General features: G+C 46.6%; 3 protein-coding genes across 5 annotated transcripts; 2 read left to right on the forward strand and 1 right to left on the reverse strand.

The window, feature by feature from the left end:
* Positions 1-7,952: 7,952 nt before the first annotated feature.
* Positions 7,953-13,124, forward strand: DBNDD2 (dysbindin domain containing 2). 3 transcript variants are annotated; one of them, XM_052650511.1, is made up of 4 exons: positions 7,953-8,560; positions 10,858-11,004; positions 11,194-11,331; positions 12,370-13,124. In XM_052650511.1, exons 1-4 carry the CDS (start codon positions 8,242-8,244, stop codon positions 12,576-12,578), a joined length of 813 nt encoding a protein of 270 aa, XP_052506471.1. In that variant the 5' UTR covers positions 7,953-8,241; the 3' UTR covers positions 12,579-13,124. The 3 variants fall into 3 exon arrangements, with proteins under 3 accessions (XP_052506471.1, XP_052506473.1, XP_052506472.1); XM_052650513.1 differs by lacking the exon at positions 7,953-8,560 and adding an exon at positions 9,047-9,142; XM_052650512.1 differs by lacking the exon at positions 7,953-8,560 and adding an exon at positions 9,858-10,203.
* A 6,156-nt stretch (positions 13,125-19,280) lies between these two features.
* Positions 19,281-30,637, forward strand: PIGT (phosphatidylinositol glycan anchor biosynthesis class T). Its single transcript, XM_052650548.1, has 12 exons — positions 19,281-19,490; positions 20,012-20,189; positions 22,355-22,482; positions 22,785-22,885; positions 23,040-23,126; positions 23,639-23,726; positions 23,835-23,932; positions 24,026-24,191; positions 24,858-25,058; positions 28,929-29,094; positions 29,209-29,292; positions 29,946-30,637. The coding sequence occupies exons 1-12, from the start codon at positions 19,304-19,306 to the stop codon at positions 30,196-30,198; spliced, it is 1,737 nt and encodes a 578-aa protein (XP_052506508.1). The 5' UTR covers positions 19,281-19,303; the 3' UTR covers positions 30,199-30,637.
* A 3,883-nt stretch (positions 30,638-34,520) lies between these two features.
* LOC128058841 (colostrum trypsin inhibitor) lies at positions 34,521-37,182 on the reverse strand. The gene is made up of 3 exons (XM_052651318.1): positions 37,107-37,182; positions 35,221-35,436; positions 34,521-34,540 (listed from the first exon to the last, which is right to left on the reverse strand). Exons 1-3 carry the CDS (start codon positions 37,180-37,182, stop codon positions 34,521-34,523), a joined length of 312 nt encoding a protein of 103 aa, XP_052507278.1.
* Positions 37,183-70,360: the final 33,178 nt, after the last annotated feature.

Consider the following 70,360-nt stretch of genomic DNA (forward strand, 5'->3'; position numbering starts at 1 on the left):
AAAGTGGAAGGCAGAAAACGTGCCTAATGAGCTGGGATCTGGCTAAGGATATTTCCAAATCATGTGTTAAAGGTGCAACTTGGTGTCTTCTTGCTGCTTAAACACAAGAGGTGGTAGGGAAACGGCAGCAGTTCTCAAGTGAGCACATGATGGTGCCTCCTGGGGAGACCTTTGTCAATGTCTGGAGACATTTCTGGTTATCAGACCTGGAGAGGTTGCCACTGGCATCTAGTTAGTAGGGGCTGGGGATGCTGCTGAATGTTCTATAATGGACAAACCCGTCTCAACACCACCACCTCCCTCCTGGGACTTCCCTGGTGGTACATTGGACAGGAATGCTCCACCAATGCAGGGGACATGAGTTCCATCCCTGGTCTGGGGAGATTCCGCATGTCGTGAAGTGACTAAGCCCATGGACCACAACTGAGCCCGAGCTCTAGAGCCAGGGAGCCGCGACTACTGAGCCAGTGTGCTGCAGCTGCTGAAGCCCACACGTCTAGAGTCCATGCTCCGAAACAAGAGAAGCCACAGCAAGGAGAAGCTCATGCACTGTAACTAGAGAGTATCCCCTACTCACTGCAATTAGAGAAAGCCTGCATGAGGCAATGAAGACCCTACGTAACCATTAAACAAATAAAAAGAATTATCCTGCCTGAGATGTCAATAGTGCTGAGGTTGAGAAATCCTGAGCTAAAAGGGAGCACTATTAAATATGAAGGAGCCAGGACTTTGTGGTTGAAAATTCTCAGCCTGTCTACCTCGCAAATGATAGTAAAGTTAAAGAGTGGTTTCCCAGCAAAGCTCAAATCCACAGCAGCACCAGAAAAACATGGTCCAAAGGAAAGTGAGAATGTAACTATTAATCTTTTGTGTGCATCTCGGGAAGATTTCAGACAATGCAGCAGAGTAGTCTTCAGTCAGATAAAAGACCTCAAAAGAAATGATGGGTGTGCCTCACAGATCCTCTGAATCAAGCAAGAGGAATCCTAGCAAGCTCAAGGGTGTTGACTGTCAGCCAATTCAGCAGAAGCCTAAGAGAGAAAGGCTTTTATCTCAGAGCAATCGTAGGCATTCAGTTCAGTTCAGTCACTCAGTCATGTCCGACTCTTTGCGACCCCATGAATTGGAGCATGCCAGGCCTCCCTGTCCATCACCAACTCCCGGAGTTCACTCAGACTAGCATCCATCGAGTCGGTGATACCATCCAGCCATCTCATCCTCTGTCGTCCCTTCTCCTCCTGCCCCCAATCCCTCCCAGCATCAGAGTCTTTTCCAATGAGTCAACTCTTCACATGAGGTGGCCAAACTACTGGAGTTTCGGCTTCAGCATCATTCCTTCCAAAGAACACCCAGGACCGATCTCCTTCAGAATGAACTGGTTGGATCTCCTTGCAGTCCAAGGGACTCTCAAGAGTCTTCTCCAACACCACAGTTCAAAAGCATCAATTCTTCGGTGCTTAGCTTTCTTCACAGTCCAACTCTCACATCCATACATGAGCACTGGAAAAACCATAGCCTTGACTAGTCAGACCTTTGTTGGCAAAGTAATGTCTCTGCTTTTCAATATGCTGTCTAGGTTGGTCATAACTTTCCTTCCAAGGAGTAAGCGTCTTTTAATTTCATGGCTGCAGTCACCAACTGCAGTGATTTTGGAGCCCCAAGAAATAAAGTCTGACTCTGTTTCTACTGTTTCCCCATTTAGTTGCCATGAAGTGATGGGACCAGATGCCATGATCTTCGTTTTCTGAATGTTGAGCTTTAAGCCAACTTTTTCACTCTCCTCTTTCACTTTCATCAAGAGGCTCTTTAGTTCCTCTTCACTTTCTGCCATAAGGGTGGTGTCATCTGCATATCTGAGGTTATTGATATTTCTCCCGGCAATAGCTTTTGTCTAATAGTGTGGACCTGAATAAGACTCAGAGTGACCCACAAGATCTTAAAAGGATTCTATATCCAGAAGTATTCCCACTTGGACTCATAGGGTTAAAGAGAACATAAAATAAGGGTTTCTGGCTCTGAACAAGATGGAGTAGATGCATTCCTCTCTACCCCACCCCTCCCATTGAGTTGTGTGCATGCTGTCGTGAAACCCCATGGACTGTAGCCCGCCAGGCTCCTGTGTCCTTGGATTCTCCAGGCAAGCATCCAGGAGTGGCTTGCCATTTCCTACTCCAGGGGATCTTCCTGACCCAGGGATGGAACCCAGGTCTCCTGCATTGGCAGATGGATTCTTTACCACTGAGCCACTAGGGAAGCCCCACCTCTCTTACTAAATGCAGTTTAAAATGCCGGGCAGGCTATATGTGAGACAGCAAAAGAGACACAGATGTAAAAAACAGTCTTTTGGACTCTGTGGGAGAAGGCAAGGGTGGGATGATTTGCTAGAATAGCATTGAAACGTGTATATTATCTGAAACAGATTGCCAATCCAGCTTCAATGCATGAGACAGGGTGCTCAGGGCTGGTGCACTGGGATGACCCTGAGGGATAGGATGGGGAGGGAGGTGGGAGGGGGGTTCAGGATGTGGGACACATGTACACCCATGGCCGATTCATATCAACGTATGGCAAAAGCCACTACAATATTGTAAAGTAATTAGCTTCCAATTAAAATAATTAAAAAGAATGCTGGGCAGGGCCTTCCCTGATGGTCCAGTGGGTAAGACTTCGCCCTCCCAGTGCAGGAGGCCCAGGTTCGAGGCTTCTATTCACAGCTTTTTCAAAGCATTCTGAGCTTTTGGTACACTTCCCAAGTCTAGGTCAGTCCACTGCCACTTCCATACTTCAGAGTGCTGTTACCGCTGCACCCGACCCAATACTCAAATCCCTACACGTGCTAATTTAGCAGTTTAAAACAAGAAGTATTTATCATCTCAAAGGTTCTGGCATCAGGAATCCAGGACTGCTCCAGCTGGGTGATTCTGCCTCAGTCACTGCTGAAGCTGCAGCCAAGCTACTGGCCAAGGTTCCAGTCATCTTAAGGCTCTACTGGGGCCAGTAAGTCAGTTTCCATGGTCACTCATGGGATTGCTGGCTGGCCTCTGTTCTTCACTGGCTGTTGGCTGGAACTTCAGTTTCTTGCCATGTGGGCCTCTCTATAGGGCTGTTGAAAACATAATAGTTGGCTTCCCCCAGAGTGAGTGATCCAAACAGAGAATACACACCCATGATGGAAGCTGTGGTCTTTTAAATTTTTTTATGGACATGATGTACCATCTGCCATGTTTTATTGGTCACGTAGAATAACTCTGATAGAGTGCAGAAGAAAGCTTTACAAAAGTATGAATAAACAGAAGGCAAGGAACAGTGGGAGCTTTTTTGGTGGCTGGTTGCAACATTTCAATTTTATTCAATCAAGATACTTTTCTAATTTCCTTTTATCTTTGACTCGTGGGTTATTTGGAAGTCTTGTGTTTTATTTCAAGTATTGGGGTGTTTCCCAGATCTCTTTCTGTTGTTATTTATATTTTCATTCTTTAATAGTCACAAAATATGTTTTTTATGATTTAAATTCTTTTGAATTTGTTGAGGTTTGTTTTATGGCCCCGAAGATGATGTATCTTGGTGAATGTTTTTGCGCAGTTGAAAAGAATGTTTACTCTGCTGGTAAAGTGCTATAAAAATGTCAATCAGAACAGCTAGTTAATAGTGTTCCGGATTTCTGTATTCTTATTTTTTCTTTCTGTCCACTTGTTTCATTGATTACTGAGAGAGAAGCTTTGAATCCTCTAACTGTATTATGGATTTGTCTTTTTTATTTTAGGTCTATTTTTAGCTCATGTTTTTGAAGCTCTGTTGCTAGAGGTACACATACATATTTATGATTGCTAAGTCTTCTTGCTGAAATGAACAACCTTTTATCATTAGGTAATGTTCCTCTTCGTCCCTGGTAACAATCCTTCTTTTGAAGTCTACTTTTAAATATTGTTATTTATTTATTTATTATTTTTGGCTGTGCTGGGTTTTAGTTGCTGCAAGCGGGCTTTCTCCAGTTGCAGTGTGCAGGCTTCTCACTGCAGTGGTTTCTCTTGCTTCGGAGCACAGGCTGTAGGCGCGTGAGCTTCCGTAGTTGCAACACGTGGCTCAGTAGTTGTGGCACATGGACTAAGGTGCTCTGCAGCATGTGGAATCTTCCAGATCAGGGATCGACACTTAGTGTCCCCTGCATTAGCAGGTGGATTCCTACCCACTGCACCACCAGCGAAGTCCTATCCACTGATATTTAATATTTTTTGGATTCTGTGCATTTCTTGGCTCTGTGGTCCTTTCATTATTTTTGGAAAATTATTGACCATTATTTCTACTAATAGTGTGTGTGTGTGTGTTTATCTCTATCTCGGATTCAAATTATGCAGATGTTAGCTTTGGATCTTCTAGGCTTTTAAAAATATTTCTCTGCCTGCACCAGTCTTACTTGTGGCACTCAGGATCTTGGATCTTCATTGTGGCATGCGGGATCTTTAGTTGCAGCATGTAGGATCTAGTTCCTAGACCAGGGACTAAATCCAGGCCCCCTACATTGGGAGTGCAGTCTTAGCCACTGGACCACCTGGGAGGTCCCTGTTTTGGGTTTCCTTGTTTTGTTTCACTTTTTTCTGTTTCCATTTGGGTAGTCTCTCTTGACCTATCGTAAAGTTTACTGATTCTTTCCTCAGCTGTGTTGAGTTTACTGATAAGGCCACCAAGGCATTCTTCGTCTCTGTTACATGTTTTAAAAATTTCTAGACTTTTCAGTATGACTCTTTTTTATAGTCCTCTTCTCTCTGCTAACAGTCCCTTTGTTTTTTGTAGGCTGTCCTTATTTTTCAACACAGTCTTTCACATACTGTTATAGTTGTTTTAAATGTTCTGGCAGATAACTCCAGAGAGTAATCTAAGTCTGGAGACTGGTTCTGTTGAATGCTTTGTCTCTTGACAAATAGGGTTTGTTTTTTTTTTTTGGTTGTTGTTACGTTGCTTTTTATGTGTGTGTTGTAACTTTTTAAATTTCTGGCTATAATGTGTAGAACAGTAGAGACTGAACTCAGTATTATTTTTGCTTGGAAATTTTATATCTCTTCTTCTTAGGCTGTTAGTGTAGAGAATTGAGTCAATCTTGTCAGGAGTTGAACAAAATTTGGTTTTGGTTTGTTTTGTTTTGTTTCTGTGATTACTTTTAGTGTCTGTAACTCCCACGGATTCTATCCTCTCATATCCTCTCATAGCCACACCGGGCCTTTAGCAATAAAACTTGTGGTTGAACTCTTCTTACCTGTTTGCATGGAGACATTGCCTTTCTCCAACTTCATAGGTGTGCCAGTGCCTATATCCTACTTCTTGGAGGCGACTGCCCTTCTTTGGAATTCAGGTTAATCAGTTGCTTGGCAACCTCAGCTCACTGATGGGGTCAACAAAACTAACAATTGTACAAATTACCTAACAATTAAAAAAATTGTTTTTAGTGTGGTAGGATGCTCTTCCCAGCTTTCAGCATCCTAGATGGAAGCCAGAAGTCTAAGCCATCTACTCTCTCACTGCTCCTTTCAACTCCTGCTGTCCACCCTTAGGTCTGCTGCCTGGGCCTTCCTCTCAACTGACACTTTTTCAGCTTCTGTTCAGTTCAGTTGCTCAGTCGTGTCTGACTCTCTGTGACCCCATGAACCGCAGCATGCCAGGCCTCCCTGTCTATCAACTCCCGGAGTTTACTCAAACTCATGTCCGTTGAGCCGGTGATGCCGTCCAACCATCTCATCCTCTGTCATCCCCTTCTCCTCCCACCTGCAATCTTTCCCAGCATCAAGGGTCTTCTCAAATGAGTCAGTTCTTCACATCAGGTAGCCAAAGTATTGGAGTATCAGCTTCAGCATCAGTCCTTCCAATGAACACCTAGGCCTGATCTCCTTTAGGATGGACTGGTTGGATCTCCTTGCAGTCCAAGGGACTCTCAAGAGTCTTCTCCAACACCACAGTTCAAAAGCATCAATTCTTCAGTGCTCAGCTTTCTTTATAGTCCAACTCTCACATCCATACATGACTACTGGAAAAACCATAGCTTTGACTAGTCAGACCTGACGGACCTTTGTTGGCAAAGACCCTTCCAGCTTAGCTCCTGAATTATTTCTAACCTGGATGTCCCCACCCCCCTTTTATGTGGCAAGTACCTGACAAAGAGAAATGACAGAGAGGTTCCTGATCTGTTACCATGCTGGGGACAGCTCAAAATAATTCGTGCATTCCTGTTCCCAAGGATAGGCCTGTAAAGGGGGAGCTGAGCTCTTAGCCACTGTACTTTGGACTTGGCCTCATTCCTCTGTGCTCGAAACTGGGACCAAGTATCTACTCCATCCATTAATGAGGAATAAGAATGAAACTGACCAAAATATTTCTTGGAAGACGAAAACTGCAACAGGATAAAAGGGGAACAGACTGGGAGTCGTGGTTTTGCTTCCCTGGTGGCTCAGAGGTTAAAGCGTCTGTCTCTAATGCGGGAGACCTGGGTTTGATCCCTGGGTCAGGAAGATCCTCTGGAGAAGGAAATGGCAACCCACTCCAGTATTCTTGCCTGGGGAATCCCATGGATGGAGGAGCCTGGTGGTCTACAGTCCACGGGGTCGCAAAGAGTCGGACATGACTGAGCGACTTAACTTTCAACTAACTTTCATGGAGCCCTGTGCTGTGCTGTGCTGTGCTGAGTCATGTCCAACTCGTTGTGACCCCTTGGACTGTAGCCCACCAGGCTCCTCTGTCCATGGGATTTCCCAGGCGAGGATACTGGAGCAGGTGACCATTTCTTGTTCCACGGGATCTTCCCCCAGGGATTTAGAACTCATGTCTCTTGGGTCTCCTTCACTGCAAACGGATTCTTTACTGCTGAGCCACCCTGGCTTTAAATTCCTGCTCCGTCACTTAGTTGGACAAGTCCCTTCACCTTTCTATGTCTCAGTTTCTGTACTTGTAAAATGGATGTGAAAACAGCATTTACCTCACAGGAATATTTCGAGGATTAAAAGAGTTAATACATGCAAAGCACTTAGAACAGTGACAGGCACATAATAAGCTCTATAGAAGATTACAGCGTACTTCCTATAATTTTAGAAATTTGTGGAAGAAAGCAGTTGCCTCTGTTTCTGAGGAGCAATTACAATCTAAACAGCTAATGTTTACTGAGCATCTTGAGTGCCTGAGCCCTGCACTTAGCATTTTTTATGAATTATCTCACAGGAGGTAGGGATTAATTATTCCTACCTAATAGGCAAAGAAAGCAAGGATCAGAGAAATTGTTTACACAGCTGGCTAGACACGAGCAGGCCTGTGCTCCTAACTACTGCACTTGTTGCTGGCCACAAACTAGTTTCCTTGCTTGTAAAATAATGGGAAAGTTGCCTGCTGTACTTATTTCCCAGGATGGTTTGGATATCTCAGTACAATAGGAGAGGCGGAACTTTAGGTATTTGTACAGAGTGCTGGTCCCCTGACAGAGAAGCCTGAATGGGTCACACAACTCTTCACAACCCCCGCCACCCCCACCGCCCGCTCCTGCCTCCTATATGCCCTTCCCCCTCTTCTCTGCCTGTTGAACTCATTTAAGACTCAGCTCAGATACCAGCACTTGCATTTCGTTCTAACAAAGGAGGGATTTAAGCTTAGATATCAGCACCGGGATTTCATTCTAACAAAGGGTCGCACAGCAGATCTGTGTGTTTCTTAAACATTTTTTTATTTTAAATTGAAGGATAATTGCTTTACAATATTGTGTTGGTTTCCGTCAAACACTTTAACATGAATCAGCCATAGGTATACATATGTCCCCTCCCGCTTGACTCCCCCCTCCCACCTCCCTCCCCATTCCACCCCTCTCAGACCTACGTGTTGAAATGACCATGTGGGTCATTGGTTAGCGCTCCGGACTCTACAGTGATGACTGACTGCTGTCGGGGACGGAGCATAGCAGGGCCAGAGTACCAGAAAACCAGAGAGAATGGAGCCGAGCGAGGGTCGGTGGTGGAAACGGAGACGAACGGTGGATTGCAAAGATTATTTGGGAGAGAGAATCGACAGTTAGTGGAGATGTATTTTAATGTGGGCAGCGAAGGACAGGGAGAAGGCAGGGATGACTCCTAGCTTCTGGTTTGCTCGCGGATATTTGTTGAATGAAGGATCGAGGAACCCCACAGCAGAAGCATCTCTGACCGACGCCCCCCGGCCCCGAAGCGGGAGGTTTCTGGATCTACATGCGGGCGCCGGGTGGAAGGGAGGAGGAGAATGAGAATGAACACAGAGCTTCGGTCCAGGAGGAGCTTCTGGCCCTGGTCTGAGCCAGGAGGCACCGCGAGAGGGGCAGGCCTTTCCCCTCTGGGCCCACGGTTTCCGCCTCACTCCTCCACCCGCGCCGGCCGGGACGCGCAGCGCCCCTCTCAGCACTCTGGAGGACTCGGCTCCCCGCCGGCGTCTGGGGGCGCGGCGCAGCGGCCCACCCCTCCACCCCCGACCCGCCCTGTCCCGGCGCCCACCCCGCCCAGTGCTCTGGAAAGCTGGGCGGCGGCTCTGATCGTCCCGGAGCCAGGAACCGTGGGCTGCAGGGGTGAGTCCCAGGGGCAGGGAGCCCCCGCCGCTGTGCACCTGCCTTGAAGCGCGGCCGCGGTTCCCCACGCGAGCGCCTTCTCGAGGGGTGCGCGCCTCAAAGTGCGGAGCGCGGCCGAGGGTGCCGGCGCGCGGAGGTTGCGTCGGGGACTCCTGGGGGAGTCGGAGAGCAGGGGGTGTAGGGGCCCGTGTCCCCGCGGGCCGGCGGGGCGCAGCAAGTGTCCGGGATCGCGCGAAGCCGGGCGGAGCATCCAGGGGGCCCGGCGGGGGGTGGGGCGGCGGGACGCGTGCCGGGAACTTTTTGCCCGCCCTGGAACTACGAGCGCCCGCGCCAGCGGGGGTTCCCGGCGGCCGCCCGGCGCCCGGCGCGGAGCGCGTGTGCCCGCCGCCGCCCTTCCCCCACTTCCGCCCGCCGCAGCTTCCTCGTTCCCGGCTCCCGGGGCCCGTCCGTCCCGGGGGAGACCCGGCGGCGCAGCCCCACCCCGGCCGGCGCGGCCCGCTCCCACGCCCCCGCCGCCGCCGCCGCCGCCGCCGCCGCGCCGGAGCGGACAGCCTGAGTCAGCGGGGGCGCCGGGCGCCGCAGGTAGGGGCTCCCCGGGGCGGGCTCAGGTGCCGCGAGAGGCCGGGGGGCCGGGTGGGGGGCGAGGCGAGCGCGAGTGCAGCCCCCGGGGCTGCTCCGTCTTCCCCGCTTGCTCCAGGGTCGCGGCGTGTCCCCTTTTAGGGAATTCTTTCGCTCGCACTGACTCCACTGCGGGTGGGGCGGGACCGAGAGGGAGCTCTCTGCACCACGGGCCGGGCCCCTGGCCGCCTCCGACCCCCCACCCCCCGCCCCCGCCAAACCTTTTCAGCTCCCTCCACCCCTCTTCCCTGCACCTTCAGTTACGTAAACAACCCCCTTCCCTTCTCCTGCGCTTAGCTCCGCTGCGCCCCGGGCGGGCAGCCCCCGCCAGTCTCCGGAGATTGAGGGGGCGAGGGGGAAACAGAGGGGGCGTCCCGGAGCCCGTGGTCCCCTTCAGCTCCCCAACCGTCTTGCTCGCCCTTCCCCGCCCCCCACACCCCCGCCGGAGCAGACAGCCCCAGGGGCCCTGGGTATTTTTAGCGTTGTGACCTGGGCGGCAGCACTAAGCCTTTCCCAGGAATCAGCGTCAGCGTCGCCCTCCTCCGCTGCCAGCTCTGGCCACATGGTCTCCGCACACTTGCTTGGCCCTGCCTGGCCCCTCTGGGGGTTTGGATCGCTCGTGGCCCACCCTCAGCCCCCGGTGGACTGGCCAGGGTCTCGGATATACAGAGTCCAGATGAGGCGGGGAAGGCAATCTGCGGAGGATGACGATCTGGTCCTCCAGCTAGATACTGCCTTGCCTCCGGTGATGGGCTCAGGAAGGGATGTGGAGCAAATCGGACTGAAGGGGGTTCTGGAAAGCTCTCAGCACGGGGGGCCAGAGGGCCTGGGCTGAATCGCACCCCTCCAGTTGCTACTCGCTGACTAGTGGGGAGATCGGCCAGTGAGATGTGTCAGAGGAGAGGAGCTCAAATAAAGAGCTGTGGGAGGCAGAGAAGAGATGATGTCCTCTAAATAGCTTGGGGACCGCAGCCTTCCGTTTTTACAGAACACCCTCAGGAGCTGTGCCTTGTGTTTAGAGGCAGGTAGGAGGACGATGCCATTTTCAGATGCGGAGACTGAGGCTAGAAAGATGTCTTCCTTAGGGACAGAGCCAAGTCTAGAAGTCAAGTCTGTGACTTAAGAGCAGGGTTTGGAGGGGATGCCGGTGATAGTGTGTGTGTGTATAGAGAGAGAGTAGGAGGGGGGTGCTTTAGCTTTTGTCTGGGTTTTAAGGGATGGTGGGGGGACCGGAGGTGCAGCACTGGAGGAAGGGAGCTTCATCTCTGAGATCTCTATTCTGTCCTCTTCCCCTGCCTTTGGAGGAGAGGCTGGGTCCATTAAGTGGAAAAAACGCCTCCCCCATTTGAGCTGAGCCAGCCCCTCCAACCCCTCTCCGAAGGGCATGATCCTGAGACGTGGCCATTGGCTGTGTTCGCTGAATACAGAGGAGCCTCTCTTGCTGTGCCTGGAACTAACATCCCCTTTGTGGAGCTAGGGTCAGCCCTGCCTCTGCGTGAGACTTGAACTTTGTGGTAGTGGACTTTGTTTCAGGGAAGGGAAAGAGGGAGTCAAGTCCAGGAGTGTCCAGGCTGCAGCCAAAGGCCCCACTGCTGGGATCCGGGCTGCAGGGGGGCTCCCCAAGCCCAGGCCCCCAACCGAGTCCCCTCTCTGATTCACAGCTCTCCTTGCTATTCCAGGAGCTGACATGGACCCAAATCCTCGGGCAGCCTTGGAGCGCCAGCAGCTCCGGCTTCGGGAGCGGCAGAAATTCTTCGAGGACATTTTACAGCCTGAGACGGAGTTTGTCTTCCCCCTGTCCCACCTGCATCTTGAGTCACACCGACGTGAGTTCTGAGTCCTCGAAGAGGGACTGGGGTAGGGCAGGGAGGAAGTCCCATAGTCCTGGACCTTGGTCCCTCCCTGCTGGTTTTCTTGGCCCTTTAAACATCTATCTCCTGACCTGACAGATGTCTCCGACCATCTGATCAGTGCTGGCCTGGCTCCTCCCGACTTGCCCCCTTCTTGATATGCAGCCCCCATAGGTAGTATCTCATCCATGGAGGTGAATGTGGATACACTTGAGCAAGTGGAGCTTATCGACCTGGGGGATCAAGATGGAGCGGACGTGTTCTTGCCTTGCGAAGACCCTCCACCAACCCCCCAGACGTCTGGTATGCCCCTCTGCTTTGGGCCTGTGGGCACTGGTCGGTCAGAGCTGGATGTCAAAGCTGGACTGGGGAAGTCTGCACGGAGGGGCTGGGCGTGGGCTTTTCCACCCACGAAGCACTTGCTTGTCCTGATTTTAGGGAAGTTGACCTTGGGGGAAGCTGGGTTACAGAGTCCTAATCCAAATTTCTCAGAAGGCCCAACCGCCTTAGTCTTCATCAATTTTTCATTTGTGAAATCAGTGTAATTAGTTAACATAATAATGTAAAAATATGATTTTTAGATTAGACAACTGAAGCAGTTTTAGTCATCTTAATATTTATTTAGCACTTTATTAGGTTTCTAATACTATGCTAAATAATATTACATGTATTATCTCAATCTTTACTATGTCCTATTAGGGCAGGAGGGGTTATTCCCATCTTATAAAGAAAGACATTAGAGAGACTTCCCTGGTGATCCAGTGGTTAAGATTCTGTGTGTTCCACTGCAGGGGAAATGGGTTTGAACCCTGGTTGGGGAACTAAGATCTCGCATGTCATGCTATATATATATATATATATAGTAGTCACAGAGCCAGAAAGCGGAAAAGCTGGATTCAAACCGTAGCTGTCTTGACTCCAAAGCCCACATGCTTAACCTATAAGATATTAATGGATACTATCTTACTTAAAAGTGCTGCTATTATTGATGGCCTATTATGTGCCAGACATTTTATAAACATTCTCAGATTTCATCTTGAGAACCCCTCTGGAATGTCAGCGCCCCCTTTTTACAGAGGAGGAGCAGAGTCCTTTAGAGGGGAAGTGACTTGCCCAAAGCTTCTCAGTAGCAAGGAAGTGAAGTGACGTAGCTAGAACTTGAACTTGCAAATTGATTGATTGGACTTTAGAGCTTAGTGAAGTGAGGGAAACTGGGAGCCAGGAGACTGGCGGGGTGACTGGCCAAGTTCCTGGGCATCAGTGTGTCCCAGCCACATCCTCGTCTCCGAGAGTCCTCTGAACCCCTGTTTGTGGCCATGACCGGCTCTTCTCTCTGGGCAGGGGTGGACGACCGTCCTGAGGAGCCGAGCCTGCCAGTGCCCACGCCAGATAGGACGACGTCTCGTACTTCCTCCTCGTCCTCCGACTCCTCCACCAACCCGCACAGCGCTGATGCCAGTGACGGCGGAACAGACACGCCCCTGGCACAGTCTGACGAAGAGGAGGATGGAGGCCACGACGGCGTGGCAGTCCCCGGAGCCTGCAGCTAGCAGTGGGCCCCCACCCACAGACTGTGTGAGCTGCCTCGTCTCCACTGGAGACCCCAGGCCCGGCCAGAGCCCTTCGGAGAAGACCAGACTCTTTAGTGCAGTAGGCACCAGGGGGAGGAAAGGAGGGTGGGCTGGTGTGCCTTCCTGGGAATTAACCCGCTCCTGCTTTACTGCTAACCTTCCCCTGCTGCATCCTTCCGCTGTCTGTTAGAATATTTGGAATTAGCTGGGCATTTGGAATATAGTTTTGAACAAGATGGGCGCCCTGCCTTCAGGAGGGAGAAAAAATGAAGAAAATACCGTGGTTTTGGCTTACTGCTGAAGTAGGGCCCACGAGTGAGGAGATGGAAGACGAGCTAGGACGAGACGCCACTGCTTTTCTTAGCGCTCTTCCCTCCTCCAGACTTCCCGAGTCTCCTAAACCAGTGTCTCTAGGCAGCCGTGAACTCCTTAACCCTCCCAGGGAGATGGTCCTGCAGCCATCCTGCTTCCTTCCGTCCTTTTTGGAACAGGGCACGGCGTGAATAATAAACAGATAACAACATACCAACCATTCCCATTCATCTTTCACATCGGACAGATACCAAACCCAATATATTTCTTTAGCTCTCTGGTGGTGGTGTAGTCGCTAAGTCTTGTCTGACTCTTTGAGATCCCATGGACTGTAGCCCACCAGGCTCCCCTGTCCATGGGACTTTCCAGGCCAGAATACAGGAGTGGGTTGCCATTCCCTTCTCCAGTGGACCTTCCCGACCCAGGGATTGAACCAGGTACCCTGCATTGGCAGGCAGATTCTTTACCGACTGAGCTGCCAGGGAAGCCCATATTCCCATCATTCACTTGCTCTGTTTATTCTAGAAGGAGTTGTTTGGAATTAGCTGGACATTAGGAATACAGTTTTGAACACGACAGGCTTCCTGCCTTTGGGCAGGAGAAAATCAAGAAAATACCACAGTTCTGAGCGTAATGAGTAGCATGATGAGGAGCTCTTCTGTTACCAGAAAAGAGGGACATCTTAATCTAGCTCATGTGGTCACTGGAGAGCTGGTTTTCAGGCTGGGATCCAAAGGATGAGAAGGAGTTAGCTGGTGGGGGTGTGTGTGGTGCGGGGGGCACTGTACTCCAGGCAGAAAGAGGAGCTTGGAAGAACTTTAAATGGAGAGAAATAGTCTTGAGGAACTGAAAACCATTCAGCATAGCTGAATTGTTGAATTTGAGCAGGAGATTAGGGAGGATTAAGATCGACAAAGATCAGATGAGGAAATACTTGAAAGCCTGTATCAAGCTTCAGTTTAATTGCTAGTAAAATATCAGTGACTTAAGATATAAATTTTGTTTCCTCACATAAAAGAAGTCCAAAGTTCTACAGTTATTGGACACCAAGGTCCTTTTTGGCTGTTTTTACTCAGCCATCGAAGGCACATGGCTGGAATTCTCATTAATACCTCATGTCTAGAATGGCTGTTGAGTCTTTGGTCCTTGAAACTGGTGGAGAGCAGGAGAAGAGATTAGGGATGGGCAAAAGAGGCATGGGTCGCTGTCTGTTCCCACTTTGAGAACCTTTTTTGGAAGTTCTAACCAGTAGCGTCCATTTTCATCTCATTGGCAGAACTTGGTAACATGAGTAATATTTCATTTACAGGCATTTTATAGGGACACAGCATTATCTAGAAGAAAGGAAACGGACATCTTATTATCTTTCCTGGCCTTTGGGAAGATAGTAACCTTTTAAGTTTTAATTACCAATGTGTCTGATTTCTGTACTTCCTGTCAAACCTCTCAGAAGCCCCCTTTAGTAGGGCCCCCTGCTGTCTTGATAAAATCAGGGTTGTGTTACTAAGAAACAAGAGGACCAAAGTCATTGGGTAGATAACTAGTAGTTTACACATTACAAATTTGAATTTTACTGGGAGTAATGAAGGATTACAAGTGATTGACATTTCTTGTTAAAAAGATAATTCTGGCTGCAGTGTAGAAAACATACTGGAAGAGGGCGTGCTCCAGACAGACAGACATAACACAATAATCCATGCAAGAGATAACAGTGGCCCAAAAGACAGTGGTGGTGATTAGTTTAACTGGGTTGAGGCTGAGTATAAACAAATGACATTCATTCAGTAAGTATTAAATGTCAGCGTTTAACATGTGTAAGACACAGAGTTTGGTCTTGGGGGTGTGGTAGTAGCACACACACACACACATACAAGACCCAGTCTTGCTCTTAGGGAGTTCAGGCTCTCCTGGGGCCCAAATGTAAAACTGCAACTAGGACTTGAGGAAGGAGTTAATATCCTATTAAGAAAGGTCACGAGGTGTTTGCCTGGAGGAAGTGGTTCTGAGCTGAGATCTGAAGGCGGAGTAGGAGTAGCTTAGGGGAAGAATGGCTGGAAGGACTCCTTGTAGAGATGTACTGATTGGAGGGGACCAGAGTGGATGTCTGGAAACCAGGAGATGGTTGCAACCATCCAGATAAAAATGGGATGGGGTGGAGGTGGGGGATGTAGAAAAGTGGAAGGAATGAAGAGATGTTGGGGAGGCAAAATTCAAAATATTTATAGATAGGTGGGTGTGAGAGAAGACTGGCTGAAGGGTGTCACTGTTGCTTCTTCCTTGTGCAGCAGGATGATTCGGAGGGTTCTTCATCCACATGGAGAATTTAGGAGAGGGCCAGATTTGGGAAGTCGGTCATAAATTGGGTTTTGGACGTGTTGAGTTTGAGGTGCTTTGGAGACCAGGAGGACATTTTGAGTAAGCATTTGGACCCATGAGTGTGGGATTTAGAAGAAACGGTTAGATTGGAAGATCAATACATGAATTATCAGTGTATAGGTGATGAGCATGCCATGGGTGCCAGTGAGCTTGCCCAGGGAAAGTTGGAATGAAAGGAGGGTTATAGGACCTAGCCTTAAGGAACATTACGTCATTTTTCATATTAGGAAAAATAAATCATCCCACCTCCCTTCGTACATCAGACCATCCATGGGATCAGTGACCTTCAGCCTAAATCTCAAAGCTCTCTGTGCAGTTCAGGCTGAGTGACAGGGCTGCAGGCTTCCCAATAGCTCCATTTTGCTTCCATCCCTGCAGGGGGCTGTTGTAAGTGACAGTTCTTAAGTGCTTTTCCTAGCACTGCTGAAAAACTGGTGGGAGTTCTGTGCGTCTTTTGTCTAAAAGTCTGTGTCCAAGTTGAGATCATCCACTAAGCTGGGCCAGGGCCCAGCCTCATGTTAAATTTTGTGGCTTTTCTGTTTCACCAATGACTTCACTGTGCACAGAAGACACGGTCTTCTCAACCTCCTGACTTCAGCGGCTGAGCCTTTTCCTGGGCTGTATCACATGATATCTGCAGCTCAGCTCTGCAGGGTTTCTCAGTTCTTGGGATCCCCCCACTCCCCATCCAGAGTGAATGGTGGGAAGCTAGCCTGGCCTGTTTGCTGTCAACATGTCAACAACTCTGGGCATACAGTACTAATGGGGGAAGAGAGCTTGGCTGGGGAGAGAGATCTACAGCACTCTGGAGAGGTGGAATTGTTTGTGAGCCTACGGGGAGCCTTCAGTTCGGCTGCTATGAGCCCCAGCCCTGCCTGGGAAAATCTAGGGTCAGTTGAGACCCCAGGACCACTTCCTGTTTGGACAATGATCTCTTCTTCTGCCAAACCACAGGGCATTGGCTGGCCCTCAGAGCCAGCATCTCCGGCCGACTGTTTTTTTGAGGCCACAGAGGGCCTTTGGAGATGGGGGTGATGACTTGGTGCCAACTCGGAGGCAAGCAGCCCAGCTTTCAGCCTCTAAACCACAGTGTGGCATCTTCTGTCTGTGGCACAGGCTTGTCATAGACCCTGAAGCAGAGGGAAGAAGACAGCCTCCTCCTATAGAATCCTGTGCTGTGGAGGGGCCACATCTCAGTGGAAGATTCCCTGGGCGGTGCACACTGCAGCTGTCCCCAGGAGTGCACAAGACTTGATAACTGTGAACAGCACAGCAATATGGCGACAACGTGGAATGATGTTATAATGTCAAGTTTGTTTGTTCATCTGGACATTACTGAGCCCCCACTCTGTGCTAGCTTCCTTGCTTAGGCAACAGAAATACTAATGTGGCCAAGAGTTCTTCCAGGAAGGGACAATGTCACAGATAAGAGAAATATAAAATGGGCTGTAGCACCAGAGAGGGAGAAGGTAAAGTCTTCTCTGGGGGTGGCTGGATCTTGAGTGATGGGGACAGGCAATTTCAAAAGAAAACAAAGCATAGAAGTACAAAGTAAACATCATCATAATTGGAACTACCTTAACATTTTCTTTGAAGTTGGTAGTGTGGACTCGAGTTCTGACTCCTTGTGATCGTAGGCAGTTATCTCGGTTTATGTACCTCAGTTTACTCATCTTCAAGATGGAGATAATAGTACCTTCTTCATAGAGTGGGCTTCCCTGGTGGCTCAGCGGTAGAGAATCTGCCTACAATGCAGGAACTGCAGGAGGTGCAGGTTCAATCCCTGGGTCAGGAAGATCCCCTGGAGGAGGGCATGGCAACCCACTCCAGTGTTTTTGCCTGGAGAATCCCATGGACAGAGGAGCCTGGCCATAGGCTGTTCATAGGGTTGCAAAGAGTCAGACATGACTGAAGCGACTTAGCATGCACGCACAGGTATGTACCTCATAGAGTATTTTTGAGTAAAGGTTTGCAGAAGTTACTAAGCACTTACTCCATTCCAGATTCTACATGCACCTAAGTTCTGGTCCTTACAATAACCCTGAAAGTAGGTTCATCCATTCACAGAGCAGGAAAAGTGGCACTCAGATGGCTCATGCTCATATGGACTAAAGGCTGGGGTGGGGATTTGAACCCACATCTGTCTCACATCTAAGCTCAAAGCCTTCTGTTCCATGTCTAGTGGGGCAGGAGCACTGGATGTAGGTAGAATGAGGGTATACTGAGATAAAGACATCTTTTTAACTCTTCCTCTCTGGTTGCTCAAGGGTATATCTAGACCTGGCAGACACCAAATTTGGCTCTTCAGAGCCAAAATGGTTGTGAGTTTTACCAAGAGACTACAAAGCCCATCATGAATGTGCACCTGATTAGGCAGGTGGAAAAACCAAAGCAAGAATTGTTTGGAGCTCCTCCAACTCAAGCCAGCACAGAAGGGGAGAGGTAGAAAAAGATTTTAACAGATCCTTTGCAAAAGAAAATATACAAATGACCAACAAATACATGAAAAGATGTTCAACATCACTAGGTACTAAGGAAATGCAAATTAAAACCACAGTGAGATACCACTACATACACACCTATGGGATAAAAACTAAAAAGACCCCCAAGTTAAATGTTCACTGGGATGTGGAGCAGTAGGAATTCTCATACGTTGCTGATACAAGTATGAAATAATACCTTCTGGAGAAAGATCTAGCAGTTTCTTATAAAATTAAACATATGTTCTCTTTCACCATTTGTAAATATTTATCCAAAAGAAATGTTAAGCATATTCCTACGAAATAACTTGTATAGCAGCCTAGCTCATAAGAACTAAAAACTCGAAAGAGCTCAGGTGTACATGGACAGAACAGATAAACTATGGTATATTCAGACAATGTATGAATGCTATACAGCAATGAAAGAAACAAACTGCTGATACATGCAAGAACATGAATGAGTCAACAAAATATTATTCCCATGAAAGAAGTCTTTTACAAAAAACTGTACATAGTATATGATGATTTCATTTATATGGAGCTCTAGAACAGATTAATCCATTTTGTGGAGAAAAATCTCAACAGTGGTTGCACCTGGAAGGCAGGGGGCACAGGGGTCGACTAGCAAGGGGCATTAGCCAACTTTCAGGGGTTTTAGGAACATATCTTGATAGGAGTTACACCAGTGTATCCATTTGTTGGATTCACTGGATGTGCACTTCGGAGTTGAATATTCGTGTTTGTAAATTTTACCCCAAAAGAAAAATGTTAACAGGTATTGAACTCTCACTCCAGTACTCTTGCCTGGAAAATCCCATGGACGGAGGAGCCTGGAAGACTGCAGTTCACAGGGTTGCTGAGGGTCGGACACGACTGAGTGACTTCAGTTCACTTCACTTTAATGATGTGCATGCTAAACTATTTAAAGAGAAGTGTCCTTATGTCTGAAATCTCCGAAATGCATTAAAACATACGATGAATTATGGGAGTTAGACTGATAATGTGATAAGACAATTATAGTAAAATGATAACGGTGGAATCTAGGTGATGGGGAAACAGGTGTTCATTGTGACAGGTATTCATCCTTTCATCTTTGTTGTATGTTTGAAATTTTTCATAATAAACGGGAAGGTTATTTGAGGGTTTTGCGGGGAAGTTTTGCACCATACGAGCGGGCTAGGCTTAGGACCGAGCAGAGACAAGAAGCTATTGGAGGCAGGGGCCCGGCTGTGGGACCTCGCAGAAGAAATAACCGTTTCCAGTCTGCTTCTTCCACTATCACCGAGGCACAATGGCAGTGGTGGCTAAGCACTTTATCGTAGGGAAAGGGGTCCACAATCCAGATCCCAATCGGTTGTGCCCTGACAGCTCCCCTTTACACACACACCGTCCTGAAGGGTCTATCCAGGCTGTCCTTCTGATAGCCGCACCCCAACTTCCGGGACAGCACCGGAAGTCACTTCTCTTCCGCTCTTCCTATTGGAGGCCGGCCTGTCTCAGGGGTGGGGCCACTCGGAGGTGGAAGCCGCTGCGGGCATGGCGGCGGCCGTAAGGATTTTCTTGCTGTTGCTGCTGCTTCTGGGACCGGGCGGCTGGGGCCAGGCGGAGCCCCCACGCGACAGCCTGCGGGAGGAGCTAGTCATCACCCCGCTGCCTTCAGGGGACGTAGCCGCCACATTCCAGTTCCGCACGCGCTGGGATTCGGAGCTGCAGCGGGAAGGAGGTGAGGAGAGGAGACTGACGGGAGAACCCTGTGGCACCTGCTGGGAGTGGGGTGGAGGCCAGCCTTGGGGGCAGGCACTGACCCCACGGTGAGGTTCTGGTCCCGGGGCGTGGGTCCTTGGCGGAAGGTGGGGCAGTTTTTGAGGAATCACATTGTACCAGTGAAGAAACGGGCCCCGGGAGGGCTGACTTCTAGTGCGGTGGTCTCTCCGCAGCTTCATGCTACCACTCTAAACCTTTAGTTAGCACCTTCCGTGGACAGCACTGATAAGGATGCTGTTGACGATTACTGTTTATCCTGGGTGCTGGCATGGTGCTGAGTTGAGTGAACAGTTACAGGAAGGAAAGTGGAGATATATAGAGATAAAGGCACCGGTTCAAGATCACATTGCTTAGTCAGTGACTGACTGGTCAGGAATTTAGATTCCTCTGACCCCAGAGCTGGGGTGTATTTATTGTTTCTTTGGGGTGGCTGAGAGCCCTCCCTCCAGGATCATCACTCACCTGCTGTCTCTTCTCCAGTGTCTCACTATAGGCTCTTCCCCAAAGCCTTAGGGCAGTTGATCTCCAAGTATTCTCTCCGGGAACTGCACCTGTCCTTAACCCAAGGCTTCTGGAGGACTCGATACTGGGGGACGCCCTTCTTGCAGGCCCCATCGGGGGCAGAGCTGTGGGCTTGGTTCCAAGAGACCGTCACTGAGTGAGTGCCCACCTTGAGGCCTGTGGCAGGCCATGGCAGGAACGTGGCATGGCAAGTGCTGTCATCCTGCCACTGCCCTTTGGGGGAAGCAGTTCCATGGGGGTAAAGCTGCACTGGAAGTAAGAAGTATTATGGCCTAGTGGCATTCTTGACTTTGCTTAATGTGTTTCCTTCCCCTGATACATCCAGACCTGTGGTCTCATGTATCTGCGGAGATAGATAACAGTTATCTGAAGCCTACTTGGATGTAAGGCACTAGAAAGCTGTGGCAAATGGGACAACCTTTTAAAGACATTCATTCACATAATAATAAAATGCCACAAGGGCCAAATAAAATATATGTGGGCTAGAATTGGCCTGCAAGACATCATATCTCTGTATTCGAGAAATTACTAGTTTTTAGGGGAGGGACGGGTTAGGTCCTGTTAGTGTGCTCAGTCACTCAGTTGTATCAGACTCTTTGTAACCCCATGGACTGTAGCCTGCCAGGCTCCTCTGCCTGGAATTTTCCAGGCAAGAATACTGGAATGGGTTGTTGTTTCCTGCTCCAGAAGATCTTCCTGACTCAGGGATGGAACCTGCATCTGTTGCATCTCCTGCATTGGCAGGTGGATTCTTTACCATTGCCCCACCTGGGAAGCCCAAATTCTCTTAATCTTACTATGGGAAATCAGCACGTATGTATAATTAAAAAAAATTTAGGGGGACTTCCCTGGTGGTCCAGTGGGTAAGACTTCGTCTTCCAATGCAAGGGGTATGGGTTCCATCCCTAGCTGGGGAGCTAAGAACCCACATGTCTCATGGTCAAAAAAACCAAAACATAAAACAGAAGCAATGCTGTAACAAATTCAATAAAGACTTTAAAAGTGGTCCATATTAAAAAAAAAAAAAAAAAACCTTAAAAAAAATTTAGGGCCTTACCTGGGAGTGGTGGGGGCTGTGGCAGGCTGGAGAGCTTGGGAGGACAGCTGCCACTCAGCCCGGATGGATTGTTGTCATGTGGGAACAGAGACCTACTGTTGTCAAATACTCTCATTTTCCCCAGAAATCTGGATTTTAATGTGAAAATTGGTAAGCTTAAGTATCAGCAAGTGATTTAAAAATTTAAGAAATGCCTATGTTGTGCACAGCAAATGGAACATGGCTATGGTTTGGGTAGCGTTTTCAGGCTTTGAGTTTGCAGTCTTTATTTGAGGCATAAGGATTGGAGCAGTTGGAAAGCTCTGAACCCAGGACTGTTGGAAAACCCCAGGCTAGCTCTACAGTGGTATCAAATGAAGAGCAAGCCCCTGCACTGGCCAGGGCTTCCTCTCTTGCCTGAACTCTGGCTTCCTTGCCTTTTATCCCAGCTGCTCTGCTGTCACTGTCTCCCCTCATAATTGCCTGTAGTGTGGAGGTGATGTTCAGAAATCTACTTTTATTCTATTATTTTATAAAGAGCAAATCTGTTTGGCTGTTTTTCTAAAGGAAAAAAACACCTAATTTAGTTTGATGTTTGTCTGCAGTCCTAGGATGCTTATTTTCCCTTGTTCCATGAGCCTTTGTAGATGTAAGACTTCCCATCCTGAGGGTAGAACCAGGACTCAGCAGGGTATTCACAGGGAAGTAGGTTATTTTGCCCAGCGGAGCACAACTCAGGGTGGATCAGTGAGCTGATCTCGGCCCCTGGGGTGTGGGGAACTTTGTATAGCATGGGGTGTACGTGGGTGATCCAGCCTTGCTCCCTGTCTTCAGGTTGCTCTCAGCCTAGTCGAGGAGAAAAGATGCTTAGGACAAGGTACTGTTGACACCCAACCATTTCCCAGAAGGCCCCTGGTGAGAGGCAGGGACGGTCAGAATGGCAGCAGGGCGACAGGAAGCTGTGGTTGGGGAGGGCAGGAATGCTGCCTGGAGGAGGGAACACCCTGGAAGGGGAGCATAAGGAGTGAGGTGGCACTGCGAGGTGCGAAGAGGAGCCACCTAAGCAGAGGCTGGCGGGGGTGCAGGGATGTTCAGAGGAGGGGGAGGAAGAAGGGGCTGATAGGGGAGACCCGGGCCGCAGGCCCAGCGGGGCAGTTGCTGCTCTAGCAGCTGGCTGGCCTCATGGCTTGGCAGCCAGCTGCAGGCTCTGAGTGAGGGGACAGACGCAGCCCTGGGACAGTGAGCGGGTTTGTGTCTCCATCCAGCGTGGATGAGTCCTGGAAGGAGCTCAGTAACGTCCTCTCGGGGATCTTCTGCGCCTCTCTCAACTTCATCGACTCTACCAACACAGTCACGCCCACTGCCTCCTTCAAACCCCTGGGGCTGGCCAATGGTGAGACTGCTCCACGGCCCTGTCCTTCTTCCTGTGCCCTCTCACCCCGGCCTTTGCCTCCTTTCCCTTCTGCTTCCTCCACCGTCTGCAGGGCCAGGTCATCAATCCCCAGGGTGGGCAGGCCCTCCCCCCACCCCCGCCCCCAGGAAGACGTCTCTGCGTTGCTTTCTCCCTAAGGGACGAGGCTGTTCCACACTCCTCCCCCAGCCTAGACTGTGAGAGCGGTGGTGCTGGAGAGTATGTGCAGGTCCCGAGGAGCAGGGCCCCAAGGCCCTCCCCAGCCAGGCTCCTGTCTCCCTCAGGCACGGACCACTCCTTCCTGCGCTATGCGGTGCTGCCGCGAGAGGTCGTCTGCACCGAGAACCTCACCCCATGGAAGAAGCTCTTGCCCTGCAGCTCCAAGGTGAGGCCCTAGGGGCCTGAATGCGGGTGGGAGCCCCAGAGAGTGGATGGCGTGGGCTGATGCCCCCTCCCTGCCCGACAGATAACCTCGGCCCCACGCCCAGTCGCATCACCGTGCAGGGCACTGACCCTTCCTCTCACACTGCCTCCTCCAGGCAGGCCTCTCGGTGCTGCTGAAGGCTGATCGCCTGTTCCACACGAGCTACCACTCCCAGGCAGTGCATATCCGCCCTGTTTGCAGAGTAAGTCTTGGGGGATGGGAGACGGGGGCCATCCCGGGGCTGGGAGAGAAGGTGCAGGTAAAGCATGTCACCCAGTGTCTGTCGAGGGCTGAGCCAGTGGTCGGTGGGAGACGTGATGATGACGATCCAGGGCTTTGGTCACGCACCAAGGAAACCGAGCAGAAATCTTTGTCGTGGAGCCTGGTGGTTATGAGCCATAGCCGTGTGGGTACATCTGCTAGCTCAGCCACTTTCTACCTGACTTGACCTTGAGTGGGTCACTTTATCTCCCTGCTTTTCTCATCCGTTAAATGAGAATAATAGTAGTATCAGTTCATCCAGTTGTTGGCAGCGGTTCATCCCACTAATGGGCAGGATGTTGCTGGCACAGGGTCAAGTGCTCAGTACGGAGTGGTAGCAAATTGATGGCGGGGAGATACGGAATAGAGGAGGATTGCATCCAGGTTGCGGTCCCTGGGGCTGTGAGGTTGGCAGGGAGGTAGGTCGTCACTGCTGCTGTCTGGCCCTTGTAGAATGCACGCTGTACCAGCGTCTCCTGGGAGCTGAGGCAGACCCTTTCTGTTGTATTTGATGCCTTCGTCACTGGACAGGGGAAGAAGGGTAAGCTCCCTTGCTCTGGCATCTCCACCCACCCATCGCCAGCCCCGCCCCATCTGTGTGGAGCAGGCCTAGTCCTGCCCCAGCTCATCCCCGCCCTCTGCTCCCCAGACTGGTCCCTCTTCCGGATGTTCTCCCGAACTCTCACTGAGCCCTGCCCCTTGGCTTCGGAGAGCCGAGTCTATGTGGACATCACCAGCTATGGCCAGGTACTGAGGTCTCCAGCCACACACGTCAGCCCGTTCCCTCCAAGGCCAGCCTGCCCCTCTGCTCGCTTCTCAGCCCTGTCCTTGTGTTCCCAGGACAACGAGACATTGGAGGTGTACCCGCCCCCCCTTACCACATACCAAGACGTCATCCTGGGCACCCGGAAGACCTATGCCGTCTACGACCTCCTGGATGCAGCTGTGGTCAGCAACTCGCGCAGCCTCAACATCCAGCTGAAGTGGAAGAGGCCCCCAGAGAATGGTGGGTGGCGGGTGGGCCACCACGGCCACCATGGGCTACAGCGATTTCATCTTGTGGGGAAGACTCACAGCCCCATCTCTTCACCAGGAGACAACAGGCTTGTGTTTAGATCCAGATAACTGGAGTCAGACATCCTGGTTTTAACACCACCTCTTCTAAGCTCTATGACCTTGAAGGTTCCTAACTTCATTGTCTCATGCTAAAAACAGGGACAGTAATACCTAACAGGTTAGATGAGATAATTAACGGAAAACAGGGAAGTCATTCATGCATTTGTTCATTTAATTAACAAAAATTTTTTTTGAAGACACAAATACCCTGATTTTGAGAAACATTAACATATAATAGTTGAAGCAGGCCTCAAACAATTAGTTACAATCATGTTCAGTGTTATCAAGGAAAAGCGTGAAATATTGTGAGAGCACTTGGTTTGGGTTGGAGCCAGCAGAAAGCTCAGGCCTTGTTAGTACTCAGTAAACAACAGTAATTCTGTTGTCATTGCTGTGAGTTGGGGAAGACAGGTTTCCCAGTTCTGGCAAAGCGTCTCCCCGTCCCCTTCTGGCTTTGAGACTCTGAACCTGGCCCAGGGAGTGGATTTGGGGAGTGACCCCCCCCTTTTCGTTTTTCTTTAAAGGAGTGGTTAACTGTTGGCTTTTCTCTGAGCAGAGGCCCCCCCGGTGCCCTTCCTGTACGCCCAGCGGTATGTGAGCGGCTACGGGCTGCAGAGCGGGGAGCTGAGCACGCTGCTGTACAACACCCACCCGTACCGGGCCTTCCCTGTGCTGCTGCTGGACAGCGTGCCCTGGTACCTGCGGCTGTACGTGCACACGCTCACCATCACGTCCAAGGGCAAGGAGAACAAACCAAGTGAGCGCCAGCCCCCAGCCAGCCCCTCCCCCACCCCTCCCCCTCCACGTCCCCCAGCACCTCAGTTCTCAGGATAATGCCAGAAGTACCTCGCAGTCTGCACAGGCGTCAGGAGTAGTTTCAGTGACCTCACCAGTGCCAGATCTGCAAGTGTTTATAAAGTCAAAGTAGTTAAACCACACAGGCCTGGTGACTACGACATGATCAAGGCAGGAGTTTCCTAATCTTTCTCACTTGCTTCCTTCTCTTTCCTGGAGCTCTGTTTTGTTTCGGATGATTCCTAGACTCTTTTCAGGTGGAGAAAGGAAACGAGTATTGGATACAAAGAAGGTGCTGGAGTAGGTGGTTTTTGCTTCCTTGGGTGGGGTAAAGAGGTGCAGTTTTAAAAGTTGTTTGTTTTTTCTATTATTTTTGTGAGGAGGAGTTAATATTTACTGAGTGCTTTCTATGAGATGCCAGGCATAGCACAAAAGCACTTGTTTTCCTTTGGAGTGGAGGGAGGCTAAGGAACACAGGAGACTCCTTAGGAAGACGTTACAGCACAATTCCAACAGTTAGACTTACAATCTTTCCTAAACCTCTTTGTGGTTTCCCATATTTTCTGGCACTATCTGTACCCCCTTGAAAATCTCTACTTCAAACCTCCCACCTGTATATTTCGTGGTTTTTTTGTTTTGTTTTTTATTTATTTTTATTTTTGGCTGCTCTGAGTCATCGTTGCTGAGCACAGGCTTTCTTTAGTTGTGGCGCGCGGGGGCTCATCTTGCGGCGCCCGGGCTTCGTGCTGTGGTGGCCTCCCTGGCGCAGAGCACAAGCTCTAGGCGCGAGGGCTCGGTGGTTGCAGCGTGTGGGCTTCAGCAGGTGTGGGTCACAGGCTCTCGAGCGCTCAGGCTAGGTAGTTCTGGCGCACTGGCTTAGTTGTTCTGTAGCATGTGGGATCTTCCCAGGCCAGAGATTGAACCTGTGTCCCCTGTATTGCCAGGTGGATTCCTAACCACTGGACCACCAGGGAAGTTCCTGTTTTGTTTTATTTTATCTTAGCTCTGGCAGATTTGAAATACATACCCAAATGGAGCAGAGTAATGAACTCCCGTGTACGCATTACCCAGCCTCAGCAGTCTCCAGCTTCATATCCCGTTTTTTGTTTGTTGTTGATTTTTTTTCTAGTTTCATTGAGATATAATTGACATATAGCACAAGATAAGTTCAAGGTGTTCAGCATGCTCATTCGACTTTTATCTATCATGAAGTAAGTGTAATGAACATCCATCATCTCATACAGATACAAAATTAAAGAAGTAGTAAAGGATTTTTTCCCTTGTGATGAGAACTCTAAGGATTTACCCTCTTAATAGCTTTCATGTGTAATGTACAACATTAACATGTTTATCATGTTCTACATTACATTTCCAATTCTTGTCTTAGAACTGGAAGATTGTACCCTTTGACTGCCTTCATCCAATTCCCCTTCCCCCTACCCCTTACCTCTAGTAACAACAAATGTGATCTCTTTTTCTATGAGTTTGTTTACTTTTGAAGTATAATTGACCTGTAACACTATGTTAGTTCCTGGTAATAGCAAAGTGATTCAGTGTTTCTGTACTTTTCGAAATGATCATTATGATACGTCTCGTTACCATCTGTCACCATACAAATATAAGCCATAGTTATTGACTGTATTCCCCACACTGTACATTTCGTACCTGTGACTCATTTATTTTGCAACTGAAAGTTTGTTCCTCTTGCCCTCCCTCATCTATTTCTCTCCTCCTTCCGCCCTTCTCTCCTCGGGCAGTCACCTGTTTATTCTTTGTGTCTATGACTACTTCTGTTTGGTTATGTTTATTCTTTTTTTTTTTTTAGATTCCCAGTAGAAGTGATATCATACAGTATTTGTCTTTGACTTATCTCACTTAGCCTAATATTTTCTAGCTCATCCACGTTGTTGCAGATGTCAAAGTTTCCTTCTTTTCTGTAGCTGAGTGATATTCCACGTCTTCTTTACCATTCATCCATCGATGGGCACTTAGGTCGTTTTCTTAGCTATTGTAAACAATGCTTCAGTGAACATTGGGGTGCCTATATCTTTTCAAATTAATATTTTTGTTTTCTTTGAATAAATCCCCAGGAGTGGAATTGCTGGATTGTATGGCAGTTCTGTTTTTAAATTTTGAGGAATCTCCCTACAGGTGTTGATAGTGGCTACACCAGTTTACATTCCCAACACACTGCACAAGGGTTCCCTTTTCTCCGCATACTCACCAGCACTTGTTATTTGTTGTCTTTTTGATGATCCCGAGAGGTGTGAGGTGATACCTTATTGTGGTTTTGATTTGCCTTTTTGTGATGATTAGTGATGTTGAACTATTTTTTCATCTGCCTGTTGGCCAATCTGTATGTCTTCTCTAGAAAAATGTCTATTCAGGTCCTCTGCCCATTTTTTTAAACAATTCTTTATTTTTTGACATTGAGTTGTATAAATACTTTGTATATTTTGCATATAAACCCCTTATCGATATCATTTGCAAATACTTTCTCCCTTTCAACAGTCTGTCTTTTCATTTTTCTGGTAGTTTCTTTCACTGTGCAAAAGCTTTTTAGTTTGATGTAACCCCATTTGTTTATTTTTACTGTTGTTTTTCTTGCTTGAGGAGACATATCCAACAAAACATTGCTAGGTCAAAAGGCATACTGCCTATATTTTTTTCTGGAAGTTTCATTATTTCAGGTTTTACATTTAAGTCTTTAATCCGTTTTGAGTTTATTTTTGTATTTGGTATAAGAAAGTAATCTAATTTGATTCTTTTGCATATAGCTGTCTTGTTTTCCCAACACCATTTATTGAAAGGGCTCTCTTTTCCTCATTGTGTATTCTTGTCTCCTTTGACATAGATTAATTACCCATATAAGTGTGGGTTCATTTCTAGGCTCTCTGTTCTATTCCACAGCTTCCCATCATTTTTGTTTCATCTTTCCATTTATTTATTTATTTATTTGGTTTGGTTACTTTTTTTACTGGAGTATCTTAAAACAAATCCTACATATCATATCAATTCACCTTTAAACATCTCTAACAGGTAAGGTGCTTAAAAATATGTATAACCTATTGTTATCACTCCTATTTCCCCCAGTGGTCTTGAAAATAACTTTATAATTGATTTGAATTGGGTAAAAATAAGGTGCTCACATTATATTCGCTTGATATGCTCTTAAGTTTCTCTCTCTCTTTTTATATTAATAGACTCACTCTTTAAAGAGCAGTTTTAAGTTTACAGAAAAGTTGAGCAGAAAGTACGGGGTTCCCGTATGCACTTCCCTTAACCCTCATTTCCCCTGTTATTCCCGCCTTGATTGCTGTGGTCCTCTTACATCTGTTTTAATCTGTAAAACAGTTCCCAGTGGTTTTTAAAAAATTGATTTGTTGGCAAAACTGGGTCATTTGTTGTTTAGGATGTTCTACATTCTCGTTGGCCCATGTTTAACATGTTCCTCGATCCTCTGTGTATTCTTGAGTATCAGTGGTTAGTTTTAGAAACTTGATTAGATTTAGGTCTCATATTTTTGGCAAGAAACCTTCCCAGGTGGTTCTCTGGACTCCCTGTTGCATCATGGGAGGCACTGGACGTCTGGTGGCCCAGTTTCCATGATGTGAAGATGGATTAGGTTGAGCATATCCTGGAACAGCTGCCCTGGAAACACCTTTTCCCTTCCCTGCCCTCCTCCTCCCCGCTGGGGGCCCGCCTGACTTCGTGATCCAGATTCCTCCTCCTCGGCTCCTCAGTCCCAGCCCCAAGGCCTGGATGGGTAGGGACAAGCGGTACAGGTGGGCTGAGCCCTGGAAAGAGCTCTGGGCGCCCTGTCGGTCCCCAGGTTACATCCACTACCAGCCTGCCCAGGACCGGATGCAGCCCCACCTCCTGGAGATGCTGATTCAGCTGCCGGCCAACTCCATCACCAAGGTCTCCATCCAGTTTGAGCGGGCACTGCTTAAGTGGACCGAGTACACCCCGGACCCCAACCATGGCTTCTATGTCAGGTGGGCTCCCCTCACCTGCCGCCCCCACCCTTCTGGCCCACCCTCTCCACCACTCTCCCTGGTGGAGAAGTGTGAGGAACACAGCTCATGGAGTACCTGTCTGCTTCTCTGCAGCCCATCTGTCCTCAGCGCCCTCGTGCCCAGTGTGGTGGCAGCCAAACCCAGGGACTGGGAAGAGAGCCCCCTCTTCAACAGCCTGTAAGTGTGAGCCCTGCCGCTGGCATCTGGGTGGCACCTGCACAGAGGATCAGGCTCCTGCGGGCTGGCCTGGGGCTAGAGGTTGTGCTTGCAAAGTAACGAGTAGATTGGCCCTGTCCTAATTCAAACCCCAGCGGCCTGTACTGTTAGTATGGTCTCTATGAAATGATCCTAAAGAGCTGCTAGGAGATCAGAAGGTGAGAAGTGCAGGACGTTTACTCACCAGTTCTCTTACAAATACGGAACTGAGCGCTTATCAGATGCTGGGTACTTCAGAGAGCACCACATGGACAGCACTGGACAAAATGGACTTGCCCCTCCCTGCTCATGGGCACAGTCTAGAGAGGAACTGCTGGGGAGTAATCTGGTAGGTAATCCAGGAAGGCTGCTTGGAGGAGATGACCTGTAGGCCAAGACCAGATGGCTCAGGAAGAGGTAGCCCAGTGAAGGCAGGGTCCCTTTCCTCTCCCTCAATGTAGCTCTCCTTTGATCAGATAATCTGTATTGAGCTTTAAAAGGCTATGAGGCTAAGAAAACTTTGAAAATGCTTCCCACTGACGTTGGCCCATATGGCCAGAGAGAGGGGGTGGGGCTGGGTGGGGTGAGATGTGGGGAAGCAGCCACCCGCCTCACTGCCCGCTCCCGACCCCCAGCTTCCCAGTCTCTGACAGCTCCAGCTACTTTGTGCGGCTCTACACGGAGCCGCTGCTGGTGAGCCTGCCCACGCCGGACTTCAGTATGCCCTACAACGTCGTCTGCCTCACGTGCACTGTGGTGGCCGTGTGCTACGGCTCCTTCTACAACCTCCTCACCCGCACCTTCCAGATCGAGGAGCCCAGGAAGGGCGGCCTGGTCAAGCGGCTCGCCAACCTCATCCGGCGTGCCCGAGGTGTCCCCCCACTCTGAGGCGAGTCCTGCTCACAGTTGGGCTGCAGTTTCTCTTGAGAGGGGCATGGTGGCTGACACCTCCCCCCCACACCCCCGCAAGGCTCTGCCTGCTACTTGCCCTCCCCTGAGGCGGCTTTTGAACCAAACTGTCTCCTGGATTGGGCCACGGCCTAGAGCTGCAATGTTCAGGACAGTAGCCATGAGTCAGATGTGGCTTTTGAATTTAATTTAAATTGAAAATGCATTTCCTTATCCATACTGAGTGCATTTCCAGTGCTCAGTAACCAGAGGTGCTTAGTGGCTGCTGTACTGGGCATCATGGGGACAGATGTTCCCACCACTGCAGAAAGTCAGTTCTGTTGGACGGTGCCCGCCTGGATAATAGGATGTGCTCAAATATTCGTACCACTGTGTGGTAGGTGGAGATTACTGGTTGTGGAATAAAAAGTGTCTAATTCCTTGATTCTTTGTCTCCTGTCCTTGAGGCCTGGGGAGAGCTGGGGCCAGGGAGTGTTTGGCAGGTACCGGAACTGGATTTCCTGTCCGATCCCCTCCCCCACCAAAAAACAACCAACCAACCAACCAACCAACCAAAGGCCCCTGCCTCCTCCCACCGCTGCCAGAAATTCCTTCTCATCTCCTGCTTCCCTTCTCCCCCAGCATCCTTCTCTGACTAGTTCCCAGAACTCCCTGGGTTTGACGGGGAGTGTTTATGTTAACATCTCGACGGCCATGAAAGTGAACCATCCTGTGCCTTTTAGGAGCCCTGAGAGCCAGCCCCCTGTCACCAGGGGTCGCGCTGGAGAGACACTGGACACAGGAGAGCTTTGGGTGAGCATTTTCCAACCAGACACTGCATTGCAGCCATTTGGGGCTCTTGTGAAATAACGCAGGTTCCTGGGATCCAGACCCGTGAATTCAGTCAGTTTGGGTGGAGCCCAGCCTTTCAGTTTTTATCTGGCTCGTCAGGAGTTTGTGTTCTGGGTGGTCCTCAGACCACCCACAGGCTTTGAAGCCCTTGGATTGAAGCCTGCACCTACCCACGTCCTGGCTGTGTAACCCCAGATTCCTGTGAAACGAGTCGTCTGGCAAGTGTCTGCCCTGCCCCCACCTTCGTTCTCTTCCTCTGACACGTTTGTCAAGTGTGTACGTTATTCTCCCTCTCCCAGTTCTCCCATCCATCTTTTGGTCGATTGCCTGTCAAACAGAATACCCTGCTCTGCTAACCACTATGTCCCCCTCAATTGCCAGGTTCACTCTGACTGACAAAACCAGGTGAGATGTTGCTTCCTCCAGGAAGTCTTCCCTGACACACTGAACTGCTGTGGGTGCCCTCCCTGGACAGCTTTCATATTCCTTATTTCCCTGGTGGTTACTGCCCTTAAACTTCTAGTAGACTAGGAGCTGCTTGGAGGCACAGGGGCTTTTCTCCACTTAAATGCGTCTGCACTCAGGACAAGCTGTCAGTGCTCAGTCAACAAACGTGACTGAATGAATGGGTGTGGGCTACTGTGGCTTGGGGCCTGGGGTCTAGAGGTAGGGATGGGTAAGGCGAGGGGCTCTCTAGAAACCCCTCCAGTGTGAGTACAGGGTCTTTAATACAGTGCACGCATCGGGTGTATAGCTAATAGAGACGGGGCTCTTCAGGTTCCCTCTGAAGGTTTTCCCAGAGCTTCTAGAATGTACAAGCAATGTGTGTGCATGTGTAGGACAAGAGGTGGCATGAGTGAGCTAGTCCAGACCGTAGTTGCAAAAGCAACTGGGTCAAGATGCTTTTACTCGTTTACTTCAAGCAGTAAACACACCAGGTGTGACATAAGAATGCAGCTGAGTATGGGATTTCCCTGGTGGTCCAATGGCTAAGACTCCGGGCTCTCAATGCAGGGGGCTCAGATAACGATCCCTGGTCAGGCAACTAGACCCCGCATGCTGGAACCAGCAATCCTGCAGGCTGCAACGAAGAAAGAAAATCCCATGTACTGCACCTAAGGCCTCGTGCAGTCAAATAAATAAATATTAAAAAAGGAATGCAGGTGGGTAGCTTATCTGAAGCTAAGTGGTCCTGGCAGCCTGCATGTAGTGGGGTGTTTGCCAAGTCAGAACAGTAGAGTTTATACCTGCAGCCAAGTCAGCACCTAGAAATGCCGTCTACTGCCATGTCTTATATAATTTATACAAAGATGACACCCCATATCTTAGGTCTCCTCCTCCCTGAATTCCATACTCATTTACCCAGCTGCCTACTTGCCATCTCCACTTGGATGTTAAAGGCATCTCAAATTCAGTTACCTTCCAAACTTCTGATCATCTCCACCCCGACCCTAAGCATACTCACCCATTGTCAGCTCATCTCTGCAAATGACGGCTCTCATCTCCCCAGCTGCCCAGGCCTGAAACCTTGGACTCATTTTTGATCCTTCTCCCTATTCTCCAGTATGCCCTGTCAAAAAAGCTGTCTCTTCTACCTTCAACCTAACTGAAGACGCCAACTCTTCACCATCTTCACCATCAAGTTATCAAGAGGTCTCCCTGGCTACCCTGGTTATAAATTGCTTCTCCAGCTTCCAGGTCACCACTTGCCTGACTTGTTTTCCTCGGTAGCCCTCACCACCATCTAATGTACTGTGTAGCTTCCGTATCCTGCTCATTAATAATTAAGATCCATATGGACCAGAATTTTGTAGCTGCAGTATCTGGAACAGTGCCTGGTTAAGGTGACCCTCGCTGTCTTCCAAAGCTCAGTCTCTGAGTAGCTGTTCAGAACGTGAAAGGGAATAGAGACTTCCCCGCTGTGTGGTTAAGACTCTGTGCTTCCCCTGCAGGGGGCACAGGTTCCATTCCTGGTCAGGAAACTAAGCTCCTATATGCCATGCGGTGGGCCCAAAAGAAAAAAAAAGCTCTTTCTCTCAAATATATACTTAATCATGTATGATTAAGCATTTTTGGCCTTGGATAAAGCCCAAGGGTCCATTCAGCTTTGGGTCCCCACCTGGAGCTTCAGGCCAGGCTGGCTTCCCAGTGTGTCCTTGCTGATGCGATGTAACACAGTCTAGGTTGGCTCCCAGGCAATAGGACACGTGAAAGGGGTGGGGTGGGAAGGGCACACCAAGGTCCCCATGACATCGCCAGGACAGGGACCTGGTCTGGGAACCCCAGGTTCTGGCTTCTAGTATTGCTGCTTGACTTTGGGCCAGCAGTTTCCCTTCCAGCAAGAGGAAGTGGTTAGATCAGATGCAGGACATGAGGAGAGAGTTATTGGGGGTGGTGGGCAGATTGGTCAATATCCGAAATGTATCTAACAGTGGTATATTATTTAGTCTTTAAAAGGAAGGAGATTTTGGGACTTCCCTGGTGGTCCAGGGGCTAGGACCCCGAGCTTCCTTTGCAAGGGGGCACTGGTTTGATCCCTGGTCAGGGAACTAAGCAGCGCCCCCCTCCAAAAAAAGGATGGAAATTTTGATACAGGCTGCAACATGGATAAACCTTGAGGACATGGCACTAAGTGAAACAAACCAGTTATGAAAGGAAAAATACTCTTGATTCTACTCGTATGAGGTTCCTGAGTAGTTAAATTCTTAGAGACAGAAGTTAGAGTAGTGGTGCCCAGGACAGGGAGAAAAAGGACTTAATTTTTAATGGTACAAAGTTTCAGTTTGGGAAGATGAAAAAGTTCTGGAGGTGAGTGGTGATCATGGTGTATATATACATACAACAATGTATGTATATGTAATACCACTAAATAGTACATTTAGAAATGGTTAAAATGGTAAATTTCATGTATATATTTTACCACGATTAAAAAAATGTGTAAAAATCTTTTTCCAGTATTCCTCTTGGTGGAGAGAGAGGGCAGTCACCCTAGCTGGCCAAGATTCCCTGAATTTCTACCCCCTCCACACTCCTCCAGGCCATGGTTCCTGCTGGACAGGAAGAACATTCTGGCTCGTCATGCAGCCCTAGGTAGGAAAGAGCAGCAGGCCAGGATCCAGGGACAGACAACCAAGGTCCCCAAATTTCCATTCAGTTTGGCTTCCTTGAGGACCCCCTGTTGAAAGGGGAACTTGCGTCCTTTGTCCTGTCTTCATCCTGGGAACACAGGACAGTGAGGGCCTGGAGGGCTGGGGGTGGGGTGATGCAGGTTTGATCACCCCTGTGACTGTGAACGATTTTTGAGGGCAAGCCCAGGGCCCTTGTAGGAAGGCTTCAGGCCACGTCAACTTTGAATACTTTATTGACCCAGTTCCGGAGGGATACAGGATGGGCTCAGAACAGGGCCTCCAAGCAGGAAGGGCAGCTGAGGCAGCTTTTGGTCAAAGCCTGGGAACATGCAGGTGTCACCGTCAGCTCTTGTCCTTGGTCTCTGTGATGGAGACGACAGTCAGCTCCCTTCTTGGCTGGCCCATTGGCATCCTAGAGCCAGAGCCATCAAGCTGGACTCCTTACCCAACCCCTTCAACATCCACCAGCCCGGGGACCTCCTCATATCTAGCACCTCCCACCCAGATCACTGCTACAGCTGCGTTCCTCACCTCTGTCAACAGGATCACCCTGCAAGGTCACATTGCTGTCTTCACCTCTGCCAGCTCTACCATGTGCTTTATTTATTTATTTGACTGCACTGGGTCTTGGGTGTGCCACAGGAGGTCTTTTACTTGTGGCACGTGGGATCTAGTTCCCTGACCAGGGATCACACTCCAGGCCCCTGAATTGGGAGGGTGGAATCTTAGCCACTGGCCACCAGGGAAGACACCCCACCCCCTCACCATCATGTATTTTAAAAGGGCTTGCTACAGTAATCAACCCACCTTTCATCTTTATTATCAGTGCCACCAGCCACCACTGCCTTGCTGTCTACACTGCCAGCACCCTCATTACCACCCCTCCCAGGCATCAGTGACAGGTATCTCATTCCCCTTATTCTCATCATCACTAACTCCCATATTAACGTGTCACCATCAGCATCTTCACCAACACCCTGTCCCTTCACACCCAGCATCCTGTCACCTCTGTTCCTCTTCCTGGGTCTATCAGAGGACTCACCAGGGGGTTGGCAGATCCTCAAACACATCTCTGTGGTCTCAAAATTGTTGTCATTGCCCTGACAACCACCATAGGTAAAGGGCTCACAAGCATTGGATGTAGAGTTATAGAAGTATCGGAGCAAAGCAGCTTTGCAGGGGCCCCTTGCTTGGGGGAGCTGGCACAGGTCAGGGGATGTTTGGAACAAGTCCTGGGAAGCCTCTTGTTTGAGATTGTCTGCAAAGGTAAGAAAGAAGAGAATGGTCACTGATGTGTCCTCGTAATGAACTGATTTTTTTCCCCACCACCTACTCTACACCAAGCGTCCTCCTAGGTGTTCGCTATTCTTGCTGTTACTTTAATAATCAAACGGGAAGAGTGTAACTGTCCCCACTTCACAAATGGAGAAACAGGCTTGGAGAGGTTTGCTAATTTTCTCAAAATCATAAAGACTGTAAGTTGAGAGAGGCTTGGGATTTATACCGAGATTCAATTTCTAATCCCAAGTGCTGTGTCTTACAACCTCTCATAACTCGACATCAAGATGTTGGCTGGAGCTTTTTTGTAAAGGGAAAAAATTATAATTTGGAAAAAATGTAAACGTTCACTAACAGGGGATCAGTGGGCCAACACTACAGCATAGTGTTGATGATTCATATCAACATGAAGAGAGGTTCATAACTTTTGCTGAATATAAAATCAAATTACAAAATAGGTCTGGTGTGATTCTGTGGCTATTATATATACATATAAGCTCATAGAATGATGACGTGAAGGTTATTCTTCCATATATTTGGAGCAGTTATCTCTGGGTGGTGGAATCTCGGGTGATTTTTTTCCTGAAAATCCTTTTTAGTATCATTTGAGTGTCAGTGAACAAGTATCATATTTTTTATATCTAGGAAAAAGATATTTAGATATTTACATTGAATAATTTTTAATATCCATGGGTAATCAGCAAATAAAGAAACTGGCCTCTTTTACTGAATCACTTGTTATTTTACTTCCTTTCACATCTGGCTCTGGGTATCACACAAAATGATTTATCAGACATGCACACACACACACACACACACACACACTCACACACACACACCCTCCCTCAACCATTTGCCTCAGACATTCAGGACCTTAGTGTCTCTTTTTATGGGATGTAGCACACAGAACTTTGAGAATGACACTTTCCCTAATAAGGACAGCATCCCTCAAACAAATAAGCACATGAGTCAACTCAGCTCCACGGAACCCTTATGTAAATCCTCAATGTGTGTGACCTTGACTGTTGTATTTACTGGGAGAAGCTTAACCCAGAATAGGGAAGAGGCCATTCTAGGAAGAAATTTGAGACCTTCTATTTGGGCAGCAAATTCTCAATCTTGGTTAGAATGTTAGAACCTCTTGGGGAACTTGGAAAAAAAAAAAAGTCCCGATGCCCAGCCTTCGTCCCAGATCCATTAAATCAGAATTTCTGAGTGTGAGACCCAGAGAGACCTCAGGGGAATTCTGTGCAGCCAAGTTTGAGAATCTGGCCTCCTGTTCAAAGCACTGTCAACGTTTCTTTTCTTGCTTAAGAATTCTAGGGAGTAGGAATCTGGAGAGCAGGATTGTTGGGGCTGTGTGAAATAGGGGACCAGTTTTTTAAACTTCACACGTTTACATATAGTTTGTCTTTTTAAAACAAATATATGTATTGCTTTTTAAGAAAAATTAAAATTTGGCGATGATGTCACCGAGAGACACCTGGGAGGTCTGGCCCCAGATTTTCCTGAGACTGGATGCGACCACAGGGAACCTCTTCCCGTGTCTAGGTCCTTGTCCCCTCCTGACCAGATGGCATGTTGGATCCATCATCCCCCCTCCCCATAGGCGATGATCTCGGGGCCCCCGTTCCCAGCCCCTCAGCTCACCTGAGGTCTTTCCTGAGCTCGCCAAGCCCACCAGGCAGAGGGTGAGGCAAAGGGCAAGTAGGCGGCTGAGCTTCATGGTGTGAGTAGCTGTGTGTTCTGGGCCGAAGCTGGGAGGCTGGAACTTATAGCTGCAGCTGAAGGAGAAAGGGTCCTATTCCCCAGAGCTGAGGGAAGTATCTTGATTCTCATTACTTGGAATAGGAAGCACCTTGGGCCAGGAGTGTGGGCTGCAAGAACTGGAGGCCATGCCAGTTGGCCTTGGATGGGTTCTTCAAGGCCTTCGGGCAAGTCCCCTAAGATGGAGCTTTTGTAGCATTGGGACTATAGTCTCAGCCCCAACTACTGCAGACTTGAGTCCCTGTGACCTTGGACTGAGAAAGAACCTTTGGCGACCTCCGTTTCCCTATCTGTAAAACAGGTGGGCTGGACCATGTGGTCCCTGAAAGCCCAGCACAGCTCTTCTCCATTCTATTATTATTGGTTCCCATCCAGAGCCTCCCAGCTAGTGTCTCAGCATTCCAGGAGAGAGAACACAGCTCTTTGTTCATTGGCTCTTTTATTGAATTTTGGGATAATGAGTTTATTGTTTCATATAAATCATCATATTTCTTTTAAGATCAAGCTATAGTTAATAGCATAAACAAAAGGCAAAATCACTTCCCCCAAATTCTACCCTAGTGTTATGAAGTTGAAATATAATGCAAACCACAAAGAGATTTTTAAAATTTTCTAGTAATTGCATTTTTTTTTTGGCTGTGGGGCGCATAGAATCTTAGTTCCTTATCCAATGATGGAAACTGGGTCCCTCCTAGCAGTGAAAACACCAAGTCTTAACCATTGGACTGCCAGGAAGGTCCCAGATTTTTTTTTTTTAGTAGCAGTATTTTTTAAAGAGGAAAAAGAAAGAAGTAAAACTAGTTTTATTAATAGTTTATTTAACTCAATGGATCAAAAATAGTATAATTCAACATACAATCAACACGTCATAAAGAGTAATATGATGGTTTACTTTTCTTCATACTGTCTTTGGGATCTCGCTTAAGGCAGAGTCATACTTCCTGTGCTCAGTAGCCAGACGTGGCTGATGCCTATCATAGTGGACACTGAAATTCCACCATGTGAACTAAATATCTTTACAAGGTATCCTCATAAACATTTTGTTGGATAGATAATTCTACAAAAACAAGGGGCTTACATGTTTTATTTCCCCGGGGTTTTTGCATATTGCCTTTAACTTCAAGGACAATTTCATGGGATAAAAAACTCTGGATCAGACTTTCTCTCTCCAGAACAACTGTGGACCTGGTTCCATGGAATTCTGCCATGGAGTGTCCCCATTAAGTGTCCTGAATGTTTTTCTGCCTTAGAGATGACTTTACTTCCTACCTGAAAGCCTAAAGACCTCTTTGTTTATCCTTTAGATGGAACATGCAATGCTTTTTAATCTACATATTTTTAAAGGGAAATTTTCTTGAATTGGATTGATCTGAAAGTTTGTTCGGCTTTCTCCATAACATAACATGGAAAAACCCGAATGAACTTTCTGGCCAATCCAACATTATGATGAAATAAATTTTCTTTTCCATTTGTTGAGTTTTCTATGAGACATCAGTGGTGTTAGATTATCTTTACTCATGCTTCAGTAGTTGTTACAAGCCTCATCACTGGAGATAGAGGAATTTAAATTCCAGCTTATTGGAGAAGGAAATGGCAACCCCCTCCAGTACCTTTGCCTGGAAAATCCCATGGATGGAGAAGCCTTGTGTGCTACAGTCCATGGGGTTGCAAAGAGTTGGAACGACTGAGTGACTTCACTTTCCTTTTGCTATTCCCTATCTATGTGACCTCAGACAAGTTATTTACCTTCTGTGGATGTACTTTCTATTTGGGGATAATGATAGATACTGTTGCTGAAAACCTGGCTTCTGTTCACCTGTACCAAACAGAAAATGCAAAGCTTTGCAGGAGTAGAAAGGAGTGGTTTTATTACCTTGCCAGGCAAAGGGTGCCACAGTAGGTTAACGCTTGCAAGACTGTGCCCCACTTCCTGGAAATTAAGAAAGGGTCATACAGTTTCAGGCTAGAAAATGGGGCTGTAGATAAGGATGGAGCTGAGGTAGTCTTGCATTCTTCTTCCCTCCTGGAGACATGGAGACAAGGCTGGCATCAGGTGGCTCTGAAACAGGTTCTGGTTGTGCTCAAGGTTATCACTCTGAGACCTTCTTTCTGGATGGAGAATGCTCACAAAGGGGAGGAGCGTTAGGGGGTGTTGTCCTGGAGAAGTAAACATCAGGTGCCTAGTATAACCTTAGCTAGAAGGCAATCATTTTCAGCATGCAATTAAGCAAGAAAGAGAGGGTGGAATGTAAAAGCCATCTGTAGGAGCCCTGTTGAATGAGTGGAAAGAGTAACGACTGAATAGGGGCTAACACAATGGGGGGACCTCGATTAGTTTCTGCTGCAGCACAGCTACTTGTGTTTGGAGTCCTGAAGGCCACACTGTAGGCTTAAAAAATATTCACAGTCTAAGAGTTGAGAGTTAAGTTCTTCAGTGGAAAGTTTTAGGACTTAATCCCAGGGCAGCCTCTCAAGTAACCCTGAGACAGCTGCTGCGAGGAGGCGAGGGCGCAGCCAGGTTATATAGAAGTATAATTTTCCTGCAACAAAGGGCAGGTAGTATGAACGTTGGGCTTCCCTGGTGGCTCAGGGGGTAAAGAATCTGCCTGTAGTGCAGGAGACCTGGGTTTGATCCTCGGGTTGAGAAGATCCCCTGGAGGAGGGAATGGCAACCCACTCCAGTATTTTTGCCTGGAGAATCCCTTGAACAGAAGAGCCTGGTGGGCTGTATAGTCCATAGGGTTGCAAAGAGATGGACACGACTGAAGCAACAGAGCACGCGTGCATACATGCACGCAGTCTGAATGTCAGAAGATTATTGTTAATTAAAGAAACTCAGATATGGCTGATTCATGTTAATATATGGTAAAAATCAACACAATATTGTAAAGCAATCATCCTCCAATTAAAAATAAAAAAAAAAAAAGAGAAACATTCAAGAGGCCGATGACAATGATCCCTTAGAGGAGCATATTCAAAAATTCTGGATTAGTGGTGGGCCTGTCATTCTCTGAAGTTGACAGAGAAACAGGGTCAATCAACTAATCACTCTACCCTCATTTTTCTCCACTTTTACTGAGATACAGTTGCTGTCAACATTATATTAGTTTAAGGTGTACATAATGATTTGACATAGGTATGTATTATAAAATGATTATACCACCCCTAATTTTTTATGAGCATCTCAGGATCATGGTGAGGAGTTATTCAATTATTGTTTCAAGCAGTACACAGAAAAAAAAGATATTTCTTAAAATATAAAAGTTTTATGAATTAAAAAAAAGAAAGCCAGATATTCCAAGTTAAAGACTTCAGTACTTTTCTATGTATGAGAAGATGCAAAGTTTGGGTTCTGAAACCTTCTAACATCTTTCTTATCAAATAGTGAGCTTTATATAGAGATATCTGATTCATGACTAAGTTTAGAAAATGAAGCTAGATCTCTTGTCGTGTCTGTCTGAGTATATGTATGTTTCAGTATGTGTCTTTCTCTGTCTTTGGATAGTATCGCTGAGGTTAGCTTATAAGTGAGCTCTAATTTAATTGGCCTAAACAAAAGCAAGCACTTACAAACCAAACAACTCCAAATATGAGACACTATGGAGTAGCCATCATGGTCAAAAAGAGTCCAAAATGCAGTACTTGGATGCAATCTCAAAAAAGACAGAATGATCTCTGTTCATCTCCAAGGCAAACCATTCAATATCACAGTTATCCAAGTCTATGCCCCAACGAGTAACGCTGAAGAAGCTGAAGTTGAATGGTTTTATGAAGACCTACAAGACCTTTTAGAACTAACACCCAAAAAAGATGTCCTTTTCATTATACGGGACTGGAATGCAAAAGTAGGAAGTCAAGAAACACCTGGAGTAACAGGTAAATTTGGCCTTGGAATGCGGAATGAAGCAGGGCAAAGGCTAATAGAGTGTTGCCAAGAAAATGCACTGGTCATAACAAACACCCTTTTCCAACAACACAAGAGAAGACTCTACACATGGACATCACCAGATGGTCAACACCGAAATCAGATTGATTATATTCTTTGCAGCCAAAGATGGAGAAGCTCTATACAGTCAACAAAAACAAGACCAGGAGCTGACTGTGGCTCAGATCATGAACTCCTTATTACCAAATTCAGACTCAAATTGAAGAAAGTAGGGAAAATCGCTAGACCATTCAGGTATGACCTAAATCAAATCCCTTATGATTATACAGTGGAAGTGAGAAATAGATTTAAGGGCCTAGATCTGATAGATAGAGTGCCTGATGAACTATGGAATGAGGTTCGTGACATTGTACAGGAGACAGGGATCAAGACCATCCCCATGGAAAAGAAATGCAAAAAGGCAAAATGGCTGTCTGGGGAGGCCTTAGAAATAGCTGTGAAAAGAAGAGAGGAAAAAAGCAAAGGAGTAAAGGAAAGATATAAGCATCTGAATGCAGAGTTCCAGAGAATAGCAAGAAGAGATAAGAAAGCCTTCTTCAGCGATCAATGCAAAGAAATAGAGGAAAAGAACAGAATGGGAAAGACTAGAGATCTTTTCAAGAAAACTACAGATACCAAGGGAACATTTCATGCAAAAATGGGCTCGATAAAGGACAGAAATGGTATGGACCTAACAGAAGCAGAAGATATTAAGAAGAGGTGGCAAGAATACACAGAAGAACTGTACAAAAAAGATCTTCATGACTCGGATAATCATGATGGTGTGATCACTAATCTAGAGCCAGACATCCTGGAATGTGAAGTCAAGTGGGCCTTGGAAAGCATCACTACGAACAAAGCTAGTGGAGGTGATGGAATTCCAGTTGAGCTATTTCAAATCCTGAGAGATGATGCTGTGAAAGTGCTGCACTCAATATGCCAGCAAATTGGGAAAACTCAGCAGTGGCCAAAGGACTGGAAAAGGTCAGTTTTCCTTCCAATCCCAAAGAAAGGCAATGCCAAAGAATGCTCAAACTACCACACAATTGCACTCATCTCACATGCTAGTAAAGTAATGCTCATAATTCTCCAAGCCAGGCTTCAGCAATACGTGAACTGTGAACTTCCAGATGTTCAAGCTGGTTTTAGAAAAAGCAGAGGAACCAGAGATCAAATTGCCAACATCTGCTGGATCATGGAAAAAGCAAGAGAGTTCCAGAAAAACATCTATTTCTGCTTTATTGACTATGCCAAAGCCTTTGACTGTGTGGATCACAAGAAACTGTGGACAATTCTGAAAGAGATGGGAATACCAGACCACCTGACCTGCCTCTTGAGAAAGCTGTATGCAGGTCAGGAAGCAAAAGTTAGAACTGGACATGGAACAACAACTAGTTCCAAACAGGAAAAGGAGTACGTCAAGGCTGTATATTGTCATCCTGCTTATTTAACTTATATGCAGAGTACATCATGAGAAATGCTGGACTGGAAGAAACACAAGCTGGAATCAAGATTGCTGGGAGAAATATCAATAACCTCAGATATGCAGATGACACCACCCTTATGGCAGAAAGTGAAGAGGAACTAAAAAGCCTCTTGATGAAAGTGAAAGTGGAGAGTGAAAAAGTTGACTTAAAGCTCAACATTCAGAAAACGAAGATCATGGCATCTGGTCCCATCACTTCATGGGAAATAGATGGGGAAACAGTGGAAACAGTGTCAGACTTTATTTTTGGGGGCTCCAAAATCACTGCATATGGTGATTGCAGCCATGAAATTAAAGGACGCTTACTCCTTGGAAGAAAAAGTTATGACTAACCTAGATAACATATTGAAAAGCAGAGACATTACTTTGCCAACTAAGGTCTATCTAGTCAAGGCTATGGTTTTTCCAGTGGTCATGTATGGATGTGAGAGTTGGACTGTGAAGAAGGCTGAGTGCCGAAGAATTGATGCTTTTGGACTGTGGTGTTGGAGAAGACTCTTGAGAGTCCCTTGGACTGCAAGGAGATCCAACCAGTCCATTCTGAAGGAGATCAGCCCTGGGATGAAACTCCAATACTTTGGCCACCTCATGCGAAGAGTTGACTCATTGGAAAAGACTCTGATGCTGGGAGGGATTGGGGGCAGGAGGATAAGGGGACGACCGAGGATGAGATGGCTGGATGGCATTCCGGACTCGATGGACGTGAGTCTGAGTGAACTCTGGGAGTTGGTGATGGACAGGGAGGCCTGGTGTGCTGTGATTCATGGGGTTGCAAAGAGTCAGACACGACTGAGCAACTGAACTGAACTGAAAACTAGATGAATTTCAAGTTCATGTGAACTGGGAATAATTCAATATTAAATTAGTACCTGGCATTAATTTTTAAATTTGTCAATCTAATTAATATAGATATGTCTTAGAGTCATCAGTAGAACAATCAGTATAATGCTTTCTTTGTGCCTAGGTTTCAGTTCAGTTTAGTTGCTCAGTCGTGTCCAACTCTTTGCGACCCCATGAATTGCAGCACACCAGGCCTCCCTGTCCATTACCATCTCCTGGAGTTCACTCAAACTCATGTCCATCGAGTCAGTGATACCATCCAGCCATCTCATCCTCTGTCGTCCCCTTCTCCTCTTGCCCCCAATCCCTCCCAGCATCAGAGTCTTTTCCAATGAGTCAACTCTTAGCATGAGGTGGCCAAAGTACTGGAGCTTCAGCTTTAGCATCACTCCTTCCAAAGAACACCCAGGACCTATCCTTTAGAATGGACTGGTTGGATCTCCTTGCAGTCCAAGGGACTCTCAAGAGTCTTCTCCAACACCACAGTTCAAAAGCATTAATTCTTCAGTGCTCAGCTTTCTTCACAGTCCAACTCTCACATCCATACATGACCACTGGAAAAACCATAGCCTTGACTAGACGGAACTTTGTTGGCAAGGTAATATCTCTGCTTTTTAATATGCTATCTAGGTTAGTCATAACTTTTCTTCCAAGGAGTAAGCGTCTTTTAATTTCATGGCTGCAATCACCATCTGCAGTGATTTTGAAGCCCCCCAAAATAAAGTCTGACACTGTTTCCACTGTTTCCCCATCTATTTCCCATGAAGTGATGGGACCTGAACTGATGGGACCTGAGCTGATGGGACCAGATGGCGTGATTTTCGTTTTCTGCATGTTGAGCTTTAAGTCAACTTTTTCACTCTCCACTTTCACTTTCATCAAGAGGCTCTTTAGTTCCTCTTCACTTTCTGCCATAAGGGTGATGTCATCTGCGTATCTGAGCAGCTTGTGCTTCTTCCAGTCCAGCGTTTCTCATGATGTATTCTGCATATAAGTTAAATAAACAGGGTGACAATATACAGCCTTGACATACTCCTTTTCCTATTTGGAACCAGTCTGTTGTTCCATGTCCAGTTCTAACTGTTGCTTCCTGACCTGCACATAGATTTCTCAAGAGGCAGGTCAGGTGGTCTGGTATTCCCATCTCTTTCAGAATTTTCCACAGTTTCTTGTGATCCACACAGTCAAAGGCTGTGGCATAGTCAATAAAGCAGAAATAGATGTTTTTCTGGAACTCTTGCTTTTTTGATGATCCAGCGCATGTTAGCAATTTGATCTCTGGTTCCTCTGCCTTTTCTAAAACCAGCTTGAACATCTGGAAGTTCACGGTTCATGTATTGCTGAAGCCTGGCTTGGAGAATTTTGAGCATTACTTTACTGGCGTGTGAGATGAGTGCAATTGTGCGGTAGTTTGAGCATTCTTTGTCATTGCCTTTCTTTGGTATTGGAATGAAAACTGACCTTATGAATGAAAACTTACTGTATGATAATTATTACTAATATAGACATTCTAAAATTTATATGGAGTTCCTAAAATTCTGACATGTCCCAGTCAAATGTTATCAGTCATAATTATAGTTATTATCTGCAAGTATTGTATGTCACAGCATAGCCATGTTACTTTATCTATTGAATTATCAGATTTTAAATGTGACTTCTTTTGTCATTATGAACAATTATGGTTTTCTTCTGATGACTTTGCAAAAATGCTTCCTCTTCAAAAAGATTATCAGAAAGAATTTTTGTATAAATATGTTTCTGACTTTCAGGTCATTAATGCTAAGCTGGGTAAGAAATGAAGGAATCCTAATGAGAAACCTAGGGCTTTCCTGGTGGATCAGTGGCAAAAAATCCACCTGTGATGCAGGGGATGCTGGAGTTGTGGATTCGATCCCTGGGTCAAGAAGATCCCCTGGAGGAGGGCATGGCAACCCACTGCAATATTCTTGCCTGGAGAATCCATGGACAGAGGAGCCTAGTAGGCTCCAGTCCATGGGGTCACAAAGAGTCGGACAGGACTGAAGCAACTGAGTAAGCACACAGTCAGAAAACTGATGGCTTCATAAACTGTTAACAAAAGAGTTAATTAATAAAAAGACTGAGTAAAATGGTGAAAGTGGTTATAACTTTTATGGTTTCTGTCTGAAAACTTACTGGGTTGGATCTGTGTTTTACAGGTGTAAGGAAAACCTTCTCCTCAAACTAATTATGATGTACAGTAATTTGGTAAATGACACTTTTGTATAAATCTTCCTTGAGAGATTGTGAACTCTTAGGTTTTCAGAAGCTTTATCAGATACATTAGGAAAGCAACCTCACCAGCAGATACAGAAATTTCAAGGTATTCTGGGGACTTTGTAAAGGGAGGAATTCACCTAGATCTGTAGGTGAAACATGTGATAAGCCCTTGGCATGACCTTCCTAGCCCTGAGAGTTTTTCTTTTCTTTTTTTTAGCTTTCAGTCTGAGAATTCTTATAAAAAATTTCAGAAAAGGAAAAGCCTATACGATCAATTATAGTTATACAGATTACCAGACCAGGGTTTTTTTTGAGACCAGACATATTTTGCAACAAATTAGTCTTAATTTGGATACATTTGGTAGAAATGAGGGTAATTTTGGAGAGAAAAAGATTATATTAAATCCCAGTTTTGTTAATGGAGGTCTGTATTTACTGTGTTAGTCGCTCAGTTGTGTCCGACTCTTTGTGAACCCACGGACTGTAGCCCGCCAGGCTCTTCTCTCCATGGAATTCTCCATGACTCACTTCCCAGATAGTTCCTTGCTGTTATGCTACATTAAAGTTAATTGAATTATTAAAAGAACATTCTAAGTTTTGTTTCTGAAGCTTATCTCAGTAATCTTCGGATGAAGATCAGATGCCCCATGACCTGCAAATGGTGTTATATGTATTGGAAAAGACATAGTTTAAAGGGCTATCTCCAATCTGGATGGAAGGAGTTTTTATCAGGTACTCTTAATTAGCTCATGCACAGTGAAGGAAAATTAACTCTGGATTAATTCCCACTTCTAAAGGTCCTTCTGCTGGACTGATCTATAGAGAAGACTGCTGACCTCAAACTCACCTTGAAATGATGATCAAACAGAGGAAACTACACCTACACCAGGATGAGAAGAAGATGATATAAGTAGACAGCTTATCCAAGATGCTGGACCTGAGTCATATGATCAATCACTTATAATGTTTTCTTGACTTATTAGACTTTTGCATATAAATCAATTGTTTTTGTATCATGGACACGAACCTATGCTAGTTTTAAAAATCAATCCAGTTGTTGGGTTGTGGTAATTATCTGTGTCAAGTACTTCTAGATTACCTTGGTGGATTTCTCTACTCCAAGGCTCTAATTGGATGATTTTTAAAGTTTTATTTTAGAGGAAAGAAAGTTCAGTCCTGTCCAGGTTACACTTGATATTACTAGGTGGAATCTTTTCGCCTGACCAATTAATAATACCTCTGACCGTGGCCATAGTATGAATTTTCCTCTAAACTACTCAAGCTCAATCAGAGCAACAAGCAAAAATTCAACCAAGCAATAAAACTTCTCACATGGAGTATGGGTTATGTGGTTAACACCAGACTATGGTCATTTAAGATTTAAGGCCCCCCTTTATCTTGGGAACAATTAAGTTATACTAAAGATAACCAGCTTAGTAACACTAGGAAATTGGGCTGGGAGCCTTTATGGCAGTGCCAATATATAATTTTCCCCCCACCCCAACAAAAAAGATTGGTATAGAATAGACTAAGTCAGACAGCTTAAGAATATACAGGGCTATACCTAACAGAAGTTCTTGGCTTAATTCTTACTTATGACTTTAATAATGCTACTAGTTATGTTATTTGTACTTTGTCCGTTTTATAAGATTGCTGTTTCTTGCATTACCAAATGTGTGACTGAATCTCCAATGACTAATAATGATGATTAGGGGACTTGAAACAGTTGATCAAATATATAATTCTCTATGTGGTCACTGATTACAACAGTATAACTCTAGATAGGGGAAGATACAATAAGAGGGAATTTATCCTGGACTATAATAGTTTAAGAAGACAGGTTAGTCCAGAGCCCTTTCAATGTTGATAAAACCTAGTCCAGTAACAGCACACTGAATGGCCTATCAGAAATCTTCACGAGAACTAGGAATGAGCCTTTCTAGCAATGTGGGACAAAACGGTCATGAAATGCCTCCCAAATTATGGCTGAACTTACATGAGATGAAATTAAAAGACGCTTGCTCCTTGGAAGAAAAGCTATGACAAACCCAGTGTAAGTGTTAGTCGCAGTCTTGCCCAACTCTTTGCAACCCCATGGACTGCAGCCCATGGGCTCCTCTGTCCATGAGATTTTCCAGGCAAGGATACTGGAGTGGGTTGCCATTTCCTTTTCCAGGGGATTTTCCTGATCCAGGGATCAAACCCCGGTCTCCTGCACTGCAGGCAGATTCTTTACAGACTGAGCTATAGGGGAAGCCCCAAAAGAATATTAAAAAGCAGAGACATCCCTTTGCCAACAATGGTCTATATAGTCAAAGCTATGGTTTTTCCAGTAGTCTGGTATGAATGTGAGAGTTGGACCATAAAGAAGGCTGAATGCTGAAGAATTGATGATTTTGAATTGTGGTGCTTGAGAAGACTTGAGAGTCTCTTGGACTGCAAGGAGATCAAACCAGTCAATCCCAAAGGAAATCAGTCCCGAATGTTCATTGGAAGGACTGATGCTGAAGCTGAAGCTCCAACATTTTGGCTGCCTGATGTGAAGAGCTGACTCATTTGAAAAGACCCTGATGCTGGGAAAGATTGAGGGCAGGAAGAGAAGGGAGCGACAGAGGATGAGATGGTTGGATGGCATCACTGACTCAATGGACATGAGTTTGAGCCAACTCCAGGAGACAGGGAAGGACAGGGAAGCCTGGTGTGGTGCAGTCCACAGGGTCACAAAGTCAGATGTGACTTAATCACTGAACAACATGACCATGAGGGGGCACTGTCAGCTACAAATTGGCAGTTGCCATGGGTGCTTGCTAATTACCTCTATAAGGATTAAATTGTGTGCTGACACATTCCCTGAAGGAGTTCATTGAATGTTCAGTGAATGGAGAGCAGAAATGAGGCACTGCGTGCTCAGGAAAAAGGTGGCAGGGCAGGTATCCAGGTTAGATATTTCAGGAGCTGATGTTATGAGTCCAATTCTGTATCTCCTCATATCTAGAAAAGCATTAAAACCCTCACGGTGACAACTGTTTCTCAAGACTAGCAGAAGCTTCATGAAACTAGAAGAAATATTCTACAAAATATATGTGCTTGATTGCATGTGCTCTCCCTATACCAAAATCACATATATACTGTCCTGCCCTGTGTCTTTGGAGGAGTTCCTCAGGGTTATCTGAGATGCGTCTTCTGGGCTGTGATCCTCATTTTGCCCCCAGTAAAACTTAACTGGCAACACTCACATTGTGTGTTGTTTTTAAGTCAGCAGCTTGCTGAAATCATTCCTATGATACGCACCTCAGCTGTCTGGGACCAGTGTCCTGTGTTTTCACACCTGAGTTCCCTCGGGGCTCACCCTGGGGAGTGGCTGCAGTCTGATGGCTGCTTGATAACAGGTGTTCTTTCCTATCTGAGTTCCCTCAGGGCTCACCAGCTTACATTCCATGGTGGCTGCAATTGTAGGGGACTGTCATATCTGTTTTTAACCGATATGGCAGAAAATATTCCATTATTCAACATTCAGGTTTAAGTCATAAAAGGACTCATGGGACACAAAGTTATACTTAAGCTTACAGCAAATGCATGCAGAGTAGAATCAACAGAGGGAGAAAATACATGTGGCAAAGCTGGAGGAACACAAGCACAAGCCTCTGCTTGGTTCCCTCAACCCAACATGTCCAGGTGTTGCCAACTAGGGAAGCTCACTCCTGGAAGTCTTGGGTTTTTACTGCGGTCAGGCACATGGGCATATACTTTCTGCACTGCTGACCTCAGTTAGAGATACCTTAGACCCCCAGAGGTAAAGAGGCAATACCCACATTAAAAATGACTAAAGATGACAGTTTAGGGGACACAAACTTTACTTAAAACTCCATGAAGTGGGCAGTCTCCACTCCCAAGGCTCCAAAGGACTGTGGACCATTTATAAGAACACAGAATAAAGTTTAAGGTTGCTAACACAGCCCCCCAGACATCTTGGGTCTAGATATTTATTTCAACACAGGCCTGGGATCTGATCCAGACATTCTTACTGGGAGTTGGGTGTCACATTGATGATTTAACAGGAGTCCTGAAATCTTGGAGCATTTACCACCCAGGGGCACAGAGCTGAGCATTCTCTCTTCATTGGTCACATGTGTTCACAGCATCCTGAATACATGAGGTTGATTTTTTATAAACAGTCTCACTTTACAGATGAAGGCACTGAAGCCCCGGAACACTAAGTAATTTGCAAACCCAGGTCCTCCTACTGTTGTAGGGGAGGAAATATTTCCCTATTTCCCTTCTAGATTCCTTGGCTGATTTGGTAATAAAATCAACATAAGACAGATAAACAGGAGAAAAACAAGTTTCATCTGTACAGCATCACCAAAGACATGAGTCCTGAGTGAGGGAGAAGAGAATGGGGGTCTCATCAGTCATTTCATCCTTGAGGGATGGAAGAAGACCCTTTGTTTTTGCAAAAGAAGTTCAGTGACTTGTACTTGTCATATGCACTTATCATACAGCATGCGACCATTCCAAAGAAGTAAGGTAAAGGTGGAGCATTAGGAAGGGGTGCAAGTTAGTGGGAGAGAATGTGGGGTTTCCTGAGTCAGCTCTTCCTGATCTTGGCTCCTCTTTCACTTTCCCAAGGTGCATGGGGGAGGCAGCTTTTCTCTGCCTTAGACCCCAGAGGTAAAGAGGCAATACCCACATTAAAAATTATTACAGATGACGGTTTCTCCTCCAGCCCAGTGAGGGCTCCTCCAGGCTTGCTTTCAAAGCATGGTTTTATGGATCATTTAATAGGAGAGGAAATGGACTGGGACACACCTGTAACAGGGAGTCTATTAGGAATGTTGCTTCTCAGGCCTCACCCAGACCTGGAGAATCAGAATGTGTTTTTATTTCCACAAGACCGACAGGCAGAGTCAAGTTTAAGAAGCACTGTTACTGGGAATTTTCCCTAGCGGATATAAGCAGGAATTCTGGTTGTGTGGGGAGATTTCCCACTGGACAAGCCTGACCCCAGATCCTCCCCTTCCTTACTCCCCTCCCTGTTGCCTGTACCCACCTCTCAGTAGGGGTGTGAGAAGCTCTGTCAGAGCCCCTGCATTTGCAGAAGCCGTCCTGCAACCACAGGGATGAACAAGATCTGCCTTTCTGCAGCCCTTCTCGTTGTCATCATGGGTACCCCAGTGGCCCACATCCAAGGGGGTGAAACCAGCAACCAGGCCCAGGATAAGTCCCAGTTCACCTCTCCTCTACAGGCAGAGTGTGGGTGGGGGGTGGGGGGAATGAAGGGATCAGTTGTCTGCTGGGGAAAAAAAGATGCAACTTCAAAGTTGAGAGTTGTTTTATTTGGCAGAAATTTTTAGGACTTCAAACCTGGGAGACACCATCTTAGTTAACCCTGAGAGAACTGCTCTGAGGAAGCAAGTGGTTTGGGGAGAGGGAGCCAGGTTATATAGAAGTTTTGCAACAAATGGCAGGTAACCTGAATATCAAAAGATTATTGAAAATTGAAGAAAACCAGGTATCCCAAATTAAAGAATTTAGCACTTTTCTATTTATGGGGAGTTGGAAGAGTCTGGGCTCATTGAAATCATTCCTGTGGTATGCACCTCAGCTCTCTGGGCCGTTTTCACATCCTGAGTTTCCTCAGGGCTCACCAGCTCACATTACCTGATGGCTCCAATTGCTGATGACTGTGATATCCTTTGTTTACTGATCTGGCTGGAAATAGTCCATGATACTGGGAAAGAGTGAAGGCAGGAGGAGATGGGGATGACAGAGGATGAGACGGTTGGATGGCATCACCGACTCGATGGACATGAGTTTGAGTAAACTCTGGGAGTTGGTGATAGACAGGGAAGCCTGGCGTGCTGCAGTCCATGGGGTCACAAAGAGTCAGACACAACTGAGAGACTGAGTTGATTCCATTTCTCATCATGGAAGGGACTGGGGAGCCGGGATGGGTTGGGTGCTGCGTTATTAACCATCTGGATTTTTTGGATAGTTGGGCAGTTTTAACTCAGGGATGTTTCTTAACTCTCAAAAGGAATCATTATGTGTTCAGCTAATACAATATTGTAATTAGCCTCCAATTAAAATGAATAAATTTATATTAAAAAAATATCCCATCTCATTCTACCAGACCAGGGATCCCATTTCTGAGACTATTCTTGGTCACTGCCTTATTCCTGAACTTCACTGTAGTGGAATCAAAAGATCAATTTTTACTGTTGTCCTGATTCATGGAACAGCCTCTGGAAGCTCTTGAAATTTACTTTTATATGGCAATGAGATGACTGTAAAAGAAGTCTGGACATAGCTTCAGGATCACACTGCGAAACCAATCAGTTGATTATTATAAGTTTAGAATATTCAACTCTGCCAACTTCTGGATATAGGGAAAGGTGCTGAGTTGGATTTCAGTCACCAATGACTGATAATTCAATCAATTTCAGGACCTAGTGAAACCTCAATAAAAGCCCCTAAATACTGGGGTTTTGGAGAGCTTCCAGGGAAGTGAACACATCGAGGTGCTGTAAGGGTGGCATTTCCTGAGAGGGGATGGTACTCTGTACCCTGAAAAGCCCCTCACTCTACACATCTCCTCCACTGTTAGCCGCTCAGCTGTGACTCACTCTTTGCGACCCCTTGGTCTGTCCATGGAATTCTCTAGGCAAGAATACTGGAGTGGATTGCCATTCCCTTCTCCAGGGGATCTTCCCAATCCAGGGTTTGAATCCAGGTCTCTTGCATTGGCAGGGGGATTCTTTACAGTCTGAGCTACCAGGGAAACTCACATTCTATCTGTGATCAGCGTTTCCAAACATGTGAGTGGATGAATCAATGTCTCCTCAACATCTTCCCATAAATGCTCTACCGGCACCTTGGACTCAACTTTTACCAAACTGAACTCATCCTCCCTTCCCTGGGACTCGCTTTTCCGCCCTTCTCCTGGGAAGCTGTCTGTGCCTGTCTTGGTGCAGCTTCGTTAGGCAGAGCAGAAGCTCTGCTCAGCTGTTCCAGGACTTTCTGATTAATTTTAATAACGAGGAAGTAACATCAGTCTTTGACAGGCAAATATTTTTACTGGGAGAATGATTGTTACAGGGTAGAATAGAATCCCTGACTACATGCTGGATCTTTTCTCTTACTTTTACCCTTGTTTCTCATTGCTTCTGTTCACTAAAAGGATACTGTCTGTACATGATGGCCTGCCTTGGGGAACCCTGCCCCTCTTTCTGAATGTTCAACCAAAGTGCCTTTGTTCAGGGCACTGAACACCTGACCCTGTCCACCTATGAATAGCCCCAAGAAAAAAGTAATGAACACATTCCCTCCCTGAAGCTGGTCATCCCAGAAGATACTTGTAAGACTTATGGTCTTTTTACTTTACTTCCTTACCACCTCCCATTCTCTTTTGTAATAAAGGTCCTGGCATCCAGATGCCATAAGATGGTTAATTTGAAACAATAGCCGGCCATCTTCTTCTTGGTCTGCCCGATTTCTCCACACCTCATCTCCTGACTTATTGACCTGTTGTGCAGCGAATAGAGTGAGCTTAGACTTGGTAATGGAGAAGGCAATGGCACCCCACTCCAGTACTCTTGCCTGGAAAATCCCATGGGTGGAGGAGCCTGGTAGGCTGCAGTCCATGGGGTCTCGAAGAGTCGGACACAACTGAGTGACTTCACTTTCACTTTTCACTTTCATGCATTGGAGAAGGAAATGGCAACCCACTCCAGTGTTCTTGCCTGGAGAATCCCAGGGACGGGGGAGCCTGGTGGGCTTCTGTCTATGGGGTTGCAGAGTCGGACACGACTGAATTGACTTAGCAGCAGCAGCAGCAGCAGCAGCAGCAGCAGCAGCAGCAGACTTGGTAACAACGTCTTGGTGGAAATGGATATCTTGGCCATAAACTGTGGAAATAAACTCTGTGAGAGAGGGAATCCCTTCCCGGGACCTGCATGGCTGATGTCATCTGTTTCCACACGGGAAAATTGCAGATTAGTGAGTGGCCCTCGGTCACTTAGTAGTGAGTGGTAAGTTCAAGTCAAGACATTATTCTGTCAAAATCCACTGGATAGAGCTCCTGACATCTGCAAGAACTGTTAAAATGCAGGTATTGGGTAACAGTTTCTGGACGCACTGCCCCACACTCATCATTCTCCTGTCCCTAAGCCTCATCTCAGCCACTGAAGCACAGAGATGAGTGGCCCTGGGTTTTTCCCAGACAACAAATTCTTGGTATTCCTTCCAACACCAGCCAATTCTCCAACACCAACTGGCCATCTCCCAGTCAGTTCTGTTCTGACAAAATCTCCAGAGTTAGAGCAGACCTCACAGGTGGAAGATGTGGTCCCACAAGACCGCCCCATTTCAAAGGCTGGCCACCAACCCTCCCTGTCCTCTCAGCTCACCTCCCTGCTCTGAGCCTGCCTGACATTTATCTGGGCATGTTCTTGGACCTTCTAGACAGTGAGCCTGGCTGCCTTCTCCTTGACCCTGGAAGTGGAGCATGGTGTGTGTATGTGTGTGTGTGTGTGTGTGTGTGTGTGTGCAATTGCCTAGAAGACTGGGCTCTAGCTTTGTTTTATTTTTACTGTGGTCTTGTTTTTACTGCTGATCAGCAGTTTGGTGTTGGGTGACGCCTTCACCTCTCTGTGCTTCATTTTTTCTGTCTCTGTGATAGGTGGCAAGGTGGAAATATCCCCTAGAGGGGAGAGATTTGATGTGAGCATTAAAGGGGATAAAGTTTTCCACAAAGGGAATTGTGCAACATCTTGGCACTGGTAGCTGTTAGTGTATATGTATGTGTCAGTGGGAAGATGCGTGTCTGTGTGTGGATGAGTAAGCGTGTATGGGAGAGCCTTGTTGCACACGGGTATAATGGGGAGTGAATAGATGGGAGGAGTGAAGGGGGAGGGTGTGTAAACCCTCACATGTGCACCACACTTCATTCCTTACAAAGCAGCAGAGTGCATGGCGCACAGACTGGATGCAGCCAGTTTCTTGGGTTCAAGTCCTGTCTACCCAGTATGACCTTAGTCAAATGACGAATTTCTTGTTGCCTCAAATTTCTCATCTGTATTGTTAGAAAATATGAAGATTTCCTCACCCTCTCTTTTAGGATTATCCCGAGGATTAGATGAGATAATGTACATCAAATGCTTAGTATAATGACTGCACACAGAAGGAGCTAAGTGTTAACTGCTGTCATTACTCATTATAATTATTATTACAAAGGACTTTGACTTTTCTGGGAGAAGGAATGTCTGTCTGTTGCCTCCATTGCTTCCACAGCAACCTCGTGATGAGGGCATGACTCATCTGACAGCTGAAGACACGGGGCTCTGGGAGATTTCTGGCCCCAGGTCACAAAGTAAGAAGGAGGCAGAACCGGGATTCAGACTGAGGTGCTCTGATTGCAAAACCACGGAGGAGAGAGTAGAGAGAAGAGATGGCTGCAGGCAATCTTTCAAGCCCCCCACAAATCTACTCCAGCCCCGAGGTCCACTCAGACAGACAGATTTCCTATGGCTAAAACCAGGTGAGGGATGGCAGGTGATCATGCTGCAGAGACATGTTCGGCTCCCTGCTTCCCCTCTGCCCCCTCCCCTTACTCCTTTCTGTCCCCAGAAAAGGAGGATCTTTGTCCCTCGCACCAGGCCCCCCAGGAGAACATTGTCTTCCCCTAGCTCAGCTACTGCCTGGGCCCCTGCAGGTAAACTGCAATTTCCATCTGTTTGAGATGTTACCGCAATGCTTGCAGGAAGGGGCCTTTGTCATAGCTGCCTCCTGAGGTAGGTGAGGTGGGAGGGCGGGGGAAGGGCATTGACGCTCAGATGTGATAGCATCTACAGGAGGCTGAAATGGGGGACTGGAGCTCACACACTGCTGATCGCTTATCTGTCCTTTGATCGGCTGTCATACACTCACAGATGTCCATCAATGCAGGCACTGTTCTAGGTGCTGGGGTGCTTCCTGAGTGACCATACTGGACACAGTTCCACCTGTCTGATCACAATCCTTGTTTCCATGAGACCCACAGGCATCATCAAGTCTGAGAAGTGCTGTTATTGGGCATTTGGCCCCTGCAAGCAGAAATGGGTCCCTGGTTAGGTGGGGAGATTAAGCAATAAACAGGACTGACCCAACTCCTCCCCTTGCCCACTTCCCCTCCTCATCACTGGATCCCACCCCTCAGCCAGGATATTGAAAGCCCAGTCCATCCCCAGCATCCTCAGGAGCCCTCCTGAGGGCCACGAAGATAAGGCGGCTCTGCCTCTCTGCAGCCCTTCTCTTTCTCCTGGGCACCCTGATGACCAGCACCCCAGTGGGTGACACCAGCTGCAAGGACAATGGTAAGTCCTGGCTCACCTCTCCTCTACAGATTGGGAGTGGGATGGTGAGGGGAGTCCATGAGAGCGGCTGGGGAACAGGGATGGGGTGGACACTGCCAACCCTCTCCAGATTTCTCCTGAGACATTGGGCAGTTTTAACTCCAGGGATGTTCGCTGACTTTCAGGAAGAAATCATCATGTTTCCAGCATAAAAAAAGTTTCCTGCTCAACTATATGACATCAGGGACCTGATGGCTGAGACCCTCTGTTCCTAGTCTCTGCCTTGTCCTCGAACCTCACTGTAATGTAATGAAAAGGTCAGTGCTTGATCCTTGTTCTGGTTCCTGGCCCAGACATCCTGTTTGGGATTGACCGTCTTTTGTAAGGTAATGTGATGAGTCAAAGCAAGGGACCCAGAGTAGTTTCAGGATGGGGCTTGTCTCCAAAAAAAATCTCATCAGGTGATCAGAGAATTAGAACTCTAAACCCCTAGTACTTCTGGGGAGAGGGGAGGGGAGGTAGTGAGACTGAGTTCAATCACCAATGATCAATGATTCAATCAATTTGCCTACCTACTGAAGCCTCAGTAAAATTGCCTAACACTGCAATTCAAGTGAACTGACTTGGATGCCCAGTGGGCATTCCAGAACTGGTTGGTATAGGTAGGGACACCAAGTATTTGCTGTCAGGGACAAAACCCAGACTAGCTCTTCCCTGTGACTGGGTGACTGTGGCTCAGGACCCAGGGGTGTAATTAGTGTGGGTCTGTGCTCCCAGCAATGATTGTCAATTATCTACTTTATAAGAATTCCTTGGCAGAATCAGGTACTCTATCAAATGGGATGTGACATGATTATATTATAGTGACTTTAGTAGTTACATGCCCGGGGCAAGTCATCTCCGGTTTCCTCACTTGAATGGGGGGCGGGGTTACCTGTTACACAGGTTCTTTTAAGGGATGACCAGTCATGAATATTGAGAGTTTAATTACATTTCATGGGCTTTCCAAGTGGTGTGAGTGGTAAAGAACCCACCGGCCAATCCAGGAAACATTAGAGATGCGGGTTCGATCCCTGGGTTAGGAAGATCCCTTGGAGGAGGGTACGGCAACCCACTCCAATATTCTTGTCTGGAGAATCCCATGGACAGAGGAGCCTGGCAGGCTACAGTCCATGGAGTTGCCAAGAGTCGGACACAACTGAAGTGACTTAGCACGCACAATCACATTTCATAACCAGTGATGTACATTTTCCATCAACATATTTTCATCTGGAAGATCTGGAAGAGTCACTCTACCTACCTTTTCCTTCCCTGCTCCAAGTATCTTGGTATCAAATAATGATTATTTCTCTATCATTAAAATTAATTAGAAAGGCAGGGGTGGGGGCAGGCAGCTGAGTTTCTGCTCTGCCTGAGACAACTGCAGGGAGATCCAGGTTCTCTTGTGGGGTCAAAGCTATTTTTTCCAGACTGGAACAATGTTAGTCAAAACTCAAGGCCCTTCCTTTTGTCTCCTATGTCTATTATTTTATTGTCTTCTCAAGATATAGAATGTTAGTGCTGGATTCATAGTTATGTTGACTTGCCTCATCGTCAAACAGCGATAGAATGATATCCATTCTATTCAACAGCTGTGTTCTTGGCTTGGACATGGAATGGGAAGTTGATTCCTCTAACAAATACCTCTCGAGTCCCTAAAAGCATTGTTCTTGATGTAGGGAAACAGCTGTACACAAAATAGCAAAATAATTTGCCTCCTTGAAAGTGAAAGTTGCTCAGTCATGTTGGACTATTTGTAACCCCATGGACTATACAGCCCATGGAATTCTCCAGGCCAGAATACTGGAGTGGGTACCCTTTCCCTTCTCCAGGGGATCTTCCCAACCCAGGGATTGAACCCAGGTCTCCTGCATTGCAGGCAGATTCTTTACCAGCTAAGCCACAAGGGAAGCCCAACTTGCCTCCTTGGAGGGAGACAGATCATAGAGAAAGGGAAAAGTCCTCTGCCAGATGGCAATGAGTGATGTGAAGAAAAAGAGTGAAGGGGATAAAGGAGGCTGTACTAATTCTATAGAGGGTCAGGGAAACCCTCTTTTATAAGGAGGCAGCGGCTGCCAAAAATGAGCTTGGTGTGTTTGCGCAGCAGCCAGGACCAGGGTGGCTGGAGCTGAGGGGGTGAGGGGAGGGGAGTGGAAGGGGATGAGGCAGAGAGGCCACGGGGGCAGGTCATGAGGAGCCTTGTACGACTTTATAAGAATCTAAGCTTGGCTCTGAGAGAGCTGAGGAGTCACTGAGGGATTGGTCATGGGAGCCATGCAATAGGGCTCAAGTTTTAAGGGAATCCCTGAGGCTGCAGAGCAGAGTGTCTCCAGGAGATGAATGGCAGAGACAGAGGTCTGGGGAGCAAGGCGCTGCAGTGGCCCAGGTGAGCAGTGACGGAGTAGGTACCTGTATTGTTTGCTGGGTCCATCTCAGTTCTCTTGAAGGACATGAATGACTTGCTCTGTTGAGGGTTTGATGGAGGCTTCATTACCTAGTCATGATGCATTAAATCATTAGCCATTGGAGATTTTTCAACAGACAGCTCCTCTCCCCTCCCTAAGCTGGGCTGGGGGAGGTCATGGAAGAGGGGAGCAATGAAAGTCCCAACCCTCTCTTTGTTCAGGCAGTACCCAATCTTGGGTCACCTAGGGGCTCTTCAGTAGTTACTCCCCTTCCCATAACAAAAGACAGCTTCAGAATTTCAGGGTTTTAGGAGCTGTTTGCCAAGAATGGCACCAAGAACAAATATTTATTTATCATAAACTGCAATGTCAATATTCCATTATTCCAGTCTCTAGGAGGTGATCCCTGTTAATACACTGGTTTGTTTTCTTCCATGATTTCGCAGCATGATTCCTTCACACCTTTTTTTTTTTTTTTTTTTTGGTTACTTCTCCATTGTTTCTTTCCATTTATTTTTTCTTTTTATTTATTTTTTAGTTGAAGGATTATTGCTGTACATAATTTTGTTGTTTTCTGTCAAATCTCAACATGAATCAGCCATAGGGATACATATATCACCTCCTTCTTGAAACTTCTTCCCATTTCTCTCCCCATCTCACCCCTCTGGGTTGATACAGAGCCCCTGTTTGAGTTTCCTGAGCCATACAGCAAATTCCCGTTGGCTATCTATTCTACATATGGTAATGTAAGTGTCTATGTTCTTTCCATACATCTCACTCTCTCCTCCCCTCTCCCCGTGTCCGTAGTCTAGTCTCTATGTCTGTTTCTCCACTGCTGCCCTGCAAATAAATTCTTCAATACCATTTTTCTAGATTCTGTATATACGTGTTAGTACATGGTATTTATCTTTCTCTTTTTGACTTACTTCACTCTGTATAATAGGCTCTAGGTTCATCTGCCTCATTAGAACAGTCTCAAATGCATTCCTTTTCATGGCTGAGTAATATTCCATTGTGTATATGTACCACAACTTTTTATCTATGCGTCTGTCAGTGGACATCCAGGATGCTTCCATGTTCTAGCTACTATAAATAGTGCTGCAGTGAACAATGGGATACATGTATCTTTTCCAGTTTTGGTTTTCTCAGAGTATATGCCTAGGAGTGGGATTGCTGGGTCATATGGGGGTTTTATTCTTAGTTTTTTTAAGGAATCTGCGTATTGTCTTCCATAGTGGCTGTATCAATTTACATTCCCACCAACAGTGCAAGAGCATTCCCTTCTCTCCACATCTCCTCCAGCATTTATTGTTTGTAGACTTTTGGTGATGGCCATTCTGACTGGTGCCTTCACACCTTCTTTTTTGGCTGCACACACAGAGATGGACAGGTACAAATACATGACACACACATGCTTTTGTGAGTGTGTGTGTGTACGTGTGTGATTTTAGTTCCCCAACCAGGGATTGAACCTGTGCCCCTAACCAGGGGACCATCAGGGAAGTCCCTTCACACATTTTTTTTTAACAGTGGAAACTTTCAACCTTTCATTTAAGTACAGAGAATAGTATTATAAAATCCATTTATTCATCATTCAGCTTGAACAGTTACTGACGAGGAGAGTATTATTGACCTAGGTCCTCTTATTTTTCATGAATTGTGTTGAAGCTAATCTGAGCCATCGTGCTAATCAATCCATATATACTTCATGAAGGAGATATAGTTTTTTACAGATTACCATATCACGGTCATGGCACAACATTAACAGTAATGTGAATGGCCTTTTAATTCTTTACAGCACACGTCCCACCGCTCTACTGCAGACAAGCTGATTGTTGCAGTTGTTGACTTTATACTCAAGCTATAATGAGTATCTGCATAACTGACCCTGGGCTCCTGCCATCCTTGCAGTCCTGTGGCCTCACTTCAGCCTGGAGCCTCCATACAGGGGTCCCTGCAAGGGTGTGAACATCAGGTACTTCTTCAATGCCAGCTCCATGTTCTGGGAGCCTTTTATATATGGTGGGTGTGACGCCAAGGAGAACAACATCCTGAGGGCAGCAGACTGCAGGAGGACCTGCGATGGCTCTCTTGGCCACTGAGGTAAGACAGGGGGCAGACAGGGATAAGAGCTCAGGGGGGCACACAGAACCTCAGAACCTCACAGTGTTCCACCTCTCCTCCTCGCAGCCCAGGAGAAGTGGCTGCAGTGTCTGGTGAAACCACACACTGAGCATGTCTTCCAGGGGCCAGCTTGGCAGAAGGTCACTGCTACAAACCCCATCATGATAATCTGAGCCTACTCACATGCTCCCCTTTCTCAGATGGGAACACTGAGTCAGCACCTCATGGAGCAGGTCCACAGTGCTAGGCTTTTCCAGCTAGGCTTGGAAAACTCACTTTCTTCTTGTTGGTTACCCGGGTCCTAGGGATTGATCATCTCTGGCGTGGTGGAGGACATGTCAGGATGAACGGTGTCCAGGTCTGGGGCTTCAGAATTGTCAATCAGCAAGTTCCTTTCTTTTTTGCGGAGAACCTGTGAACTGTGCTCCGCTGAGATGCTGACGTCCAAGGAGGACCCACGCAGGGCTGGGCTCTGGCTGCTTCTGAAAGAATTCGGCCTTCTCCTCTTCCTTCTTAGTGCCACCCTCAGCAGAAGTCCAGCTCTTTGCTCCCTCCCATAGCCCTGCTTGCTTTGGTTCTGTCGCTTCTGGTCAGCTCTAAGGACCAGGAGGGCTAGTCTTCGCTGTGTGCCTAGCACTTAGCATAGTCCCTGGCACGAAGCAGGCAGTCCATCAATATCTGAGGTACAGAAGAGGAATGCCGATGAGCTAGAAGCAAGTATCTAGTCCTACTCCTCATCCTCACTGCATCCTTACCTTCATGCTCCTCCCCACCACAACTTTTCTCCTTGTGGGTGTTGGGATACTTTTGGGAATTTTCAGTTCAGTTCAGTTCAGTCGCTCAGCCGTGTCCGACTCTTTGCTCTCCATAGACTGCAGCACGCCAGGCCTCCCTGTCCATCACCAATTGCCGGAGTTCACTCAGACTCATGTCCATTGAGTCGGTGATGTCAGCCAACCATCTCTTCCTCTGTACTTCCCTTCTCCTCCTCAATCTTTCCCACATCAGGGTCTTTTCCAATGAGTCAGTTCTTCACATCAGGTGGCCAAAGTATTGGAGTTTCAGCTTTAGCATCAGTCCTGCCAATGAATATCCAGGACTGATTTCCTTTAGGATGGACTGGTAGGATCTCCTTGCTGTCCAAGGGACTCTCAAGAGTCTTCTCCAACACCACATTTCAAAAGCATCACTTCTTTGGTGCTCAGCTTTCTTTATAGTCCAACTCTCACATTCATATGTGACTACTGGAAAAATCATAGCTTTCACTAAATGGACCTTTGTTGGCAAAGTAATGTCACTGCGTTTTAATATGCTGTCTAGGTTGGTCATAGCTTTTCTTTCAAGGAGCAAATGTCTTTTAACTTCATGGTTGCAGTCATCATCTGCAGTGATTTTGGAGCCCCCCAAAATAAAGTCTGTCACTGTTTCCATATCTATTTGCCATGAAGTGATGGGACCAGATGCCATGATCTTCGTTTTCTGAATGTTGAGTTTTAAGCCAGTTTTTCACTTTCCTCTTTCACTTTCATCAAGAGGTGCTTTAGTTCTTCTTTGCTTTCTACCATAAGAGTGGTGTCATCTGCATATCTGAGGTTATTGATATTTCTCCTGGCAATCTTGATTCCAGTTTGTACTTCATCCAGCCCAGCATTTCGCATGATGAACTCTGCATAGAAGTTAAATAAGCAGGGTGACAGGATATGGCCTTAACTTATTCCTTTCCCAATTTGGAACCAGTCTGTTGTTCCATGTCCGGTTCTAACTGTTGCTTCTTGACCTGCATACAGATTTCTCAAGAGGCAGGTGAGTTGGTCTGGTATTCCTATCTCTTTCAGAATTTTCCAGTTTGTTGTGATCCACACAGTCAAAGGATTTGGCATAGTCAATAAAGCAGAAATAGATGTTTTTCTGGCGCTCTCTTGGTTTTTTGATGATCCAACAGATGTTGGCAATTTTGATCTCTGGTTCCTCTGCCTTTTTAAAATCCAACTTGAACATCTGGAAGTTCACGGTTCACTTTCTGTTGAAGGCTATGATTTTGAGCATTACTTTGTTAACAGGTGAGATGAGTGCAATTGTGTGGTAGTTTGAACATTGTTTGGTAATATCTTTCTTTTGTATTGAAATGAAAACTGACCTTTTCCAGTCCCGTGGCCACTGCTGAGTTTTCCAAATTTGCTGGCATACTGAGTGCAGCACTTTAACAGCATCACCTTTTAGGATCTGAAATAGCTCAATTAGATTTCGATCACCTCCACTTCCTGGTGGCTCAGAGGTTAAAGCATCTGCCTCCATTGCGGGAGACCTGGGTTTGATCCCTGGTTCGGGAAGATGGCCTGGAGAAGGAAATGGCAACCCACTCCAGTATTCTTGCCTGGAGAATCCCATGGATGGAAAAGCCTAGTAGGTTACAGTCCACGGGGTCGCAAAGAGTCAGACACGACTGAGCGACTTCACCTTCACCTCCACTAGCTTTGTTCGTAGTAATGCTTCCTAAGGCCCACTTGACTTCACACTCCAGGATGTCTGCCTCTAGGGGAGTGATAACCCCATCATTGTAATCTGGGTCATGAAGATATTTTTTGTATAGTACTTCTGTATATTCTTGCCACCTCTTCTTAATATCTTCTGCTTCTGCTAGGTCCATACCATTTCTGTCCTTTATTGTGCCCATTTTTGCATGAAATGTTCCCTTGGTATCTCTAATTTTCTTGAAGAGATTTCTAGTCTTTCCCATTATACTGTTTTCCTCTATTTCTTTGCATTGATCACTGAGGATGGCTTTCTTATCTCTCCTTGCTATTCTTTGAAACCCTGCATTCAAATGGTTATATCTTTCCTTTTCTCCTTTGCCTTTAGCTTCTCTTCTTTTCGCAGATATTTGTAAGGTCTTCTCAGACAACCACTTTGCCTTTTTGCATTTCTTTTTCTTGGGGATGGTCTTGATCACTGCCTCCTGTATAATATCACAAGCCTCTGTCCGTATTTCTTCAGGTACTCTATCAGATCTAATCCCTTAAATCTATTTGCATTTATTGCATTTATTTAATCCCTTAAATCTATTTGCATTTATTAAGTCCCTGCAAAGCAGTGTTCTCAGTAGCCAAAATGGGGCAAAATATCTTGCCTTCTTTGAGGGAGATAGACAATAGCAAAGAAGGGGGGAAACCCTATGGTAAGTTATGAGTTTTTTGAAGGTAGAGAGTGGTGGGGAGAAAGGATGTTGTGCTCTTTCTGTAAAGGTCAGAGAAACTCTGTGAAAAGGAGAGGTTTGAGTGGAGGCTTTGGTCCAAGTGCCTGGTGTGTTTGAATAGCAGTCAGGACCATGGCTGTTGGAGCTGAGTGAGTGGAATGGAGGGCAGTGGAAGGGAATGAGGCAGAGAGGCCATGGGGACAAGTTATGCTTGTGAGACTTAATGAGTCAGAATTTGACTCAGAACGATGGGGAGTCATGAGGATTTGGTAATGGGAGCCACGGGATAGAACTGGGATCTTCGAGACTGCAGTTTAGGCTGCCCTCTAGAGGGCGAAGGAGAGAGACAGAGGTCCAGTGAGCAGGCTGCTGTGGTCCAGGCGAGTCAGGATGGAGCCTGTACCTATGTTGGTCCAGGTGAGTCAGGATGGAGCCTGTACCTATGTTGTTTTCTGGATCGATGTCGGTTCTTTGGAGACATGAATGTCTTCTCTTTGAGCTTTTTATGGAAGTGTCTTTACCCACTCACGATGCATTCAATCATTAGTCATTGGTGATTGTTCCATCTACAGAGTAAAAGGGTTTCATTAGCAAGAGGAAGATTTTATTGTGCTGTATACTTTTATTTTTTAAATATCTCACTGTTGGGATTTTACCAGAAAAAAAATATGTATATGAAAGAAGTACCAAGGTTTAGGAACTCTTCCAGGAAATGGATGAAAAACAAATACAATATTTCTTAATATAAATCACAGTATCAATATAGTGTACCCAGGTGAATAATTACTGACATGTGGTGAATACTTTTTACCTGTGTCATACTGCGTGTTTTTTGGCAGAGTGTTTTGAAGCTAATCAAAGGAATCATACCAATTAATCTTAAAATACTTCATGAAGGAGATATAAATTTGTACACAATTGCCATATCATGGTCACAACTAGCAATATGAAAATAAGGTCCCAGGAAGCAGATTGTCGAGTGGCTTTTCAATCTGACCAGCCCCACCACCCTAACATTCTCTACTGCAAACCAGCTGGTGGTTTCAGTTGTTGACCTTGTAGGCCGAGCTGTGATGACTATCCTCATATCTGACCCGCTGCCTCTGCAATTCCAGAGGCTTGTCAGATGGTCTTCTGTCACGAGTCCCTGCAAGGATTGGAAGATCGGGTGTTTCTGCAACACCAAGGCTGGACACTGGAGACCTTTATCTATGGTGGCTGTTTGGGGAATCAGAACAGCTTCCACACATCACAGGATGGCATGAAGTCCTGCTGACACGTGTCCAGGTCCCAGAGGTGAGAGAAATGACAGGGCAGTTTGAGAGGGGAAAGGCTGGGGAAACAGATGGAGCTCAGGGCACCACACACCGTTCACACCTACATGGTGTCTTTCCTCCTTGCTGTGTCCCAGGAGAAGTGGCTGAATTGTCCTGTGAAACTATACACTGAGCATGTCCTTCAGGGGCCAGCTTGGCAGAAAGTTATCCGCTGGAATGTCCATCATGATAACCGGAGCCTACTCACATGCTCCCCTTTCCAAGATGGGAACACTGAGTCAGCTACTCTAGGAAGCCTGTCTGTAGTGCTTCTGTGCACCCAACCTAGGCTTGGAAAACTCACTAAGTTCTTGTTGGTCATCCCAGCCCTGGGAAGACTGCGCATGCACATTTCCAGGAAAGTTTAGGATCCGTCACGATGACAGGTGTCCAGCTCTGGGGCTTCAGTGGTGTCCATCAACAAGTTCCATTCTTTTGGCAGAGGACCTGTGATCTGTGCTCTCTCCGACAAGGATCCATGCAGAGCTGGACCGTGGCTGCTTCTGAAACAGTCAGTCTCCTCCAAGTCCAACTCAAGGCTACACTCCTCAGCAGAACTTTGCCTCTTTCCTTCCACCCGTGGGACTATATACCTTGGTTCTGTCTCATTCTCTTGGCTCCAAGCTCCATGAGAGCAAGTCTTCACGTTATCGTAGCCCTTAGCACAGTTCCTGGCACAAAGAAGACTGTTAATAATTATTTGAGAAAGGAAGGGATGCAGGAATACACCATTCAAACCTGAGAACTGTAGAGCCTACGATTTTTACCAGGATTTTTGTCTTTACCCCCATTCTCACTCTGTCCTCACTTCATTCCCCTCCCCACCATCACTTCTTTCCTTGTGGATGGCCAAGGTAGAATCTCTGGTATCTGGTTCTTGGCGTAAGTGTTGGGATAGACCTTTTCAGAAAAGAAGCCACCATCCCCCACAATGATGTTGCATTTTCTTTTCTGTATGTTCAAACTGTTTAACTTATATTTTAACAAATTCATATGCAAATTAAACTAACCGGAGTGGAGTCTGGTTGTTTGCAACCACAAACCGTAACCAACAGGGTCCATGGAAATGGTGGTCCTTCTCACTGTTCTGCAGAGCAGCGCACACCTCCCCTGTTTTCGTGTCCTCAGACGAGACCCTACCAGGTACAGAAAGGCAATCCATCATAGTGCCATGAACGCTACGCAAAGTCTCGGGAGATAGACAAGGCGACATGAAGGTTTTCGTTCTTTGCTTCTTGGGCTAGGCCACATTTGGGTGCAAGCTGTCCTCCTGGACTCTCAGGAGGAGTAGAGACATGAGGCTCAGTTGTCCACTTTTCCGAGGATTCCCTCTCCTGAGGGCATGCGTGGGCACGGGGATTCTTACTTCAGGTAAAGAAAGGCAAGTACCTTTTTTGTGTCCCAGGCTCTGCCCTAGCATTTTGCCTGCGTTATTGTTGTCATCATCCTAGGAATCCTTCAAGGGAGGAAATGGAGGCAGGGAGATGGCTTTAGCTGCTGTGTTTGCTTCCTAACATCGCAAGTCTCCACTGCCCCAAGCAGAGGGACTTGATGATGCTTTTCTGCTCCTGCCTCTGGGAAAGATGTAGGATGGAGACACCTTTGGAGGCCAGAGAGTATCTGTTTCATGACAGACGAGTAAAGTGAGGCATGGGGACCACAGCAAGCACAGTATTTCAATAAACAAGAGCGCTGATGATGCCGGTACTGTTACTCACTTCCTTGTAGACTTGGGCAAATTTCTCAACATCTCAGAGCACTAATTTCTTTAGTTATAAAGTAAGGACAATGCTTCTGCTTGTTAATGTTTCTAGCCAGAGACCACTAGAAACACTTCTATTCCTAGCTGAACTAGTTGGGTTTATTATTCACAGCAGGAAGGAACAGGAGTCATCTTGGAGAGCAATATGATCTCTCCTTAAGAGAATGTTAGAACTTACAGGATGTGGGCTTGTGTTAGGTGATTTTGGGGAGAGTTCCTGGAAGCTAGCTCTGCTTTGGATGGATGGTGTTAGGAACGGGGCAGTTCTCTGATTGGGTATCTTAATCTTAACTCTAAGAAGGGAAGACAAGATGGAGTTTAGAGTTGTACTTGGTAAGTCAGCATCTGTCATTCACATGGGGCAGGAGAGGGGGACTTTTGGTCATTTTTGGTGGCTTCTATAATTTAGCCATTTGTGTTTAAACATGAGTGTAGAGTATCCTATTTTTGTCACGACATATCATGATCACAGAATACCCTTGTTTGATGTTGATGTCACGACATATCATGATCACAGAATACCCTTGTTTGATGTTGATGTTTTGTGAAATATTTACATTCAGCAGGAGAACTAAAGGCCAGCGGTGGTGCCAGGGCTGCTCCTGGAATCAGAGGTTGCTTTTCTCTTTCTCTGTGAAACTCAGAGCATTATGATGAGAAGTAAGAGGATATGATATTTGTAAAATGCTTTGCACAAGTGTTGAAACTAAGTCCTCAATGAATGACTGGTCTGATAACATTAATAGGAGCAAATAAATCACAAATTATTACTAATAATTTGTTTAATTAATAATCATTAATATGTAACCATTAAAATTAACTATTGTTTTATAACAGTTTAATATTACAGATTCATTACTAATTAGGAGAGTTTGGCTTTCAGTAGGTTTGGATGTTGCTGTGTGATCTTGGGCAAGTCCTTTCACCTCTCTGAGCCAAAGTTTCTTTTTTTTTTTTTTTTTGCAAAATAAGGTGCTGGTATCTGTTTTAAGAAAAACAAGGACTCTGCTATTTTGAAAGTTACATTGATTTTGGTGTAAAGTTCTTTGAACTCCTCAGACCAACACACTTTTAAAAGAACATAGAGTATTAGTTTCCTTCGTTCCCAGTTTTTAAAATGTGCGGTCCAGTGCATTTAAAAAAGGGACGAATAAGCATTTTGGGGGGGATGTCATATTTCATATCCCCTTCAGAAAGTTCCCCACTATCCAAAGTGTCACTGTTTCCTGAAATGGTCCCTTTCTTCCTCAGAGGTAACCTAAAGCCCCTTTCCTTCAGCAGCAGGCCTCACTCAGTTTGAATCCCTTGCCCATCCCATGCTGCCCTTTATTTGACCTTCTGGTGTCTCGAAAATGTACGTGGGTTTGGGGATTTCTGCTGGTTCTCTCTGGGATCAAGTCACCTGTTCCTTGGGGCTTCCAAGGTGGCTCAGTTGTAAAGAATCCACCCGCTAAAGCAGGAGATGCAGGAGACTAGGGTCAATCCCTGGGTCGGGAAGATCCCCTGGAGAAGAAAAATGACAGCCCACTGCAGTATTCTTGCCTGGAGAATCCCACGGACAGAGGATCCTGGAGGGCTATAGTCTATAGGGGTGGCAGAATCCGACCCGACTGAAGACAAACACCTCAACCTGAATCTGAGTGAACTGCGGGAGTTGGTGATGGACAGGGAGGCCTGGCGTGCTGCGATTCGTGGGGTCGCAGAGTCGGACACGACTGAGCGACTGAACTGAACTGAACTGTTCCTCAGCCGTCAGAAACCGCTCTATACGGCCCTCTGGTGGCCGCCTGAGGAAGTGCGATCTCCTCTGAAGCTGCGCACACTTCCTCCCTGTTAGGCCGGAATATTGAAGTCTTTTGGTAGCCGCCTTTACAGGTTGTAGTTGTTGTTGCTAGCTTCTGGCTTGGGGGCTGTCTGTGTGCCAGAAGAAAGCTGTGAACTGCAGTGCACGAGGCTGAAGGTCCAGTTGGCAGCTGGGTTGCTGTTGTTCAGTCGCTCAGTCATGTCCGACTCTTTGCGACCCCATGGAGTGTATGCAGCTCTCCAGGTTTCTCTGTCCATCACCAGCTCCCGGAGCTTGCTCAAACTCATATCCATAGAGTCGGTGATGTCATCCAACCATCTCTTCCTCTGTCATCCCCTTCTCCTCCTGCCTTCAGTCTTTCCCAGCATCAGGGTCTTTTCCAGTGAGTTGGCTCTTTGTATCAAATGGCCCAAGTATTGGAACTTCAGCTTTAGCATCAGTCCTTCCAATGAATATTCAGGGTTGATTTCCTTTAGGATTGACTGGTTTGATCTCCTTGCTGTCCAAGGGACTCTCAAGAATCCTCTCCAACACCACAGTCTGAAAGCATCAATTTGTTGGCACCCAGCCTTCTTTATGGTCCAACTCTCACATCCATACATGACCACTGGGAAAACCATAGCTTTCACTAGACGGACCTTTGTTGGCAAAGTAATGTCTCTGCTTTTTAATATGCTGTCTAGGTTTGTCGTAGTTTTTCTTCCAAGGAGCAAGTGTTTTTTAATTTCATGGCTGCAGTCACCATCTGCAGTGATTTTGGAGCCCCCAAAATAAAGTCAGCTACTGTTTCCACTGTTTCCCCATCTATTTGCCATGAAGTGATAGGACCAGATGCCATGATCTTCGTTTTCTGAATGTTGAGCTTTAAGCCAACTTTTTCACTTTCCTCTTTCACTTTCATCAAGAGGCTCTTTAGTTCCTCTACTTTCTGCCATAAGGGTGGTGTCATCTGCATATCTGAGGTATTGATATTTCTTTCAACAATCTTGATTCCAGCTTGAGCTCCATCCAGCCCAGCATTTCGCATGATGAACTCTGCATATAAGTTAAATAAGCAGGGTGACAATATACAGCCTTGATGTATTCCTTTCCCAATTCAGAACCAGTCTGTTGTTCCATGTCTGGTTCTAACTGTTGCTTCTTGACCTCCATATAGGTTTCACAGGAGGCAGGTCAGGTGGTCTGGTATTCCAATCTCTTTAAGAATTTTCCACAGTTTGTTGTGATCCACACAGTCAAAGGATTTAGCGTAGTCAATGGAGCAGAAGTAAATGTTTCTCTTGCTTTTTCTATGATCCAGTGGATGTTAGCAATTTGATCCCTGGTTCCTCTGCCTTTTCTAAATCCAGCTTGAACATCTGGAAGTTCTCAGTTCATGTACTGTTGAAGCCTGGCTTGAAGGATTTTAAGCATTAGCTTGCTAGTATGTGAAATGAGTGCAGCTGGCTGCAAAGTTTGAATGTTCTTTGGTATTGCCCTTCTTTGGGACTGGAATGAAAACTGACCTTTTCCAGTCCTGTGGCTACTGCTGAAATTTGGAATTTTCCAAATTTGCAGAACATATAGAGTGCAACACTTTAACAGCATCATCTTTTAGGATTTGAAAAAGCTCACCTGGAATTCCATTACCTCCACTAGCTTTGTTCGTAGTGATGCTTCCTAAGGCCCACTTGA

This window comes from Budorcas taxicolor, chromosome 13 (assembly GCF_023091745.1).
Source record: "Budorcas taxicolor isolate Tak-1 chromosome 13, Takin1.1, whole genome shotgun sequence".
NCBI classification, from domain to species: domain Eukaryota; kingdom Metazoa; phylum Chordata; class Mammalia; order Artiodactyla; family Bovidae; genus Budorcas; species Budorcas taxicolor.

Bases quoted from the DNA above. Each gene is read 5' to 3' on its own strand.
- DBNDD2 (XM_052650511.1), top strand. From the start codon at position 8,242: ATGAGAATGAACACAGAGCTTCGGTCCAGGAGGAGCTTCTGGCCCTGG. The intron at 11,005-11,193 runs GTGAGTTCTGAG...CTTGATATGCAG, and splicing joins GCATCTTGAGTCACACCGAC to CCCCCATAGGTAGTATCTCA. The intron at 11,332-12,369 runs GTATGCCCCTCT...CTCTCTGGGCAG, and splicing joins ACCAACCCCCCAGACGTCTG to GGGTGGACGACCGTCCTGAG.
- PIGT (XM_052650548.1), top strand. From the start codon at position 19,304: ATGGCGGCGGCCGTAAGGATTTTCTTGCTGTTGCTGCTGCTTCTGGGA. The intron at 23,727-23,834 runs GTAAGCTCCCTT...TCTGCTCCCCAG, and splicing joins CACTGGACAGGGGAAGAAGG to ACTGGTCCCTCTTCCGGATG. The intron at 23,933-24,025 runs GTACTGAGGTCT...TTGTGTTCCCAG, and splicing joins ACATCACCAGCTATGGCCAG to GACAACGAGACATTGGAGGT.
- LOC128058841 (XM_052651318.1), bottom strand. From the start codon at position 37,182: ATGAAGCTCAGCCGCCTACTTGCCCTTTGCCTCACCCTCTGCCTGGTG. The intron at 35,437-37,106 runs GTGAGCTGAGGG...TTACCTTTGCAG, and splicing joins GAGCTCAGGAAAGACCTCAG to ACAATCTCAAACAAGAGGCT. The intron at 34,541-35,220 runs GTGAGTCCTCTG...TCTCCATCACAG, and splicing joins GAGGATCTGCCAACCCCCTG to AGACCAAGGACAAGAGCTGA.